Genomic DNA, 72089 nt, shown 5'->3' on the forward strand with positions numbered 1-72089 from the left:
CAAAGGGATCCATGAAGTTAAGTGACTGCACCGGTAAGAAATGTAAGTTACTTTCACTCTTCTGTTACTGACATAAATATGAGATGGAAACCTGAAAAAAGGGATTAATGATCATTGCATGAACACAGCTACAGGTCAGGAGTGCAGTGTTTAAAATTATATAAGAGAGAACAGTGGGTGGTAAGTGCTGATGGCAGTTTACATGACAGTCAGGCTCACGTGTTCAGAGGAGAGTCTATAAAATTCTGGATTAGTTTTGTTTATTTGTGTTAAGGAAATGCCTAGGAACCCAAACTGAGATTAGGAACCTGTTGTTTTAGGCAGGACAGACAAAGTGTTTGGGAGATGGTCTCAAATGTTATGTTAGTGCCACCGCATTACATGAATTGCCAAAATAGGGCAGAGCTCATCCCTGCAGTGGAGTGCCCTAGTCCATTTAGCAAGCCCCCTACACTGGTGAATGAGGTGCCTAATTGATCTAGGAGCTGGAGCTGGATCTGCGAGCTTCACTCCAACTCAGAATTCCCATTCAACAGAGCAAATCTCATCTTGCCTGTTTGTGGTCAAAATCTGGCTAATGTGCTCTGCTCAGGCAGGTAAAAGAGCTGTATCCCAATTAAGAATCTGGATTTAGAGTCATAGAGTTAATGGTCAGAAGGGACCACCATATCATCTAGTCTGATTTCCTGTATGTTACAAGCCACCAACTCCACCCAGCACCCACACACTAAATCAACAACCAAGGTGTATTACAGCTCACAGGAGACTAGACTATTATGTGCCACAGGGCCTGCTGAACCTGTGACCACCCATTTCTCTTCCAGCAAGATAATAACCCTCTCCTGGAATTCAGATCTTTGTTACCAAAGGGTGAGGAAAAGGCCAATTTTTTTAGAAGTATTTAGGTGCCTAAAGATGCAACAAGGTACCTAGTGGGATTTGCAGAAGCTCCTAATCACGTATTGGGATTTTCAGTTTTAGGCAGCTGAATTTTTTTTTAAATCTGGCCCTAAATCAATAATCTGGTAATTTGGAGGCTTCCTTTAAAATAAGAAATAGTGTCCATCTCTGGCTCTAACTATTCTGAAATGTCTATATGTAAAATGAATTTTCTCACAGTGTGGTTCTGTGAGCTGGCTGAAGACTGGCCCCATCAGTTCCCTCTCCCCACAATAGTGTTCTAATGTTTGTTGTTCATCTTTTCTACTACTTTCAGATTGTCAGCTCATCATTGCTGTTTTTGCACTCATCATTGCACCATGAAAGAATTACTGTAGGTGGAAACCTTTTAAACACATCTCATTCAGATTCAGTTGAAATACACCATTTCAGAAACCTTTAAGCCTTTATTTAAAATCCTAAAAATATTATCAACTCTACACGCCTCACAGTTAGAAACTGGATAGATTATTAAAAACTATTCACTAGAAAAAACACACACACACACAAGGGTACAGAGAAGCCATCAGGGATGGAACAGATCATAAACCTGTTTCCTTCTTTAAGTGCAATGATTGAACTGCCCATCCCCTCCATTAATAGTAGCTGTGTCAGATTATTCTCTTTTTTCTATCAAAATTATGTGGCGCACCTGCAGTTTCCATTGCACTCATCTGGAGCTGTGAGTGCTCAGCACATTTTGGTAAATCAGGTCCCACTGTTCACTAATTGAAGCCATTCTACAAAAAGAAGGAAAATAATGTCCTCGTGCTTTTATTCTGGGCTGAGAGAGTGCTGTAGTGAACACGGACCTGTTGTAAAGTCAGTCGGCTTTTCAGGGTAGCATGAGGCCACCCTCATAATGATGAGGCAACCTCAAAAGAATGACAGGTTCAGTTGCAAAGGCATCTGAAGTTCAAATACTATCCAAAGCTACTGGAACTTCCTAGGTATAGAAATCTGCATATACACATATTTTTTAAAAAAAACCCACAAAGTTGGAATCAGCTTTTGTGATTTCCTGCAGATTTCAAAAGCAGTTGGATTACGGTTGCATGTACACTTTGAAACCTGACAGTTTGAGGCATCACACCAATCTTCCTTCTCCACCCTAATAAAGAAAGGAGGATGAAACAATGTTAACAAAATATAATTTGCATAGCATCATGATATTTGTGCCATATGATCTCTACTTGTTCTAGAGACCATAGGACTAACTTCTCTGGTGTATACCCCCATCAAATCGTATTTACTATCAACAAGAGGTTAGGTTCCAAAAGAAAATCACATGGACGCCAGCAGTTTGTAGCAGGCATTTGAAGTGAGAAGAATGATATTCATGAAATTTGCAAAACATTAGCTTGGTTGTACAATGCCTAGAGCTAAGCAAATGATTCACAGCAAACGATTTGCACAGTAATATTTAGGGGCAGATCTTTGGCTGCAGCTGAACTGCAGAGTGTGTGGATTGGTATTGGGGAGTGTTGCAAACATGGTGAAAAACTCACTTTGCACTATTCTAACGCTGCTGCAGCTCTATGCAGGCCAGTTCCCCTGCACTGTGTTACAGCTGCATCAGAGCTGCTTTAATCTGAGATGGGGCAATGGCCACAAGGAGCAAAAAATTGCTGTCAAATATTGGCATAGCACGGGGGGCATCCTAGCCATCACCCCTTTCCTCTGATCATCTTCCCTATCTCTTGCAATCCTGGCAGCAGGTGGGGGGCGGGTGTGAGCTATGTCAAAGGCACTACACCTCTGAAAAGTCCTCTATTGTAGTGGAGTGAGCCTCCCTGAGTCAATTAAGATATATTAAAGTAATATTGTGTGTAGCCCAGAAGGCCAGTTTGCTAGCTTGCTATATTGCATAAAGTGTTTTCTTTTGGTTTGATTTTATATTATTTTGTTATCATATCGTATTATTAGTGAATCATAGTATTTTGGTGGGTTTTGTTTATGTTGAATTCATAAGAGTTATTCATGGCTATTCATAATAGTTGGCTGTAATGCAAGTAACCTACAGGCCTGTATCCTGTATGATTAGCTAGAACAAGTCAGTATAAATGTTTGTAAACCTTGGCATAGATAAATGGCCTACCTGTCGCCCTCCCTTAACTTTGGGGAACTGAATGGGGAACCGAACAAAGAACTGAAGCTGTTTACCTTAGGTCTGGAGTAGACGTAAAACTGCAGGGCACACCACAGAACATGGAAGTCATGAGCTAGGCCAAGGAAAACAGTTTCGGGAATGAGATAATCGATAGTAATACATATGAATATATGTCATAATATGTTAAGCTATAGAGAAGTATACCTGAAGATTTATGTGGGTGAGGAAATGAGATTTGGGCATGGTAGATTGGGCTTAGATTCCAGCAGTGGGCAGTACCAGGACCCTATAAGAGGGCAACCAACTATGCAGGAGGGTTGCTTTTTCCTATCTTGTATCAAGCTATCAGCTCAGCTTTGCAATACAGCCTAGCTACTCAACACTTGAACCTAATCCCTGCCAATTTAAATCAAATCCACCCTGAAAGAAAGTGATCGGTTTTAAAATAACTATGCTAAGAGGACTTATTTCCAATGTATAACTCCCTAAGAACTAAGTGTGGTTATTTACTCAAAGAATAATTCTGGGCTTCCATTATTACACCTTTTTCTTCTATGTGGAATCCATTTCTTAACAGATTTATAGTAACACAGTCATGCTCATTAGTGCAAAAATGTGCTCTTTTTAACCAGAAATGTAAGCAGACAAAACCTTTCTTTGCTTAGTCATACTGGAATGTTGATATAATTGAATATCTGATTAACAGAATATCTGCCCCAATAATGGTGCTGCAAAAGGCAGAGAAGGCGGTCAGAAATGTTAATACTGTTCTCTGTCTGATAATCTCTGTGTATCCAATTTTTTCCTCGAATTCTATTTAAGTACATTAGGGTCAGTTCAATAGGTGATCTTTATACTTGAAATCTATTACAGAGAATCAGCTTATCTTTATTAAATATTAGTGGGTGTTATATATTTCACCCTTTTGGTGGCCTGCACTAGAATAATTCACTTTCTGGGTAATATAGTGGCTGCAGCCCAGAATGATTGTCTCCTCTTTCCAGTGAAATAGTTATCACCCCACATTTGGGACTATTGCTAGCTCATTTGAAAGACTGCGTCTTCACACCACATACATCTGTACACAGAATTGTGGAGGGGAAAGCAATAGAATATACTGAAAAGCTGGTAGATCCCATTTCAAAATTAGAAAATATTATTCCTCAGCTTTTTGTCCTAATTTTTGAGGCTAGGTTATGATACTTTCATGCACATTAAATAGCACCTTATGCTGACCTTGATTCAGGAATTTATTAAGGTATGTGTTTAACTCCATACCTTTTCAGGGCAGCATTTAAGCATGTTCTTAGGGCCCTCTGACAAGTTTAACTGCTGTTCTGAATGTGAGTGCTTTCTCGAACTAGATTACTTATGAGTGGTCCCATTGAAAAAAGTGGGTCAACTGGTAGAGTAAGTGAGGGTATCAGAACTTGGCCCTAAGAACTTATCTCATTAAATTAAAAGAATGCAAAGTTTTCTTCTGTATGTAGAAAATGAATTACACAATAGAGTCCAGTCCTATTTTCCGTAAACTGAAGCAGTTCTAAGGTCAGATCTACTTTCCAAACTCACATAAGAGCATTCAAACACTTCTGATGCTTTTACTGATACCCAGTAGTAGAAAACACAGCTCCTGCATACAAGCTGGGGAAGATTTTGTCCTGTCACCAACCTGTACGCTGTGTTTTGTCATCCAAGACTTTATTTATTTCTGCAAAGATATGATGATGATCTCAGAATGGAAATTTGTCCATAGCATGAATGCACTTTCTACTGGAAATTGTATTCTATCTATAGCTGAGAAAACTAGATAGTGATTCTTACACAGGTACTGAAGTAATCTAATTGGGTGAGCAAGAAAGCCCATAGCAAACATTTGCTTATAACACAAAGAGGAAAAGATTTTTGATAATCATGGTATCTTAACATAGAGTGGATTCTTTTTCCTCCTGTTTATCCATGCATCATCTTCTCATGACTTTTAAAGCCATAGTGAATTAAAGGACTTTTGATTCCTCTGCAAAGTTGGAATTCATTATTTTACCCAGGACAATAAAAACATGTCTGTTATTTGAACTTGATGCCAGGTTGATCTAAAGTTACACCATCAAAAAGGTACAGTTATAACTGTATCCATCCGGCAGACAGAAGAAAAATATCCTCAAGAAATTAGAACAAAACTCACCTACTAAAACAAATATATATTTTATTTCATCTGGCCATCTGTGTTTTTAATATTTTGCTGCATTGTGGTAAATAAATGTCCAAATTTGATCTCAGAGAAGCCTATCTCTACAATTAAGAGAATGAACAAAAGCTGAAAAGAGAGTTATCTTGACAAAAATTAAATTTCAGTGTGAGATTTAGATTTAGCACAGAGATATTGCCAAAGTCCTGCAAGTAAACTGAAGTGCTCTTATTTTTGCCAGGCTCATAATAGGTTTTGTGTCAGAGTAAAATGGGGGGAGTGAAAATAAAGGAATATGTTGGGTTGCTGGATGCTTTCCTTGATCTGCATCTTACCACTTGATCTGAGACTAAGGGGGAGAGCTTTAGTTAAAATGTTTTATTAATTTTAATATCTGCAAGAGAAAAAGTACAAAAACACACAATGAAAAGGAGGCAGATAGGGAAGGAGAAGGCAAGAAAAGGCAATAATAGTAACAGGCATTAGGAAGAGGGGCACAGTCTCAAAGGAGAAGAGTGCAATGGTTGTATCTGCTAAACTGCCCTCCTCTCCTGGCTCAAAAAAATTGCAGTAGGGTATAAAGTATTCTGTAAAAGGGTAGACAGCTCAGAGAGAAATAAGAGTTTACTCATATTCAGAAGACTAATATTAAAGCCATTATTATGTATAGCAAAGACCTGGTGCTCAAATCTTTTATTGGTGTTTTGTTGATGGTATTTTTTCTTCTTAATTTAACAGGATAAAAAGCAATTGAGTTCTTGGAAAGCAAGTAATATTAAAGATACTACAGTAACACTATAGATGGCCTTTAAGTACCTGTACAGTGCAAGAGGGTGAGAAAATACTGGGAGGGGTGGACAAAAAAAATAAAAAAAATAATGTGGATAAATTAAAAAATACTTGTCAACTTTAAAAGTGGTACTTGAACTGCAAAAGCTGCACCTCAGATAAGATGTACGTATTAACCTTTGTCATGAAACCTAGCTAGGTTTCTGTGACCTTAACAGCATCCCAGTGCCAGAGTGCAAGGAGTTCCCTGGTATCTAGCATTGAGTTTCAGCTGGTCAAACTAGTTCAGCATACCCCAACTCACTAATGTCCTAATCTGTATCCGATAGGTGTTATAAGGTATCACTGGAAAACTAACAACACACTCATCGTTAATATTCTTGTGTGCTGTATGTACCCAGAAAGGACTATACAGTTGCACTGGAAATACGAGACAAAAATGTGTTCAAACCAGACAAGTCCGGTGCATTAGGAAACAGTTTTTTCCTGGACAAAGGAAAGGCCAACGCATCCATCCAGGTGCAATCAGTCAATTGGTTATTCATTTGCACATTAGAGGTTGCAGGAACAGATCAGTTTGCATTGTAGCAATCACTAGTGGGGGAGCAACTAGTATGGAGCCTTATCCTCCATACCTTCTGGGTCCTTCATTCACCTTGAACTAATGAATTTTGTCTGGGGATACCCTTCAAAAGAATACATTTCAAAGGTTTACTGGACAATAAAAGAAAGGGGCAAAGAATCCCTGGGTTAGCCTTCACCTTAGCAGACAGAGGAACCAAGCAATTTCATCTCTGTGATCAGTCCTGGCCAATAAAAGCTAGAAAAGAGACTGTGTCTGAGAGAAACCATCTTGAACAAACACTATATCTTATTAGGGTATGTCTTAGTCCTTTAGATGCATGTTTTCACTTTTATTTGTAACCATTTTACCTTTATCCCTTTACTTGGGATCATTTAACCTATGTTGCTTTGTTAATAAACTTGTTTTACTTTTACTATAAACCAGTTAGTGGAGGTATTTGAAGGAAAGGGTGTATTTACCCCAGTTAAATTAGTAAGCTGTTATGTATTGACTCTCTTCAAGACCAGAGTTACTTAATATCTTCTGTGAATGTGCAGTGGTAGTGGCTGTGCATTGTAGACATCCATCTTTTAGGAACTTGGGGACTGGAGTTCACTGATTGTTAACTGCTAGGTGAGGTTTGGGCCCAGAGAGCCTTGAGGAGTTGGCTGGTAAGAAAGACAGACGGTTGTGGCAGGAGGTGACACACAGTCTAATATCTAGCAAAGCTCACTCTTGTTGAGGCAAAGTGGTAACACAGTGGTTCATGGTTCTGGGTGCCGCAACAATGTGTTAATGTTTCAAAATGCAAAAATGATCCATTCCCATCAATGGAAGAAATCTGAGCCATAAAAAATAAGAGCACCTTGTCTTTACCAAAAAGAAGCCTTAATTCCCAGTCATGTGCTCTGAAAACTACAGTAGACTACACTGTTTCATGATGTTATGTAGAAACGTGGCAATGGTCTCCCTAGCACACTATGTAGGGTATTTATTCTGTTGGAGGGATAATCAGAGACTACATCTCATTTCTCCTTACTGTCGTGGTTTTTCCAGAGGTTAACTGGACTTATTAGACAGAAATCCATTTGCTTCTTCTACATGGTGAAGGTATATAACATGCCTTAAGTATCTATTTTAAATGTAGCAAGGCATAGCAGAAAGTAGCTGAAAATTTTATATTTAACCAGATGTTTTGCTTCATTGCACTTTTTTTGTTGTTCCCAAAATCCTGATCAAAAAGTTGGAAAGCACATAATTCTCTGCAGTGACAGTTGCTTCCATAACTCAGTAATTTCTTGCTTACCTGAGTAGATACTCCCAGGGGAAATTTGAGTCATCTGGGCCTCTGACCAGGAGTAGTCATGGGAACTCGAATTCTGCAGACTCCCTACATTTACAATTGTAAATTGTAATTGTCTTCAGGTAAATCTAGAGTTGTTTGAAAGTTTTCTGAAGAAAGTGCATGGAACTGCTTCATGCCGTATTTTCAGAGAAATATATCTTCTTCATTGTGCATTATTGATTTTCTAAGTATGTTTGTTTTTTGATTTTTTTTATGTATTTGTGTGTTCTGTTCAGTTGTCCTAGGTTTCAAGTACAATTGTCTTCCTAATATCCTATCTTTGTTCTTGGCCATATCGCACTACCATTGAAATTAATGGCAAAACACCTCTTTCTGTTGCTGGAGCAAAATCAGTTAATACTTTTGTATGTTTTGAAGTGAGGGTTTAATTTCACTTATGGGAAAGCTCCATAATTCTCTTTAGTTTCAAGAAAACCTTCATTTATTCCATTATTCCTGCTAAATAAGAAAAGTGAGGACCGTTTGTGTTTTTTGAGGACTTTGGAAAAAAGCTAAACGAAGGCAAAAATTAAGCAGAAATTTCCATGACCCTGAAGCTTGACAGTTTCTCATACATCATTTCATTTGATGCAATGGGTTTGGTGGCTCATGATGGGGCAAACACATAGCTCTCCAAACCCAAGGAGTAGCAAGAGCAATTTGAGCATTCCCTGTGGAGAGCCAGATCATTTTGGAGGGCCAGGCCCCACACAGTACTCTTTAGGCACCCACCCTTATCCCACATGGCAATACCACGCTATTTTGAAACTTACTGCATAGGCTTCCCACCTGCACCTGGGCTAAATATCCTCTTCTCAGCATCTTTGCAGATGCAAAATAGGAACCTGTGGGAATGAATTCTGACAGGATCATTGTTCATTCCTTTGGGTATTTTCCCTTTGAGAGGATAATGCACAGAGCAACTGTGCATCTTTAATTCCCCCTTTTCATCTAAATACTTCCTTGAGATATGACCATGCAGAGATCAGAAGTAAAGGCTTCTGTGGGATCAAGGGCTAGATGCAACTTACATTCAGTTTTCCTCCTGCTGAGAGATATGAGACCATTTGAGAGGTAGTCTACTTTTTCCATCCCCTCTTTAGTGACAGCTTGTGGAATCTGAATAGGTCTCAACTTCAGATAATGACACTGTTGATAATGTGACACTCCAAATTTGCTGCTTGATTACACATGCAATGCCACATGCGTAAAGAAATTATGCGACATTAAAGCAGCTATAGTTTTAAATGCCTTAGATTGCAAGAGGCTCTCAAAAATGCTAACAATTTGCATTTTTAAATGTGTAACCACAATAATTTAGCTGTTGGTGTATCATGATGATGTCTTGTTGCTATTCTTTTGACTATCAGGAATGGTTATGGCACATTAATTCTGGATTAGACTGGTAGTTACCATAGGCTGGGCTTACTTATTTAAAAATATTATTCTCCAGCATCCTCATGAAAAGCAAAATCACATTTTTATGAGGATCCAGAGGGACAGGAGGCAAGTCATACATACTAAGTGCCCTACGTAAACACTGTAATTTATCCGTGCAAACATATTCATTATTGGACTCCTCTCAAGCTGAATTTCATTTTTGTTTTAAATATGCATTCTGAAAATTCAAGGTAATTTATCCCACTCTCTTGAGACAAGATGCACAGTGGTACACTCCTCTCTTTTTTGTATGTTTGATATTTCCTATTTGGCTCAGGATCATATAATTTACTTGCCAGTGTGGAGACTAGATTTGTTTAATGAAACTGTAAACTAAATCAAAGGGTAGATTAGTGTCCTACCTTTACAAAGAAAATGCCTCCTGGTATTTCCTCCTATTAGAGTTTTGTGCGCATTATTCAGTGAAATAACTGCAAACTATTACTAGCTGACAAAACATATTTTAGAGTGCTCTCCAAAATAGAAATACAGCTCACAATAGCGCATAGTTGTCATAATTTGTGCTTAGTAACAGGAGTCATATAAATCAATCTCTTACTTTACAGCACCTTCTGATTTGATACAGTATGTATTCAAGCCTAGACGGAGGCCAGAATATGGTTAATATAATTTACTGGTCTCGTAAAACTTGGGAGAGGTGAAGATAGCCACAGTGACTATATAATTGGTGTGTGAAATCCTGAGATTAAAATGCATTGGTTAAAATGTGCACAAAGTAATTCAAAGAAATCCTAGAGCACTGCAGAAATTATAGTTTGAAACAGCTAAAAATTGCTTGAATTGGCATGTTAGGAAAGTGATTTACTGTTGTTTTTGTTAAGTTTATGATCAGACTATTAAATGTGGTGAAGACAGAAAAATCCTTTCAGTGGACTCCTAAGGGAGCTTTCAGTCTTGTACAACAATGAGAACAATATCCTTTTTTTTTAACCCCCTCGCTGCTAGGAAGCTTTTAAAACGAACTACTGAGTTTTCCTGCACATTGACAATCAGGATCAGCATTCAGTCTTGGTGACATGAGTTGTTGCTTGGGTTGGTAGGAAGCTGAATTCACTTATGGGTTTACTGGGCTGGTTCCAGGGGCGGGCAAGAAGGGCAGCCACCCTGGGTGCCAATCCAAGTGGCACTGAACTTCTGTGCCCCTGTTTTTTGTTCCACTCCGATTAGCTGGAGATTTTTGCTCTGCTCTGATTGGCTGGACTTTTTTTCCCTCAGCTGTGAGTGTGCGCATGTGTGAGTATATTTTCTGCCTTGGTCAGTAAAATGGGTAAGGCTGCTCCTGTGGGTTTATTACACTGAGTATTAAAGTAGACCAATATGTTTCCTTCAGTCCTTTGCTAGTGTGACTGTGGAAGAAAATCTTTCCTTGCTACACACTGATAAATATTTCAGAAAATCGAGTACTTTTACATAGCACGTTCAGTGATGCACAGAAGTGCCCATGGGATCTCCAAAACGAAGGCATATCTACACCACATAATAAATAGCTTTTTCATGAATATTCATGATTTTTATTATTTTTATGGCCAATCTTTAGCTTCCCAATAGGCATGGCAGTGAAACATTTGAAGTGATATCTGAAACATGTGCAAAGATTTTCTTCATGCTTGAATATTTCCTAAGGCTCTATTGAGGGCAGACTGGCTCAAAAGGTGCTTGAGATGCAGAAAGCGTCTGAGTTTATCTGATAAATGTACTGTGATGGTCTACTTTTAGCTTGTTCTGAGAGAGCAGTGACCATTGCATAGTATACCTCATGAACTTGTGGGACTAGAGACCCAGGCTATGAACCAGAATCCACACTTTCCACACTGCTGAATAGCAGTTTATTTTCTAAATTTCATGGCTCCTTAAATACAAAAGCTTATTATATTATTCAGACTGTACCCTTGCTTGTTCACTTTGCCCTGTGGTCATAGACCATCATGATTTCCGACTATCTGTTCCTGTGCTGAATAAAATCTGAGGATGGGGAAGTAGGACAGGGGGATTTTTCAAAGGCACAGATGCAGTTAACTGATGTTTGTGCCTTTTGAAAATCTCTGCCTTAGTGAACATGAGGACTGGCTAACAGTTTGGCCAACACTCACATTTTCGAAAGTCATGAGCTGGGCCCCAAAAATCATGAAAATTTTAAAATACAATATGTTTCTGTTTCTCCTTATTTGGCCCCTGGATTTTAGACTTGAGGATTCACATTCTCAAACTTTTCTCTATTCTTGTGAAGGCTAGAAACTTTAGAAAGAAAGAAAGAAAGAAAGAAAGAAAGAAAGAAAGAAAGAAAGAAAGAAAGAAAGAAAGAAAGAAAGAAAGAAAGAAAGATTGTGATGAAGTCTTATGATTCAAAAAGCCTGGGCTTTAAGAAAACACCAACTATCTAGAGACTTACGAAAAACTCATGGGCTTTGGCAACATTAAGCTAAATAATGTGTACTGAACAATTTACAGGAAGACTGTCATCTATTTTATTTTCCCTGCTTGAAAATTTTAGCTGTAACCTGGGAAGACTAATGGAGGCCACATGAGTCCAAAGATAACTGCCACTTTTGTCTGTTTAAAAACAAACAAGAAACCCACCATATGCCATGTCTACGATATGGCCACTACAGCGGCACAATTATGGCACTGTGGCAGCACCACTGTTGCACCATAGCGTGGATACTTCCTAACTCAACAGAAAGGGGTTTTCAGTCTAAGTAGTTAGTCCACCTCTCCAAGTGATGGGAGCCAGTTCAAGAATCCTTCTGTTGACTTCACAGTGTCTATACGTGCAGTTAGGTTGACTTAAGTCTAATCCTCACGGTACAAAATTTTTCACTGACCTAGCAACATTCCTCATTTTGTAGACCAGGCTATAGCCCCCACCCTTATTTATGTCCAGGGTAAAAGAATATGGATCTCAAGAAAATTAATTTAAATTAACTAAAGATGTGACTTTAAAGTAGATTAGTTTAAACCGCATTAAAGACCCTGTGTGGGCACTCTCATTCAGAATTTAAGTGGCCTTAATTCAGTTTAGCTTAATTCACTTCCAGAGTAACTTTTCAGTTTTCCACTGATAGGGTAGCAAGATACTGGCCTTTTTCCAGGCTCACTCTTCATTTGAAAGCTAATAGCTGTTTTAAGGTTTATGATGAAAAGTAAACCTGGTCGTACGGATGATCTCAAAGATGGTGAGCCAAATTTGGCCAATTTCTGCCAAATTCTTCATGGCAGCTCTGCAATGATCATGTTGCTTTATTTCTCAAAAGGGGAAAAACTCCTTTCTCAAGTCTTTTCTGTAAAAATTGCAAAAATCTGGAAAAATTATTTCTATTGTAGAGATATGATTTAACATGAACAAATGTATGCATTGTAAATGTTTTCTTGGCAATTTACTTTTCATAAATGTCTACTGTACTGAAAAACTCCACCAGGAATTGGATGTGTTTATTTTGCATGTACTTATGAATTTGTAAAGAGACACAATGACAAGGAAAGTAGAAATATTATGATTTGCAAACCCCTAGATACTGAAATTGGTTTCAGCTCAAATGTAGCTTTCCAAGGTCTGAGCTTAATCCAGACATTAGAACAAGCATTAAATGCATATTGTTTTTTCATAATGATGTGAGCACCGAATGATTCTGAATGATATTATGCAGATATCTATAGGTAATTTACTACATGATACCAAATACACAGGGCTCAACTCAGTCTTGGGCTTGGTGGCTTGTGCCATTATAACACTATTCACATTACATAGCACATGTGATTTTGGTACAAGGTCGCATTTTGCATCTTATATTGAGTGCCTGCAGCTTTGATGTTAGAGATCACACACTCAGTGCCAGGCAACAGAATTCGGCTTGCAGGCAGCCATGGTAAGCCATAGCCTTTTGGCTTCTGCAACCTTCATAACAACAGTGCCCTCCTTTCCCATACCAAGCAAAGCCCGATTAATTGGCCATTTAGTGCTGCAGTTTTCGTGTTAACGTGCAGCAGCAGAAACCAAACTAATCTCCCCATCCAATTCTCTGGGATGATCGCTTTACCCCTCCCCCCCACCAAGTGGCTGTTATCAGGGAAGATCCGTAGCCAAATGCGAACAGCTCAGCGCCAGTGCCCCCCCCCCCCCCCGCACCGTGTGGCTAACTGGGGGGAGGATTTCTTTTCAGCCACAGGCAAACAACCCAGTAGGAACGGGCACCTCTGAATGTCCCCTTAATTAAATTCCCCTATTTCAAGCAGGTTACCATGAACAATATCACTCTCCTGAGGATAACACAGAGAGATAAAGAACGGATGTTACTTGAATGCCAGCAAACACTGGGACCATACACTGCCAGGCTTTGTCATGCAATGATACCAGATTACTTGCTACTAGCATGGCGTGGTAAAGTGTCCTACCATGGAGGTCAGAATAAGGCTGCTCTCCCCAGAAACCTTCTGCAAAGGCTTTTTTTAGAGTACCTCCAGGAGAGCTTCATGGAGATGTCCCTGGAGTATTTCCGCTCCATCCCCAGACACATTAACAGACTTTTCCAGTAGCTGTACTGGCCACAAATGCATCCCAAGTCCTCAGGGCTAATTAATTATTAAAAAATGCTTGCTTTTAAAACATGTATTATATTTTAAAAAGGTACACTCACCAGAGGTCCCTTCTCCTGCTTGGTTGGGTTGGGAGGGTATTTCAGTCAGGATGATAAAAAGATCCTGGCTATCGGGGAGAACAGTGTGCTATGTGCTCTCCTCAAGCTCATCCTCCTCCTCCTCATCTTCCCTGTCCGCAAAATCCTCAGGCGTGGCGGAGAGTACACCATCATCGGAGTCCACAGACGGGGTGGGGTAGTGGTGGTGGCCCGCCCTAGAATTGCATGCAGCTCAGCATAGAAGCGGCACGTCTGGGGCTCTGTCCTGGAGCATCTGTTTGATTCTGTGGTTTTCTGGTATGCTTGTCTGAGCTCCTTAAGTTTCATGTGGCACTGTGTTGCATCTCTGCTGTAGCCTCTGTCCCTCATGGTCTCGGAGATTTTTTTAAATGTTTTGGCATTTTGTCTTTTGGAATGTAGTTCTGATACCACGGATTCATCTCCCCATACAGCGATCAGATCCAGTACCTCCCACGTGGTCCTTGCTGGAGCTCTTTTTCGATTCTGGGACTGTATGGTCACCTGTGCTGATGAGCTCACCTGGCCAAACAGGAAATGAAATTCAGAAGTTCCTGGGGCTTTTACTGTACACCTGGCCAGTGCATCCGAGTTCAGAGTGCTGTCCAGAGTGGTCACAATGGTGCACTGTGGGATAGCTCCCGGAGGCCAATACTGTCGAATTGCATCCACAGTAACCCTAATTTGAAATGGTAATGTTGATTTTAGTGCTAATCCCCTCATCGGGGAGGAGTAAAGAAATCGGCTTTAAGAGCTCTTTATGTCAAAAAAATGGCTTCGTTGTGTGGACGGGTGCAGGGTTAATTCGATTTAACGCTGCTAAATTTGACATAAACTCGTAGTGTAGACCAGGCCTACGGGTGAATCAAGTGTGCAGTCTGTATGGTCAGTCATTGCCAAAAAGGAAACAAAAAATCTATCTTTGCGGTTAAATCCATTTCCAAACTAAAGAGGCTTGCGTTACTTGTATTTTTATTTAAATTGTTTTAAAAAAAATCAGATAACTTTTGAGATATTAAAATATTTTGTTTTTATCATTACTTGATTGAAATTATTACTGAAATAATAATATACAGTCTTAAAGTGTACTTCATAGCAAGTAAGGTAACTAGCCCTTCTTGATGTACATATGAGTCCATTGCTTATAACAAAGCAGTATTCCTGTTTCCAGTGGGGATGGTGTGTGTATGTTTAAGATCTATCTTAAATATCAGAAAAAGAAAATATTTTAAACCTATGAGAAATATAGAAAAATAGATATTTCCAAATAGGCTTAACTTTGTGATACTTCTTAAAGTAACTTGAATAATCTGACATCATGGATATAATACTCTTACTATATTAGATATAATGCCTTTTCAATCTGCTCAGTCTAACAAAACACTCAATAGTTGGTTTTATTCTGTCCTCAAATACACACGCAGGAACTGGTGCACATCTTGGAATATCTCCATACAGTCTAGGTGCACACTCGAACATATATATTGTAATAGCAGCAACTAGAATCAGTAGATATATTCACCCCAGCCATGTGACAGTGCTGTAACCTCTTGTAACGTAAACTTTCCTTGGACATAAAGATCTGTGTCTATACAGCATTCCTGTGTTCTCTTTATAATGGCTATTATATATAGTCTTATTCTGATATCATTTACATCAATGTATACTTTGGAATAACAATAATGAAGTCAATAGAGTTTACACCAGGGTAAAAAATGGTGTGAGATCAGAATTCGGCCCTTTACTGTAAGATCATTGATATTGGCCACCATTATATTTGACACTGAAGTCTATAGGGCTAATATCATTATGGTGGCAAGGCAGTCAACTAAAAGTCTGATCCAGTCCTCATTGAAGGAAATTAACTCCTGTTAACTTAAGTAGGCATTGGTTCAGGCTCTAAGGATCCACTTCTACTTCCATTGAAACAAAAGCCAAAACTCCCATTAACTGAAATGGCACAGGATGAGTCCTTAAGTAATTACACCTCTTGACTGCTGGTCCTGCAGCTCAGCTGCTTTCTCACTAAATTCCAGCGTTCCATTGTAAGGGCAGCAGAATATCAAACGTTAAAATACTTGCTACATTGGGTAACACCAGAGAGACATTTTGACCCTGTACATTAAGGAGCAGTGAAGCGAATGAATTTAGAATTAGTAATGAGCTTGGTATGTATTCATATCAGATGAGACAGGCTTGAATCTAACAATACATAGATCTAATGAACCATATAAGTGCCCTTTCCATGAAGACTCTTTCCAATAAAAAAAGAGAAGCACTATGCCATTTGACAGACTCGTGCCGAAATGTCACAAAGAAGGCCCAAATTAAATCATATCTCCAGAAATCATTGTTCCCTTGAGATCAATACTAAAATATAGCAATTCTAGAGATAAATTTTCCCCCCACCTCAAAAGTACATCAGATATTGCAAGAAGGATTATGAAAAAGTGTTAGCTGTAGGCTGGTTTCAAAAATTTCAGGGCTTGTAAAGAAATCCCAGTGCTGATAGCATATTTTTTATTTTCTTTGACAGCAAGTAAATGTTCTGTGGCAGACCAAATCTGAAAATAAAACTTTATGATGTGCAATAGCCATAGTGGTTTATACATCTATAAACTGCTGTCAGACCATCAAAAGATGCACATTTTCAATATTTTTGAATGTGACTTGAAAGCAGCTTGACTTCTGTAATCATAAACACAGACAAGTGTACTGTGTATTCTCGCACCAAATGATGTTTCTTTTCATATTAGAGTGGTGGTGGTTTTTGACTAGTCCAGTGAGATCAAAAAGAACTGTGAGGCAAAGAAAAGTGGTTTTTTTTCCCCTTGCCTAAATATTGAGTGCAAACTACTTGGTTTCACATAAAAGGAAACACTACCAGGCGTATTACTGTAACCCCTCTTGTTCACTATCCCATTAAGATGCTGTTCAACATAGGAATAAGAGCAGTAATCTTTTATCTTCATGGCTTTCCTTGTAACCTGGAGCCAAATTCTCACTTACGCTAGTTTAACCCCAAATGACTATAATGGGGTTGCACCAAAGTATGTTAAAGAATTGGTAGCTAATTGGAGGCATCTGAGTCTCTTCCCTTCTATATACTCATGCAAATGGGAAGAACACTTACCAGACCCTTTCAAGAATGATTTTTTTTCTCCCCCTTCCAGTATGTCCGTGGAGAAATACAGAAAACAGAGCCAGGCTGAAATTGTGAACAAACAGCATCACTTGCCCCATAATTTCAGCCGTACAGAACGCAACGCCATCCATGGCCTCGGAAACAATTTTGACATGTTAATCAAAGGGGCTGACAAAGGAGGTGCTGTAGTCATAATGAACAGATCGGATTATGAACAGGAGGCTGCCAGGCAACTCTCCAACACCATGTTCTACAGGCTACTATTCTCTAATCCCACTGAGGAGTACCAAAAGAAACTACACCATCTGCTCAAGAAACTCCCTGCTATAGCACAGGAACAAATCTACACAGACACACCCCTAGAGCCCCAACCAGGGGTATTGCTACCCAAGATCCATAAACCCTGGAAACCCTGGATACCCCATCATCTCAGGCATTGGCACTCTTACAGCAGGATTATCTGGCTATTTGGACTCTCTTCTCAGACCCTATGCTACCCGCACTCCTAGCTATCTTTGAGATACCACAGACTTCCTGAGGAAACTACAATGCATTGGTGATCTTCCTGAAAACACCATCCTGGCCCCATGGATATAGAAGATCTTTACACCAATATTCCACACAAGGATGGACTACAAGCTGTCGGGAACAGCATCCCTGAGGAGGCCACGGCACACCTGGTGGCTGAACTTTGTGACTTTGTCCTCACCCACAACCATTTCAGATTTTGAAGACAACTTACACCTTCAAATCAGCAGCACTGCTATGGATACCCACATGGCCCCATGGTATGCCAACATTTTTATGGCTGACTTAGAACAACGCTTCCTCAGCTCTCATCCCCTAGCGCCCCTCCTCTTCTTGCACTACATTGATGACATCTTCATCATATGGACCCACGGAAAGGAGGCCCTTGAAGAATTCCACCATGATTTCAACAATTTCCACCCCATCATCAACCTCAGCCTGGACCAGTCCACACAAGAGATCCACTTCCTGGACACTGAGAACGTCGGTGCATAGCTAGTGCACAGCTCCTTGATCTGCTGTCGCTGCATACGCCCAAGGGTCATGGAGAGGTTCACCTCTTCCACGCCACCAGCACTTTTCCCTTCATAGTAGACACTTTCAGGTCACTCAGCATCATTTCCTCCCTGGGTTGTAAACTGACAAACCTTTAATTCTCTGGAAAAAAGGGCTTTAGAGAATTAATATGGTACACCTTAGACTTTCGGTTAGAGGTGGGGAATGGTATGAGATAATTAACAGCTTCCAGGAGCTCTTGGATTCTGAATGGCCCTTCCCACGATGCTTCCATTTTATGGGCCTGGAGCACCTTTAAGACCATGACCTGGTCCCCTACTTTGAAGGAATGCTCTCTGGCATGTTTATCATACCAGGCTTTTTGCTCTTTTTGAGCATTCTGTAGGTTTTCTTTAGCAAGGGCTAAAGAGGTTCGGAGGGTGTTTTGTAGTTTGGTTACAAAGTCCAGAATGTTAGTTCCTGGAGAAGGTATAAACCCCTCTCATTGCTGCTTCACCAACTGTAATGGCCCCTTAACCTCGTGGCCATATACAAGTTCAAATGGTGAAAACCCTAAACTGGGATATGGTACAGCTCTGTAGGCAAAAAGCAACTGCTGCAACACTAGGTCCCAATCATTGGAGTGCTCATTTACGAATTTTCTTATCATGGCTCCCAAAGTTCCATTAAATTTCTCCACCAGGCCATTTTGTTTGATGATGGTAAGGGGTGGCAACCAACTGATTCACCCCATGAGCTTCCCAAAGCCTTTCCATAGTTCCTGCCAGGAAATTAGTTCCTGCATCTGTGAGGATGTCGGAGGGCCAACCTACCCTGACAAAAATGTCTGTTAGTGCCTGGCACACACTTTTAGCTCTGGTGTTGCTTAGAGCTACTGCTTCCAGCCATTGGGTGGCAAAATCCATGAAAGTCAGTATGTACTGCTTTCCTCTGGGTGTCTTTTTTGGAAAAGGACCCAGAATATCCACAGCTACTCGCTGAAATGGAACCTCAATGATGGGGAGTGGCTGGAGAGGGGCTTTGACCTGGTCTTGGGGTTTTCCCACTCCTTGGCATACCTCACAAGACCGGACATAGGTAGAAACATCCTTGCCCATTCCCTCCCAGTGGAATGATCTCCCCAAATGGTCTTTGGTCCTGTTCACCCCAGCATGGCCACTAGGATGATCATGGGCTAAGCTCAAGAGCTTGGCCTGGTACTTAGTTGGAACTACCAACTGTCTCTGAGGATATCAGTCTTCCTGGTGTCCACTAGAAAGAGTTTCCTTGTATAAAAGTCCTCTTTCTACAACAAACATGGATCAATTAGAAGAACTGAGAGGTGTTGGGTTGCTCCGTGTCACCGTCCAAGCTCTTTGGAGGCTTTCATCTGCTTCCTGTTTGGTCTGGGACTGTTCCCTTGAGGCTGGAGACATCAGTTCCTCATTGGATTGTGGATCTGGGCTTGGAAGCGATGCAGATGACAGGGCTGTTTCCGTTGATTGTGAACAGCTCTCTGCTGGTGCACTATGTTGGTGTTCAGGCTCCAGTTGTGCCTCTTGTGTAGGGTTATCTGCTGCTGCCAGTGCAGGTTTGGTGGGGCCCGCTGGTGTTGGGGTTACAAGTACTGGATTCAGTGCTGGCAATGGTTCTGGTGCTGGTGGTTCTGCCGGTTCCGATTCTGAGACTGGCTCTGTCTGGGTCTCTGTCACTGGATCCACTACTGCTGTTGCAGACATTGACATGGGGTCTGGTTCCATTACCTCTGACCAGGTCCTGGTAGAAATTTCCGGAATAGAGCTAGGTGTGACAGCTTGCTTAGCCTGGCTGCAGGTGACCATTCCCACCCTCTTGGCTAGCTTCACATGATTGGCCAAGTCTTCCCACAACAGCATGGGGATGGGATAATCATCATAGACTGCAAAAGTCCATGTTCCGGACCAGCCCTTGTATTGGACCGGCAACTTGGCTGTAGGCAAGTCAAAAGAGTTTGACTTGGAAGGTTGAATCGTCATTTGGATCTCTGAGTCGATTAAATTGGGGTCCACTAAGGAAGCATGAATAGCTGACACTTGTGCTCCAGTGTCCCTCCACGTGGTGACCTTCTTCCCACCCACACTCACAGTTTCCCTCTGCTCTGAGGGTATCTGGGAGGCATCTGGGCCTGAGGACCTCTGGTGTGATTCCGGGGCAATGAACCGTAATCTGTTGGGGTTCTTGGGGCAGTTGGCCTTTACATGTCCCGGCTCATTGCATTTAAAACATTGTCAAGCTATGGGTCACTGGGGCGAGGTGGGTTGCTGGAGAATGGTGTGGCAGGATGATAAGGTGTCTGGAGTGTTTCTTGGTGTGTAGTTGGGGCCTTGGGCTGTCCCCGGTAGTAGGGTGAGGTCGGAGGTTGTCCCTTCTGGTCTCCGCTCCAGCTGCGACCAGGATTGTTCCTCTCTCCTCCTTCCACCCATTTCGTTCCAGTTTGCCCATTCTGATATTTGCCCCAACTGCTACTAGTTTTTTTTCTTTTCTGCCACCTCCACCCATTTGGCTCCAATCGCATCCCCCACCCTCGATTACAGTTGTGGGCTTCCCATCTAGGATGTATCTTTCTATTTCCTCAGGAACACCCTCCAAGAACTGCTCCATTTGCATTAGAAAGGGCAATTCTTCTAGAGATTTAACACTTGCTCCTGATATCCAGGCATCCCAATGTTTCACAATGTGGTAGGCATGTCAGGTAAATGACACGTCTGGTTTCCACCTTCGGGCTCTGAACCGCTGATGGGAATGCTCGTGTGTTAGCCCCATTCTGACTCTCACCTGGGTTTTAAACAGTTCGTACTTGTTCATGTGTTCCTTAGGCATTTCAGCTGCCACCTTGGCTAAGGGTCCACTGAGCTGCAGCCTCAGCTCTACCATGTATTGGTCTGTAGAGATGCTGAACCCAAGGCAGGCCCTTTTGAAGTTTTCTAAGAAGGCCTCGGTATCATCTCCTGCCTTGTAAGTGGGGAATTTCCTGGGATGTGAAGTGGTGCCTGGAGAAGGATTGCTATTCCGCTGAGCCTTTGCCTTCTCCATCTCCAGTGCATGCTTCCACTCTTTTTCCTTTGCCTCCATTTCTTTTTCCTTTGCCTCCATTTCTCTCCAGTGGGCAGCCTCTTTTTCCTCCTCAGCATGCTTCCATTCTTTTTCCTTTACCTCCATTTCTCTCCTGTGGGCAGCCTCTTTGGCTTTTTCTGCCTTGGATTCTGTCATCTTAGCCTCTCTGTTTTTAACTAACTTTACACCTGAGAGTTAAAAAAAACCCAAAAAACTGGCTTGTAATTTTTTTTGTTCTGTCATCTGATACCTATGTTCTCTAATAGCTATTCTCAGCCTACAGAAAAATCCTTTGTCTCCAGGCAAAAAGACAGAAAAACCCTCTAGTTGCTCTTAGCTAAAAAAATAACCTCTGGAGGTCTGTGAAAAACTTGTGAATTTCCCTGCAGGAGGTTAACTACCCTGCCTTTAGGTAGAGAAAACTCCAGCTCAAAAAGAACGATCCCTTTTGTTATGCCTGCTGCTCTGGTCCCCAGGCAGAGACAAAAAAAAAACTCTAACTGCTTTCAGCTTAAAACCTCTCTCTAAGCAGCCAAAGGAAAAAAAAAGTCCTTTTAAAATCCTACTGTGCTTCTGGTTCAAAATGATTCCCCCAAAAAATCTCAAATTGATCCCACTCCTACCACCATGTCAAGGTTCCTTCCCCACTCTGAACTCTAGGGTATAGATGTGGGGACCTGCATGAAAGACCCCCTAAGCTTATTCTTACCATCTTAGGTTAAAAACCTCCTCAAGGTATAAACTTTGCCTTGTCCTTGAACCCTATGCTGCCACCACCAAACATGTTAAACAAAGAATAGGGAAAGAGCCCACTTGGAGACGTCTTCCCCCAAAAATATCCCCCCAAGCCCTACACCCCCTTTTCTGGGGAAGTCTTGATAAAAATCCTCATCAGTTTGCATAGGTGAACACAGATCCAAACCCTTGGATCTTAAGAACAATGAAAAAGCAATCAGGATCTTAAAAGAGGAATTTTAATTAAAGAAAAAATAAAAGATTCACCTCTGTAAAATCAGGATGGTAAATACCTAACAGGGTACTCAGATTCAAAACATAGAGAATCCCTCTAGGCAAAATCTTGAGTTACAAAAAGACACAAAAACAGGAATATACTTTCCATTCAGCACAGCTTATTTACCAGCCATTTAAACAAAAGGAAATCTAACGCTTTTCTAGCTAGATTACTTACTAACAAGTTCTAATACTCCATTCCTGTTCTGTTCCCGGCAAAAGCATCACACAGACAGACGGACCCTTTGCTTCCCACCCCCACCCCCCCTCCAGCTTTGAAAGTAACTTGTCTCCTCATTGGTCATTTTGGTCAGGTGCCAGCGAGGTTATCTTAGCTTCTTAACCCTTTACAGGTGAAAGGGTTTTGCCTCTGGCCAGGAGGAATTTTATAGTTCTGTATACAGAAAGATGGTTACCCTTCCCTTTATATTTATGACAGAGTACCACTGGCCTAGAGATTGCATAGTATTTTACATAATTGCCCTGAACTGAAACTTCCTGAAAAAGGATCGTAAGTGTTGTAAATGACTTGGCAACAATAGACATGTTAAATTACATAGCATCAGTGTTAACACAGAGCATCCCTGTTCTAGCTGTTATTCTTTGGCCTGTGTTGCATTATTTTAATATGTTTGTTTCTTAATTTTTGTAACAATAGTATGAAATATTGATATAGAGTGAAATGCAAATAAAAAACTAAATTACTCATTGCAACAGTGCAAACATAGATACATACTATATAAGATACATCTAAATACAGAAAATAATACATTCCCAGAGAGAAATCCACAAGGTAGACCTGAAGAGAGTAAATCAAATTAATACCCTCACATGCACACATCTACCCTGTGAAATACATGGACATTCTCTCCTATGTAAATGCTTTGATTGTAAACCAATTAGACACCTAAATATAGATTTAGATTATTTAATATTATACATTCATATTTGTAGATTTTAGCCACTGTTTTTCCTTCAATGATGCCATGAATTCTTCTTTTAAAAACAGTAATTATTTATTTGGTAATCCCATCTAATGCTTGCAAATTTTAAAGGAACAAAGTGACTCTGTAAACAAGCGTCTTTTGTCTAAACATATCCAACTCTAATATGTAGTTCCCAGTCATCAGAGAGAACAGTGTAATAAATAATGAATATAAACAAAGTACACTATACATATTACCTATACCCCATGCAACTGGTATGAGAGATTGAATCAAGGCCTTTTTTTTTCTACAATTGTGTACTCTCTGCAGTTTGACAAAACTCATCCTGAAGCAAATGAGGTTCATAGGAGTTCAAATACAGCAGCTGGACACCGATATGTGACAGTGGTAGAATAAGCTCCAAGATTATCACTGGAGACCAGAGAATGGGTCCTTTTACTGTAAAAGCACAGGCCCTTACAACTTGAGCTAAAGGAAAATCTCTATAAAATTTACATTAGAATTAAGGTAGAATTAGCTTCTTCGTGCATCACCTGTATGAAGGCAATGTAGGTCTAAGGTCTTGAGCAGATCTAGCTTACACCCAGTTGCTCAGAATCTGTGCTATAAGAACATAGACAAGTACAGTAAGGTGCCTTGGTATATTTATACACACTAACCAGAATACGCAAACATATCCTATTCCCATTTCATAAAGCTGTATCTATGGATTTTCTATTTTTCTTGTCTCCCATTACCACCAGGAGCTGTCCTACATATCCAGTGCTTAATTTGTGCCAGAGCTTGCCAGGGCTGAGCCCCATCACCTCTAGCACTTGGCAGTTCATAGCCCGAGAATTGCTGGGCTTGCTACTTCAGTTATGAATGTAAAAAAATTGCTTCAGCCCCTGTACCTAATTGCTTGAGCACTGGCACCTCTTTCATGACAAATGAAGCACTGCACATATCCCTGTAGTAATTGCCCTAATCATTTCTTTAAAGATGCAATAAAATTGGAAGGCTTGCTCACCTGTCCACTCCAATTAATGATTTAGAAAGGCCCTTCTCTCTTCCATGGGCAGTACTGGAGTCCTGACATCTGATAGGGTCAATATAAAAACAAAGTGTACATATTTTAAGAGAAGGACCCTCCTTCTCCCTCCAGCAAGCAGTAAAACTTAAAAGAACACCATAATATTTTAAATTCTAAGAATTAGTGCTATCGGAAGGCAGAAAAGTTGTAGATTAACTTTGTGGATTGATAATTAATTCACTCAGATTTAGTAAACAGGAGGACCATAAATTCTCTCTTTCCATTATGCCCTATGAATTTCATGTAGAACCATTTCAAAGTGTTTCTACTTGACTCCTCATGTGAGTTTAAATTCAGCATTACATTTTTTCTGACCATACCCAGTAAGCCAGCAGCAATTCCACACTCAGACAACAGAATATGCTGAGAAATAAAACTAGAACCCGGAGAGCATGGACAGAGCCAGTTGGACTTGACCTTTCCCCCTTTCTTTTTAGTGCTTTGTTCCATGTTCCACACTGTGTCTGAAAAAATATAGGGACTGACTGGACTTCAGCCTGATTAACATACAGGCCAAAGAAACCCCTGGTGTTGGAAATGTTCCTGAGACCTGACAATTTGTGACAGATGTTGTCAGCAGATAACATTATTACTAGTCTTTAAGGAAGGGAAAATGCAGCAAGAGAAGTGCCTGTCAGGATTCAAACCAGACAATAAATAGAGATGTCAATTGAAAAGGCCCCCAGTAGAATGGCTTGAATCCAATATGTGCCCAGGGTAAGGGGAGAGGGCAGAGGGAAAGGGAGTGGTTATTTCCTGAAGCCTTCTCTGTTACCAGTACTCAAAACATCTCACTGAAACAAATACAATATATTTTAGAACAAAAAATCTCAATACCCCCCCCTAAGGCATTTGTACTAAAAAGTTTCCTTAACAGATACACTATAATTATGATCATGCTGTTTGAGAAAATAAACAGTCGGCACCTTGGAAAAAACCTCTTGTTACTTAAATTTTTATTGAGTTTTATGAAGTGTTACAATCTTTTTAATAGAAACTGATCTTTATGATTTACAAAAATCTTCTGAAGTGAATTTTCTGTAGGTTTCTCATTTTAAACTGAAACCGACTCCGTGCACTGTAATTGTGATTTCCCTTTGGATGCATAGCATTTTCTTAGCCAGGAATGCTACGTGTATCTCTTTGCTCAAACCCAATTCAAAAATCTACTGTGAAAATCTCTATACAGTTGAAAACATTAGCATTCCACAAGTTAAGTCAGAGTACACCTGTACACTGACCTCTATTCTGAATCAATTTTATAACCTTAAATGATTAAAGCTTGAAATAAATGATTGAATATGCCTCGTAAGGAAAAAGTATGAATAATAAAAAGATGACAGATACTTTTTTTTCCATTGAGATCTCAAACAGATTTATCCTGGTAAGAACCATTACTAGGCTGGTGATGAGGTAATAATCTGTATTTTTATTTTCAATTATCAGAGCAGTTTGCTAATCCAGTGCTTTTTCATATATTTAAAACCTCTTCTAGCATACTTCTGTTTTCTGAACTCTCCTTTCCTCATTGCTGCAATCACAGTTATAAGTATACATAGCTATGTGTGCACACACTGAACTGCTCCCCATAAGCCAAGACACATTATTTTCACTGTAGAAAAAGGGACCATGTTAATTTCCCTGCAGCCAGTTGTAAAGCTATCAACTCATCCAACTCGCTTAACCTATGACTTTGGAAGGAGTTCAGGGAATGGATCTAAAATCTTTGCAAGTGCCACTAGAGAAACATCAGGCAAAAACATGGTGGCTGCTAGTTGAATCCAGCACTGGATTTAAGAGTGTCTTTCACCAAAGACAGTTTTCAGAGTAGCAGCCGTGTTAGTCTGTATTCGCAAAAAGAAAAGGAGGACTTGTGGCACCTTAGAGACTAACAAATTTATTTGAGCATAAGCTTTCGTGAGCTCCGATGAAGTGAGCTGTAGCTCACAAAAGCTTATGCTCAAATAAATTTGTTAGTCTCTAAGGTGCCACAAGTCCTCCTTTTTTTTTCACCAAAGAGATCCCAAAATACTCTATAAATTATGCATATAGTAATGTATTTCATTTCTCTATGGGAGACACTGCACTTGAACAGAAAATGGAAGGAGCACCCTTCTTAATAAACAAATTGAGCACAACATGAGGAAATCAAGTTTCTTTTCTGCTTTTGAACATATAGATCTCACATATGGCAGTGTTTAGACCAGCTGTTGCTCTACCACCTGATTGGCTTACTCCCTGCTTTAATGTACTGTTTCTAGGAAAGGCAGAAGCTTTGACACATTTTAATTTCTTTGTATACAACAACTAATTTGCATCATTAGTTCTATTAAACTTGTAGGTGATGAATTGCCTAATTTGAAGTCATATGTATGTAGTCATGCAATTGTATGCCCATTTTTTCATGTTTGTTTCTCTTCCCCAGTGGTCCATTGAATTGCTCTTAAACTTTTCATTTTTATGTGTGTCAAGCCTGTATAAAATCTACCTCCTGGACCTGGTAAATTAAAGTGATGATAGCTGAAAGCCTTGATATTTAGGATGAATACAAGTTCATAGGACCTCTTCCCATAAGCTGCAAGCAATGGATGAATTGATCTCACAGCTTGCAAAGCAAGGAGTAGAATATCTCCCAAGAGTGTGTTTTATTTATCCTTATGCTGTGGTCTCAATTAAAACATTATTCATACCTGTAGGTCTCAGTCAGAAATATAGTTGCAGAAAAGGAAATATTCATTGCACTAGAGGAAAAAAGGAAAGCAGATGCGATAAAGCTCAGTGAATACTTGGAAAAAGGTATTAGCCAACATTTGTTTGAATAAAAACTGCAAATGCACTTCAACAGAATTTCCAACCCCTTTTATGTACTTTGTGTGAACATTCTTATGTGCAAACTCATGTGTGTTGAAAGAGCAAATGGCCTGATTCCCATTTATGCTAAGGCCCCTTTACATCACTTACGCATAGTAAAAAGAGCCATAAAGTGGGCTTAATGACATTGACTCCAACTTTAAGGCATTTTTACACTTGCAGTATGGTGTTAGGAAGCCTGAGTGTAAATAAGAATCTGGCTCAATATTACAAAACCTTGTGCAAATGTGTATTTTTACAGCACCTGCAAACTGGAATTGTTCTGGGTGTCTGACCAAGAGCCTCCCGCGCAGGCTGAGAAGGGAATCTTAAACAAAAGACCCACCACAGTACACTAATGAACAGCTTGCATAAAGCATTATAGTATTTGATCATTAACTAATAACGGCTCAAATTCTTGACTTTCAAAAATGGCTGCTTTGAGCTGGTAAGTTCTGGGTCGAAAACCAATGCAACCAACTGTAGGATGATCACTCCAATGTACAGATGATTGTCTGGTGTTTAGAGCTAGTTTAGTGGGTCCTATGTTACCCTACCCATTAGTACGGTCAGAGTAAAGGGGCCCAACATCAGGGAAGCACAAAGGCCCCATTTACTCATCTTGTGCTGAGTTGTGCTGTGTGTATTCTTAATTCACAGGTAAGGATCAGGGCCAGTAACTTCACAACTAACTTTGAGTTTTGGTCAGATACCTAATATTAACAGAATTTGCATTAAATATATATGGAAATATGTATTTAGTGGCCTCTCTGTTGAAATAGAAAAAAAGACTTAAGGCTAAAGAAAAATGCTCAAGATTGGGCGAATCAATGGACCAAACTATGCTTTTTATAACACTCCATATACATCAAAAGGAACTCAAAGACAACCTACAGTTGGCTACATTGACTTTAAATCCAGAACCTACCAGTAGTATGGCATAGAGCAGCCATTTTGAAATATCAAGAATCTTTATTAGCTAATGATCAAATACTAACATGCTTTATGCTATCGGTTTAGTAGTCTATTGTGATGGGTATTTTGTTTGATTCCCTTCTCAGCCTGCCCTGGAAGCTCTTGTTCAGACACCTAGAATAATTTCACTTTGCAGATGCTATGAAAATACACTTTTGTACAAGGTTTTGTAACATTGAGCCCAATTCTCATTTACACTAAGACAACAGTGTTTGGCCCAGTATATGTTTCTGCATTTCCTGTTATTAAAAATAACCAATCCTAAACATAGCCACCATCAGTTTGGTATTATATTAGATATAGGAATGCAAACGAAAAATATTTTGAATCACTTCATATTGGTCATTATCAAAAATGTTATACTACCGGACTTGCAAAAAGAAAAGGAGTACTTGTGGCACCTTAGAGACTAACAAATTTATTAGAGCATAAGCTTTCGTGAGCTACAGCTCACTTCATCGGATGCATTTGGTGGAAAAAACAGAGGAGAGATTTATATACATTTATATATATTTTTCCACCAAATGCATCCGATGAAGTGAGCTGTAGCTCACGAAAGCTTATGCTCTAATAAATTTGTTAGTCTCTAAGGTGCCACAAGTACTCCTTTTCTTTTTGCGAATACAGACTAACACGGCTGCTACTCTGAAACCTACCAGACTTGGTGTCCTTTCCTTTAAAAAACTACTATGTATTATATGTTTAAACTGGTGTGTTACTTATAGTCTATAGTATTTCCTGTATACTGAAAGCTGCTCATTTAACTTACACTGGTGATATTGTTTTAGCTGACCTAGAGTGCAACCTTAGTTGAACAGAATGCAAAACAGGAGCCAATAAAGAGTGTTTATACATTTGGAATTCATAAATATTGAACAGGTGGCCTGTCCTGCTTTGTAAAGAAGCATCATGACTTTTATGTTTTTGTTCTCAGTCTTGAAAGGCAAAGGTCTTAATATACAGAATACTTCTTTACACTTCTGAAAAAGTATAGGCCTATTTCTGAAGATTTAATAGTAAATACGAATAGTATGAGATGCAAAAATTTTAGCACTAATGTAAACTATGAAATATGAAGCACTCCAAAGTTAGAATATTCTGAAAGCTCAGGTTGTTCCAAATTGATTTAGGTAGCCAAAGAGCACATGCTATATTATATTAATATTTTAATAATATAAAAATATATTAAAATTTAATTTTGAAATGATAGATAAGAATAGAGATTACTATATATGTGCTACTTAGTTTGTTTTCCAAATATTATGGAGACTAGGAGACCAAGTGTATTGGAGGTATATTAATGAGTATTTAAATTCAGTAGTTTTGTATACATGTATTATGACTTTTCAATCCTGTTTTTTTTAAATAAATTTTAAGAATGTTCCCGTTAATAATACTCTTCTCACAGCTTGCCGACTTGAATATTTACATAACTTTTTGAAACATTTCTGAACTGTTTTACTCCAATTTAGTGTGGATTTTTAGGTTTCAGATCTATAAAACAAGCCAAACCCAAACACAGCTTTTCTAGTCAAAATATACTGGGCAATTTTTTTCACCTTATTGTTTGAAATGAAGCATAGAAAATTCCATCCCAAAAGAAATTTTTTGAAAGCTTTATGAATGCAGAGGCCAATAGTATAGAAACTAGAACCCAGTCATAACTATTTTAAGTACAGTACTGCTAGGGCCTAATCCTATTCCCACTACAATCAATGCAAAACTCCCATTTTTTTTCAGTGGTACAGGATCAAGTGCCTGTTGATCATCTACTGCAGTGTCTAGAAGTAGTAAAGGGAAAATACACTAGTGCTTGCAGATTGTGAAGTAAGATCTTTTTGAAGAGTTTCATTCATTTAATACAATAATGAAATGATTTTAAGCACCTAAATGGGACCTGTTAATTAAGCATTGTGTAAAAAATGTATTTAGTGAAAAGGAAAAACACACACCAAATTCTGTAACAAATAAATCCACAAATATACTTTACAGTGAAAGTGTTATGCATGCAGAACTGTTATCTAGAGCAATGCAAAAAGTTGTTTTGATGTTTTATGAACCCTCTTCTGTTTTGTTTCAAGAATGCTTTACTACTATTAGCCTGTAATTTGCTTTCTGACATTATTAAAACTTAGAAAATTGACACAAGTATTTTACTTCTTTATATTTAAAAGTAAATTTAAATAAAGTTACATCACCTGTACCCATCAATATGACTTTGAGCTAATTTTAAAGAACCACATTTCATATTAGACTGTGTTCTGAGACTTTCTGTGTTCTTCAAAAGAGGCGCTCTGATGTAGTGTCTACAAGAAAGGATGGGGCATTTGGGTCTATGCCCAATTTTCCCACTGTCTTGTTTTGTAACCTTAGGCAAGTCGCTTAAACATGATGGGCCTTAGTTGTTGTATCTCTGTAAAATGGAAATGATGACGCCTTCTTAGTTTATGGGGGCATTGTGAGCCTTAATTCATTAATGTTTATAAACTACTCCTATGGGAAGTGCTTTTAAAATGTGCAAACTGTCATTTTTTTATTGTTTATTATTTATTACATTGATTGAATATGAACAGCAAGATTGGGCCAACATTCCTACTCTTTTAGAAGGACAGCTTTTTTTTTTCATTCTTTTGGAAGGAAGAGGGGGAAAATTTGGCACTATTGAATTTCCATCTGTTTACATCTAGTGTAGTTTCTTAATTATCTGGGGACCTCATTAGCAGAAACATTAATCTATAACTTGTTGTTTGTGTTTCTGTCACATTTTTTAAAGATTCATAAAATGTAGGAATCCATCATTTCCACACTGGCTTCCAAACATATTTTAACAGAAATGGCCTATATCCTGATGCAGTTTAAGTTCTCTAAACAGTTAAATCTGAATGAAGTGGCTTAAAAAAATGTCCTTGACATTTTGAAAGTTTACATGTGTTAGGAATAATAATGTCTCTTTTCCCATTAAAGTGGCTTTTTCATTGACGGCAATGATTGTATATACAGAACCATTCTAGATAGAAAATAATCATATTCATATTCTGAATCTAAATAAGATAGCTGAGTCATAGTTACAAGATTTACTTCTTTTCCCGTTAGGCAAAAAAAGTACCATGATATTATACTATTCCAAGTGTTTTACCAAGTCTATGTGACTCATAGACTCTATGCTACTGTGTGCACCCATCTAATCTTTATTATGGACCTTTAATAGCTGCTTCACAATTTTGGCCTGAAACAGAGTTTCCAGATAAGTCTGACTTTGCCCTCTTAACCTCATTAAAAATCTACAAAAATATTATTTTGGCCTTGAATATAGTATGTTAGGTCAGGGCCTGAGGATACTTGTCAATTATCTCTGATTTTGAAGGTTGGGTCTCATTTTAAGCTGTTTGGGGCCCAGATGGCCTTTTTTGTTCTGTATTTATACAGAGCTTACCAAAAAAAAAAAAGGGTCCTGATCCATGACTGAGACTTGTAAGCCCTATAATAATACAAAATAATTATTTAGCCCCAAAGTTACCTATGTTCTAAAAAATTATGACATCTTGATTATTATTGAAATTTACATCAGGAATAAAGAATCATAAATCTGAAGTTATAGATTGCATAATTTCTTTTTCATTTCCCTTATTTGGGCCCTCGTAAGCACAAGTGCTTTATGAATTGTGGCACCCTAAACATAGACGTGTTCACCTGAATTCTAAGTCTTCTGATAGGTTGGGAGGGGGTTGGTGTTTTGGGGTGGGGGAGGGTTGCTAATTTTTTTCATAAATAAAAACCAAAATAAAAATAAAAAAGAGTGAAAACCAGAGACGGTACAGGCCTAGGTTCACAAGGGATCTTAGGTCCCTAATGCCCACTTTAGGTGTTTAAATCCAATATTTAGGCAGCAATGACATTGACAAAACCAACATTCTCCTGCACCTGTAGATGTCTAAATTCCTTAGATGCCTATGTTTTTGCCATTAAAGTCCCCAAGGCACCTACATTTCAGTGGGTGGGCATGCATATAGCTGCCTAAGTCCAGACACCACCCTCTAGTAGCTCAGAACCTAACTCATGTGGGAATCACAAACTAGGTGTTCCTGGCAATCCTGTTTTTGGGACCCAATCCAGTAGGCATGCTCAGCAGTTGCCTTCGAATATGTCTACCAGATTGAGGCCCATACAGGAGGAGTATGTACTGCTGCATAACACCCTCCACATATATCCAGTGGTTAGAGCACTCACCTAGGATGTGAGGGGCCTGGGTTCAAATCTATGGCCCATTGAATACTTAATTATTTTATACACAGAGCACAGCTCAAACAGGAGAGATTGAAAGAGACCTATTCCAGAATACACTATAGCCCAGTCTTAGGGTACTCACCTGGGCGTCCCTGCTCCATATTAGTCAGACTGGAGATTTGAACCTGTTTCTCCCATCTCCCCCATGAGTGCTTTAAGGACTGGGCAAGGGGTGGGGTTCCTCATTTTTTCACAAGAAAGCCCTGACCTGGCTTAGGCACCTAACTCCAGGAGAAGTTCACAGTAATGGATCCTGAGGGAGGGAGGCACCTCACTCCAGTCCAGGCTTAAGCGCCTAACTCATTTGAGCGGCGTGTCTTAAACCCCATCCCTCTTCTCAGCATTTCCTACTGGCTAGTTTAGGTGACTCCTTGCTCAATGTGCTGGCTTCTGTGAATCCCATTCTTAGGCACTTCACTCTCCCCATGCATTGATTAGGAAACATGGACACCTACGCAAGGTTGTGAATTCCACTGGACAGCAGGATGCTTATAAGTTAGACAGAGTAGTGCTTCGTGTTGTGGTGCCTCCACCTCTTTTGGGAATCGATCCCCTAGTGCACAGTAGATCATCTGATAACAATCAGTTATGAAACTATTCATTTCAATAGTAAAATTGTGAGGGCTTCTTAGCTCTGACATGCTTAGCATGAGGTGCCACATAACTGCCAAGAGATGTAGGCTTCCATTAAAAAAAACATAAAGAACAACCAAAGAACAACAACAACAAAAAGTCTCTAGCCCTTTTCCTTGCACAGACAGAATCAAAATATAAATCAGTAGCTGTGGAGTCTTGTCAGTGGAAAAAGAGGAAGTTTTCCACCAGAAGTGCATTTGGTCAGATAAGCAGTTTGTAAATTAGAGAGACACTGTGAAAAGTAGTGGTTACCACAATTAGATAACTATTCAGACATTTTTTCCAGACGTTATTTAAAGATTGGACAGTGGGAGATAAAGTTAAATGAATTGCATAAATCTGTTTGTGCAGGAGAATGCCTTTCAGCTTTAGCCCTTCCAAGGCTGTGTCTCTCCCATTGCCTCCCATAGAACTTCTCCAGTGAGCCCCTTAAAAGACTTGTCAAGGACCAGGCTCATAACCTCCCGTAATGCCCCACAACAAGAACTCCAACTTCCTCTCTATGCTTATTAGTTCCCTGTTGTGCCTTGTGTGGAGTCTGCTAGGCCTATATGGCTTCTTTTTGAGGATCTGGCTACATCTGGAAGTAGATGGGTCTTCAAAGCTTTGCCTGATGTGGGGTTGAGGGGCCACTGACTTGTGTTGTGGTGCCATGTTATAATCGCTCAGTGTTTAAGGAGCTTGGCTTGCAAGAGATCTGCTTTATTCTGTCTGGTTCCAACTGTCTGTGCATAACAGGAGCTTCACAGCACCATGCCCAGTCTCTGCCTGGGATGCTCAGCCCTTAAAGGCACAGTCCTAAATATATCTTCCATTCCTGGCCAAAACTTAATATCAGTAACACTGAAAAATCATTTAAGTATTTGTAATGTGCATTGTATTAAACTTACCAACAATGTTCACAGGTTTCAGAGTAGCAGCCATGTTAGTCTGTATTTGCAAAAAGAAAAGGAGTACTTGTGGCACCTTAGAGACTAACAAATTTATTAGAGCATAAGCTTTAATGCATCCGATGAAGTGAGCTGTAGCTCACGAAAGCTTATGCTCTAATAAATTTGTTAGTCTCTAAGGTGCAACAATGTTCAGTTAATCTTCAAGTTCCCTGCAGTGTCGTTAGGGCTGCCACCTGTCTAGCTTTTCCCATGATCATCTCTGAGGCAGCTGTCCTGGAAAATCTGTGAGGGTGATCTGTATACATTGCTAGCTAGTTTTATGAGCTCATGATCATCCCCAAAGTCCTGGTTTTTGCACCTCAGACCTCTGGGGGTCCCCTGAAACATAAGCACTAGTGCTGTTAAGAGGCAGCTAGTCCATTGGTTCTGGTTGTTCCATGTCCTCTGGCTCCATCATCATCTCAATCTGCTGTTGTTGTTGCCTCTTTGAGACCTTCTCATGCAAGGCAGTGGACTTAGTGCCCCTTATCTCCCTCTCTTCTGAGATTTGGAGAAGGTGTCACCTATTCATCCAGTATCCCCATGCAGAGTGGCAATTTAGATTGGTTGTAAGAATTTGTAACACCACTTGTGACTACACCTGGGTGAAATTTTTATAGGACTTTTATTATTTTGACACAATTTTTTACTAGCCTGTTAGACTGGGGATAATGGGGACTAGCAGTTACATGTCTAACCCCACACTTTGCTGCAGATTGCTTAAACCCTGGCTAATTGTCAAACATTATTCTGTTGGATATATCATATCTATCAAAATTAGATTTGATATGTACAATCACCTGTTTAGCTGTAGTATCTTCTAGTAAGACCACTTGCAGGGAATTGCGTATAACAGTGTAGGACAAGTACCTATTTTTTCCAGCTAATATAAACAAATCTGTGCCTCTTTTGCTTTTATGTTAATAATCCAGTCGTCTTTTGTTGCAACATTGTCTATTACTCCTATTAAGAGTTCATCTTAGCTAGTGGTGCTGTCATCCTCTTTTTCCACACGTATACATGCTGCTGGTGCTCCAAATTCTTGCAAAGTGATGTAATTCATAGAAATTCCTCCATATGCTGGGCATTGTTTGGCTTGTGTGGGTTGCTGTGGTCTATGCAGCTCCATGTGCTATTTTTGGTGGACTCTGACTTTAAGCTCTGCATGCCTTTCTGCTGCAGGTCTCTTTGTTTTTGTATTTTGGATTCTGTATCATGTCTACGGAGTTGTCCAATCTCCATAAGCTTAATTCTGGATGGAGTGACTGAATTCTTTTGCTTGGGGAATTCTGATTGCTTTGTTGAAGGTTAATTCTGGGTTTTCCAGTAGCCTCTCTGAGTTTTTTGTTACAGATCCAAATCATTATCTGGTCCGTTATCAAAGATTCATTTAGCCTCCCAAAATTGCAAGGTTGTATTTTTAGCCTTAGATCAGTTACAAACTCTTCTAAGGTGTCACCTTTTTGTACAGTCTGTTTAGAAACTCATATGTTTAATTTTTACACGGACTGCAGTACTCCTTCAATTTTTGGAATAAAATTTCACAGTTAGCCTTCTCAGCCTGAGTTAACTGAAAACTGTTAAATGGAACAAGTTCTTCAGAACCAGCTATTGTCAGAAATAAGGCTACCTTCTGATTGGCTGCCTTTTTTGCTGGCACTCATTGCTTGCAGATACAGAGTAAAGTGTTTAAACCTTGACCGTTGCTTTCCACATTTCCAGAATTTCAACTCTGGTGGGACTTTTAAGTGAGCCATTCTTCTACTCAGGTTATTTCTTAGTTCCTTTTTACTCTAGATAATGTGTTTTTCAGTGCTTTCTCACTGCTTAAGGTGCTTGCAAGAGATCTGCTTTACTCTGTCTGGTTCCAGCTGGCTGTGAATAACAAGAGCTTCACAGTCCCCAATACCACAACTAGTCTTTCTCAAGGGTTGAGGGAGTTGGTGTTTGGCAAACCACCCAATCAATGGGTGGCCATGTGCCTCCCAGGGCTCGTACAGAGGATCCTAAGGCCAGTGGAAATTTGGGGCTCTGATGATCCTCTGATGATCAAAGAATGCTGATAAGCATATAAGACTTATGGGAGCTGTGGGTTTGGGAACTTCCCAAAGAGCCTCATGTGGGAGAATCATCAATTGGCTCGATCCACAGGAATCATCAGGCTTCTGAGCTTGCAAACCCACATCCCACAGAGTTTAAAAGCTGCACCAGGGAAAGAGCTGACAAGATGCATAGGAACATAAAGCTTTCTATGCAGAAACCATTCCTACATTGAAATCTGTCTTCAGAGAATCTTTTCAACTATGCAACTCAGTGCCTGGTGCTACTCCCACTGAAGTGAATGTGAGTTTTGCTGACTTCGATGGGAGAACTGTGCTCTTTTTGCAGTCTGTGTCATAGAAGGTTAAGCATGGCTCAGACTGAGTTTTCCATCATGCTTCATTATTTTTTGCAAGCAACAAAAGGGCTCCATCCTCAGTGAGTGCTGCTATTCTTCAACAACAAAACTTCAAAAACAGACTCCAACAAGAGACTGTTGAATTGGAATTAATTTGCAAACTGGATACAATTAACTTAGTCTTGAATAGAGACTGGGAGTGGATGGGTCATTACACAAAGTAAAACTATTTCCCCATGTTATTCCCCCCCCACACACACACCCCCGCTGTTCCTCAGATGTTCTTCTCAACTGCTGGAAATGGCCCACCTTGATTATCACTTCAAAAGGTTTTCTTCCCCCCCCCCCCCGTTGGTAATAGCTCATCTTTAGTGATCACTCTCCTGGACCAGTCCACAGAAGAGATCCACTTCCTGGACACTACGGTGCTAATAAGCGATGGTCACATAAACACCACCCTATATCGGAAACCTACTGACCGCTATTCCTACCTACATGCCTCTAGCTTTCATCCAGATCATACCACACGATCCATTGTCTATAGCCAAGCTCTACGATATAACCGCATTTGCTCCAACCCCTCAGACAGAGACAAACACCTACAAGATCTCTATCATGCATTCCTACAACTACAATACCCACCTGCTGAAGTGAAGAAACAGATTGACAGAGCCAGAAGAGTACCCAGAAATCACCTACTACAGGACAGGCCCAACAAAGAAAATAACAGAACGCCACTAGCCATCACCTTCAGCCCCCAACTAAAACCTCTCCAACGCATCATCAAGGATCTACAACCTATCCTGAAGGACGACCCATCACTCTCACAGATCTTGGGAGATAGGCCAGTCCTTGCTTACAGACAGCCCCCCAACCTGAAGCAAATACTCACCAGCAACCACACAACAGAACCACTAACCCAGGAACCTATCCTTGCAACAAAGCCCGTTGCCAACTCCGTCCACATATCTATTCAGGGGACACCATCATAGGGCCTAATCACATCAGCCACACTATCAGAGGCTCGTTCACCTGCGCATCTACCAATGTGATATATGCCATCATGTGCCAGCAATGCCCCTCTGCCATGTACATTGATCAAACTGGACAGTCTCTATGTAAAAGAATGAATGGACACAAATCAGACGTCAAGAATTATAACATTCAAAAACCAGTTGGAGAACACTTCAATCTCTCCGGTCACTCGATTACAGACCTAAGAGTGGCTATCCTTCAGCAAAAAAGCTTCAAAAACAGACTCCAACGAGAGACTGCTGAATTGGAATTAATTTGCAAACTGGATACAATTAACTTAGGCTTGAATAGAGACTGGGAATGGATGAGTCATTACATAAAGTAAAACTATTTCCCCATGTTATTTCTCTCCCCCACCGCACCCCCCACTGTTCCTCAGATATTCTTGTTAACTGCTGGAAATAGCGTACCTTGCTTGTCACCATGAAAGGTTTTCTTCCTTTCCCCCCCCTGCTGCTGGTGATGGCTTATCTTAAGTGATCACTCTCCTTACAGTGTATATGATAAACCCATTGTTTCATGTTCTCTGTGTGAGTGTATATCAATCTCCCCTCCGTTTTTTCCACCAAATGCATCTGATGAAGTGAGCTGTAGCTCACGAAAGCTTATGCTCTAATAAATTTGTTAGTCTCTAAGGTGCCACAAGTACTCCTTTTCTTTCTCCTTACAGTGTGTATGATAACACCCATTGTTTCATGTTCTCTGTGTATATAAATCTCCCCACTGTATTTTCCACTGAATGCATCCGATGAAGTGAGCTGTAGCTCACAAAAGCTTATGCTCAAATAAATTTGTTAGTCTCTAAGGTGCCACAAGTACTCTTTTTCTTTTTGCTAAATTTGAAACTTTCAGATGATAAAATTCAGCCATTTTGTGTCATTGGATCAGGAAAATTCACCTTCAACATCATACTTGTGAAAAATGGGATGGAAATTTCACCTTTCTATAACTCGAAATAGCTGAATAGATTCGCTTAAATTTACCAAAAATGATTTGCCTCTGGGATGGCACAAAGTGGAGAAAATTTTATCAGGAAAAGAGAATGTTTCAAAAACTTATTGAGAAAAAATGAAGTTATAATGACATTCCTGACATAAACTTAACAGCTGGTGCTACCTGGAGCCTGGTATGATAATGAATCTTATCTGACCCAAATCCAACAACAACTACTTTGGTTCTCTATTCCTGTATATTTTGCTGCTGGCTACAGATAAAACTGAATATGTTTTGTTCAAAGGATATTAGTAGGTAGACACCAATTATTCACCAAGTCAAAGGTGCAAAAGAAACACTGAAGTGCATTAGCTACAGTGTAATGACTTCAATACACAAACTGGAACATGAATGGCTTAGTATTTTAGACACAAAGGGAGCATTCATAAATAGGAGAAAAGGAGACAGGATGAATTCTCCACTTTTATCATTGAACAAAATTGATGACTCCTTTGCTAAATATCATAACAAAACCAAAGCTGGATGTAATTAAAATGTGTCTCAGCTTTATTTAATTGTGTATACTGTGTAAATCCTTGGAGCCATTTTGTTCACATCTATCAAAATAAAAGGACTCCTGAGTCCTAGTTCATAATTTATAAGCATAGCCATGCCAGTGAGTGTGGCTGCAGGCTACTGTGACTACCTTTGCAATAACCGGAGAATGCTAAGTAGAAGCAGCATCATACCTTTCAGAGCTGAATTTTTTTCCCCTGTTGCTATTTTATTTATACATTAAATATTTTTTTAATTGTCAAGCTGCAAGTCCTTTGTCCTCTGATACTGGCTGCCCAGGATGTTATTTAGTCTACTCCATGTGCTTATGAAGATGAAAAGACTCGAAATAACACCAAGATGTCTTCAGTGCTCCATGCTGACAGAGCAGAGGCAGCTATTGATTGTCACCTCTCACAGCAATAATAAGAATGTAAACTCAACCTTGTGCTGCTTTTCATCAAAGTCCAACTTTCCTCTCACACAAGCTCACATTCATCTCTTTGATTGTCGATATGTCCTGTTGGAGCTTTTAGACACTTATCAATATTTAACTACACTCCTATTGACTCAGCAATTACACAGTAATTGATTTAATATTGATAATCAAGTTAACATTTTAATGTTCAAAGACAAAGATAACTAACTAAATGTGAAATTATTTCAGTTTATTACTTTGTGTGTGTGCTTGCCATACTGTTTATTGCAGGAGAAATGAAACATTTCACAATACTGTTTGGACTCTGAGACTCTGTTGTTGTCTGCCAGGACTAAGCAATATTTTATTGTAACAGTGCTACCTTTTTAATAGACATATTCAAATGAGTCCCTTCAATACTTCTTGATATTAGAGCTTTATGAAATGAGGTGTATTCACTAAAAACGAAAGGACCCAGTTTACCAAATGTATGAAGCAATGTATCTGCTAAGGAGTAAGGCCACAGAGTTATTTAGTAAACTACAAAATTGCATGAAAGAGTTAGCTTTGGTGAGTGATACTTTTGGTGAATCCGTAATATTGATTTCTTGCACAGAAAGGTCAAAGGTGCAGTCAGAGTTCTGACAAGCTTGAGCACTACCAGCTACCATGGATATAAATATTTAGCAAAGAAAATGTTCAAATAAATAAAACCATGAATGTGGAAAGATGGAATCTTTTTTCCAGTATGACAGTGATTAACTTAAACCTATTGATTTTTCTAGCTGTTTGGTGTATGGGGTGGAATACAGGCTGTGAAATCATGATCCACTCTGTATGAGACCAGTGGAATAGGAGGGCAGGCAGACATGCATCCAGCATGAAGGTTGAATTTTTCACTTTATAAGAGGAGTTAAGTCACAAAGAAAAATGTTACTCCTGACTAATAAATTTGGGAGTAGAAAGAAAAGGGTGATGGAAATAAATTTTGAAATTGTCACCCCTCTCCTTTTCTTAGCCCGTCTTGTGTCTTGTTATCAGAGATTACTGTAAGGAAACCTAATGCTTTTTTTGTTTTATATAACTGGGAAGCATTCCAAACAAAACATTAAGAGCCCAATCCTTTAGCCCTTATTTACACTAGCAGTGCCAACTTCTCTTACTGATGTAAATGGTCACAAATAGTCCCACTAAAGGTAAAGTTTATTGGATTGGGCCCTAAATGAGAAAAGAAAGAAAAAAAACCCACCAAAGATATGCATGTGAAGTCACAACTGGAAAGTCACTTAACAAGTGGCCTTGCCATGTCCTGGTGCAAGCAAAGAGCACAGCACCGCACTTGATTGCAACAGAGCTAAATGTTTTATTAGTAATAACCTAGAAGCAATATAGGTACTCAGCACTGAGTCTGGGGGGCAGTGAGGTGGAGAAAAGGTCCATGCTTTTTGAGGCTTTGGGATCTTTGAGTTTGCTGCTGAATAAAATGATTATAATCTTCAATAAATATCCCCTCATTGGTATATGAGGGAAGAAGCGATGAAGCTTCAATCTCAGCACTGTCAAAATCAGACAATGTCAGCCCTATGATCATTTCTATTGTGAATGTTTCCTCTTATCTGGTTCTTTATTTACCATTTTCAGTATTCCCATCTTCAGACATCAGTTCTGTAATTACCACTAGGACTGGTAGAAAGTTTTCCATCAAAAAAAATTTGATGGAAAAATTGGGTTTCTGACCAAATAAATGTGTGCTTTTCCTCCAGAAGTGAACCCTCCCTTCCAAATCAGACACTTTTTGGCCCAGTATCTGCGCTTGCTTGCTATAGCACCTCTGCATTTGGCCTGTAGCCCAGTTTTTCTGAATAGTATCCACTTAATTAATGTTACCCTGTTTTTCCTGTTTCTTTTTTGTATCTTTTGGGGCTTTTCTTGTGCTCACTGTCTTTCTCAGTCTTAACTGCTGCTTCTTCTCCTCTTCTGCCCTGGCACCACAATGTATTTGCGGAATTAAAGAAAACTTCTTAGTGAAGAGGAATTTCACTCATTTCCCTGTTATTTCTTTACCTGTTTTCTCTCCTGTCTCTGAGGTTGGGGATACAGCCAATTCTGACACCAGATTGTGTGGTGTAGTGCAGGCAGCAACCAGGAGTAGACAGGCAAGTGTCGCTGTAACAGAAGTGCTTTATTTATAATAACCCAGAAGTAACATAGATAATACAGCAACTTCTGTGTGTAGTGACAACTATAGTTTTAATTCTGTAAGTCAACATGGCCTGTGACCAAACCATTCTGATTATTTCTATCACATACCCAATGTTTTATTAGTGTTGTTTGAGCATCCTAACTTGAGTGCATCCTCATGCTAATGTAAACTAAAAACAACAGCTTGGAATGAGCATAATACATAAAACAGGTGATAACACTGAGTTGTTGGGTTCTGAATGGCCAAATGACAGAAACAAACAACAACACGAAAGGTCTATTATTTTCCCCTTTTTTCCCCTCAATGTAAACTACAGAGAGTAGAGCAGTACTTCCTCCCATCCTCTAAGAAGAGACTTACAGCCCTGTTCTCTTCCTACAGACTCCCAGACGACCCAGAGAACCTCCAACGTATGCTAGATGCGACCAGTCAAGCTGCCATTTGGATGGGGCTCCGCTTCAATGCAAAGAAGTGCGCATCTCTCCACATCAACGGCAGCAAAAGGGACTTGGTGCAGACGACAGGGTTCCAGATCCAGGGCAAGCCCGTCATCCCCCTGGCAGAGGGGCAGGCGTACCGGCACCTCAGCATGCTGACGGGTTTCTGTGTCCGGCAGACACCCGAGGACATATCCCGGAGATCTTGCAAGATACCGTCAAGATCGACGCCTCCCTGCTAGCACCGTGGCAGAAGATAAATACCCTGAACACCTTCCTGATCCCCCGCATCTCGTTCGTCCTAAGGGGATCCGCTGTGGGGAAGGTACCCCTCAACAAGGCAGACAAGATCATCCAGAAGCTGGTGAAGAAGTGGCTGTTCCTTCCCCAGAGAGTCAGCAATGAGCTGGTCTATATCGCCCACAGGCATGGTGGTGCCAATGTCCCCCGCATGGGTGACCTGTGTGACATCGCGATGATCACCCACGCCTTCCGCCTGCTGACGTGTCCCGACTCCATGGTAAGGAACATCGCAGCAAACGCCCTCCATGACACAACAAAGAAGCGGATCGGCAGAGACCCCTCCAACCAAGACACCGCCAGATTCCTGAGTGGTTCTCTGGATGGCAAATTTGGATGGGACGGTGGCGACATCACTTCACTGTGGTTCCGCGTTCGCAATGTCACGCGTCGCCTGGGGAAGTGCATCAGCTGCCGCTGGGAGTGGTGCGAGGAGCACCAGGAGCTGGGAGTCCTGGTACCACAGATCATGTCCAACGACACCACCATCATCACCCCGAGCACCAGGGGCATGCTGGAGAGGACCCTGAAGGCGGCCATCCACTCGCTGTACATGGAAACCCTGAAACGTAAACCGGACCAGGGTAAAGTCTTCGAACTGACCAGTAAGTGGGACGCCAGTAACCACTTCCTCGCCGGGGGCAGCTTCACCCGTTTCGCCGACTGGCAGTTCATCCACCGCTCCTGGCTAAACTGCGTCCCGCTCAATGGAGCCGTCCGCCACGGGAACTGAGACAAGCGTTGCAGGAAGTACGGCTACTCCAACGAGACCCTGCCTCACGTCCTGTGTAGCTGCAAGCCCCACTCCACAGCCTGGCAGCTGTGCCACAACGCCATCCAGAACCACCTGGTGAAAGCCATTGCACTGTGCGTGGGGGAGATTGCCGTGAACTCCACCATCCCAGGGATGGACAGCCAGTTGCGACCGGACGTGGTAGTCACCAACGAGGCCCAGAAAAAGATTATCCTCATCGACATCATGGTCTCCTTTGAGAACAGGACCCCAGCCTTCTGCGAATCCCAAACTCATAAGCTGGAAAAGTACGGTCTCCTGGGTGACACCCTGAGAGCGAAGGGCTACGAGGTGCAGATGGATGTTCTGACTGTCGGAGCCCTGGGCGCTTGGGACCCCTGCAACGAGCGTGTGCTGCAGACCTGCGGGATCGGTCGACGCTACGCACAGCTCATGCGGCGCCTCATGGTCTCGGACACAATCTGATGGTCCAGGGACATCTACAATGAACACATCACCAGCCACCAACAGTACCAGGAGGTGTGAGCCAGTACAACATCATGCATCAACTATGGCAAAGGGACTGAGAGACTTTTTCCATTGGACCATATGAACTGGAACCATAAACCCACTGAATATTAAATCCCACCAAATGAGGGTAGATTGATCCTCATCATCATATCCGCTCATTATACTCCACAATGAACATAGCCATTATATGGACAACATACCCCCATATCTCAGTGTCTGTACTTTGACCCGTTAAACTTTTACCCCCAATCGGGGAGATTGCAGATTATGTATTCCTTATGCCACCAGCTCCTAAACTGAATTTCATACCCCTTGATAATCTGTACCTTATTCCTTGATAACCAGAAACTTCTAAGCCTAAACTCTGTACCGTTTTCTTTTTACTTCAACATTATCTTAATAAAATTATTAAATCTGTTCTTATCAGTTTAATCTCTTTTTATGAATACTTGCAACACCTGCACTGAAGATGGATTCTCATGCTGCCATTTTTGAAAAAATTGATGCTGCTTTGAAGGTGTATTCTACTGCCTCTACCTTGGAAGGAAAGCCTCTCTCTGCTCCTGAGACATCCCCAGCTACCACCACTACCACCATCACCACCACTGCTGGTGCTCCACAGAAGGTCTCTCAGACAATGACTACAAAGAAGGTCCTAGGTGCCTCCAGGACATTGCAGATCAGCAGCATGAAGGGGAAGATCGATGGCTGCTCGAAGGACCCCCTCCGAGATGCTGTTCCAGTAAGATCCTGCATCCTGAGGCCAGCCTGTTGGGACATCACAACCAGAAAGAACATTCCCCCCCCCCAGCAGCACCAGCCATTGAGGGTCAGCCCCCCGCCTTACAGCAGATGCCGACCGAGAGCCCCCCCCCGGTCTGCAGCAACGCCAGCCACCAGTGGAGAGCCCCCCCACTCTGCAGCTGCAAGATACTGTCAGGCGACCACCTCCCATCCCCACAGCTGCCCAGGTCCCCAACGCTGGTGGTACTCTCACTGCTCTACACACCATCAAGAGAGGATTCCCCATAGACAGGACCAGCATCTCTCCAGAGACCACCTAGAGGGTCACTAGCGCCCCGCTGGATGCCTGCCCAGCCTCAGAAACCACCCAGAGAGACCCCAGGTCCCTGCCGGATGCCCACCCAGCTGGACCTCTCGACCCCACCTGCCCACATCAGGATGAACCAGCCAGCGATACCACTGATGCTGCTGGAACACCCCCTCCCCCGCTGCAAGGTAATGAGGACACCATCTACCTGCAGTACTCCCTCGATGCGGACATGCTCATCTGCCCCATCTGCTCTCCGCCCCGAAGCTTCCACCTCCTCGGTGGCATCACCAGGCACTTGAAGAGATGCCACAGCAAGCGGGTTGCCTTCAGCTGTGCCCTCTGCAGCCTGCCCTTCGAGATGCAGAAGCAATGCAAGACGCACCAAGTCGCTTGCAGGAAATGCCTCAAGGGAACAACACAGTCTCCTGCCCCGGCTCCCAGGCTTCCTGCTGCGCACCGGCCTGCTGCTCCTGAGCCTCAACAAAGAAAAGCGATCATGCAAGCTGCCTTCAAAAAGCCTGCCCCCGTCGCCAGACCAGCACAACGGGGTGCTGCGATCGAGAAGGTACCTGCTGCCTTGGGGGACATCACCCAGGTCCTCGCCAGCAGGAGGCCCGTCTCACCATCTCACATCGCCAAGCAAATCTCCATACTCAGACGACTCAGGACTACCTTGCCACCTGCCCAGCACGTTCCCGTTCCCAGAAGGATCAGCGCTCTACCATGCATAGCTGCTCGAGATCCTGTCGCCGGAAGAGCCAGCACTGCCCCTGAGACCGCCCCACAAACTCCAACCACCGGAGGAGCCAGAGCCACACCTGAGACCGCCCTATGAGCTCCAGCAGCCAGAGGAGCCAGTGCCAAGCCTCAGACCGCCCTGCGAGCTCAAGCCACCGGAGGAGCCAGCATCATGCCCCAGATCACCCTACAAACTCCAGACGTTACTGGAGGAACCAGCCCCGCAGCCACAGCAAAGCATCGGGCCTTCATCGCCAGACGGCCCAGCACGGCCCCCAAGTCCATTTTGCAGGACACTGCCTACGGGAGATCTCACGCTCCAGCAGCAACCACCCAGACAGCAGCCACTCCTAGAAGGACCAGTGGTGTCCCAGCAACCGCCGAGCCAGACCGCGTCTCTCCGACCGCTAGCAACGCCAGCATCCCGCCAGAGATCCCACCCCGCACCCAACCGATGGGAATCCTGAGCCACGAGATGGATGGCAGGCCGACCATGCAGGCTTTGAGCCTGCACCAGACGAGGTCAAGGACCATGAGGGCCAGCAGCCAGTGGTGAGGGCTGCCACTCCATGGCAGACTGCCTGGACCGAGGAGCTACAAGAGACAGCTTCCTTTGATAACTTCAACCTCCTCGTAGACGGGCTCCCCAAGAACTGCCTGCTGAAACCGCTCCCAGGAGAAGTTCGAACCAGGAGAACGCCCCGCCTGCTCACAGAACACCTGCTCCAAACCTCAACACCACCACCAGGGGAGCCAGAAGTAGAGACGCCAGCCGCCGCTACGATCCAGCAGCGGCTTCAAGAATTCAAAAGCTGTACCGGGAAAACTGCTCCAAAGCCATGAGGGAGATCCTAGACGGGCCCTTGCCCTACTGCACGATCCAATCTAAACATCTCTACAGCTACTTCAAGGACGTATTTGACCGCATAGCCCAGAATGACGCGCAGCGCCCAGAGTGCCTCTGCTCCCTGCCCCATGTCAATGAAGCAGGTGTCCTGGAAACTGACTTTACATCCAAGGAAGTGATGGCCAGACTCTCAAAAACAAAAAACACAGCTCTAGGGAAAGACAGCATCCCCTACAGCCTCCTGAAAAAGCAAGATCCTGGCTGCCTGGTCCTCGCCATGCTCTTCAACCAGTGCAAGTGATTCTGCCGGACTCCCAGCTCCTAGAAGAAGTCCATGACGGTACTGTTGTACAAGAAGGGTGAGCAGGACGACCCCAGCAACTGGAGACCCATCTCCCTCTGCTCCACAATGTACAAGCTCTATGCCAGCTGCCTGGCGTTGAGCATCATGGAGTGGTCGGTGAGCAGGGGAGCCATCAGCTCCACCCAGAAAGGCTTCATGTCCTGCGAGGGCTGCAATGAACACAACTTTGTCCTCCAAACCACCATTGAAATGGCCACAAGGGCACGGAGGTAGTGCACGGTAGCATGGCTTGACCTGGCTAATGCCTTTGGGTCCATGCCCCACCACCACATCTTTGCCATGCTCCAGGAGTTTGGGATGCCAGAGAACTTCCTCCGTGTGATCCAAGAGGTGTACGGGGGATGCAGCACCTCCATTCGCTCAGTCGAAGAGGAGACCGCCGAGATCCCGATCCGGAGTGGAGTTAAACAGGGCTGTCCCCTCAGCTCCACCATCTTTAACCTCGCCATGGAGCCATTGGTGGGAGCAATCTCCAATGGCACAGATGGCTTCAACCTCCATGGCGAGAGGGTGAGCATCATGGCTTACACAGATGACTTGGTCCTGACCGCAGACGACCCAGAGAACTTCCAACGTATGCTAGATGCCACCAGTCGAGCTGCCGATTGGATGGGGCTCCGCGTCAAAGCAAAGAAGTGCGCATCTCTCCGCATCGACGGCAGCAAAAGGGACTCGGTGCAGATGAAAGCGTTCTAGATCCAGGGCGAACCTGTCATCCCCCTGGCAAAGGGGCAGGCGTACGGCACCTCTGCACGCCGATGAGTTTCCATGTCCGGTAGACGCCTGAGGACGCCATCCAGGAAATCTTGCAGGATGCCGCCAAGATCGACGCCTCCCTGCTAGCACCGTGGCAGAAGATAAATACCCTGAACACCTTCCTGATCCCCCGCATCTCGTTCATCCTAAGGGGATCCACCGTAGCGAAGGTACCCCTCAACAAGGCAGACAAGATTGTCTGGCAGCTGGTGAAGAAGTGGCTGTTCCTACCCCAGAGAGCCAGCAATGAGCTGGTCTATATCGCCCACAGGCATGGTGGTGCCAATGTCCCCGCATGGGAGACCTGTGTGACATCGCAATGATCACCCACGCCTTCCGCCTGTTGATGTGTCCCAACTCCATGGTAAGGAACATCGCAGCAAATGCCCTCCATGACACAACAAAGAAGCGGATCGGCAGAGCCCCGTCCAACCAAGACACCGCCAGATTCCTGAGTGGTTCTCTGGACGGCGAATTTGGACGGGACGGTGGCAACATCGCTTCACTGTGGTCCCGCACTCGAAATACCACACGTCGCCTGGGGAAGCGCATCAGCTGCCGCTGGGAGTGGTGCGAGGAGCACCAGGAGCTGGGAGTCCTGGTGCCACAAATCAGGTCCGACGACAACACCATCGTCACCCCGAGCACCAGGGGCATGCTGGAGAGGACCCTGAAGGCGGCCATCCACTCGCTGTACATGGAAACCCTGAAGCGTAAACCGGACCAGGGTAAAGTCTTCGAACTGACCAGCAAGTGGGACGCCAGCAACCACTTCCTCGCCGGGCGCAGCTTCACCCGTTTCACTGACTGGTGGTTCATCCACCGCTCCCGGCTCAACTGCGTCCCGCTCAACGGAACCATCCACCATGGGAACTGAGACAAGCGTTGCAGGAAGTATGGCTACTCCAACAAGACCTTGCCTCACGTCCTGTGCAGCTGCAAGCCCCACTCCACAGCCTGGCAGCTGTGCCACAACACCATCCAGACCTGCCTTGTGAAAGCCATCGCACCGCACCTGGGAGAGGTCGCCGTAAACTGCGCCATCCCCGGTATTGACAGCCAGTTGCGACCTGATGTGGTAGTCACCGACAAGGCCCAGAAAAAGATCATCCTCGTCGACATCACGGTCCCCTTCAAGAACAAGACCCCGGCCATCCGTGACGCCCGAGCTCGTAAGTTCGAAAAATACACCCTCCTGGCAGACACCCTGAGAGCACAGGGCTACAAGGTGCTGATGGATGCCCTGATCGTCGGAGCCCTAGCGCTTGGGACCCTTGCAACAAGCAACTGCTGCGGACCTGTTGGATCAGTCGACCTACGCACAGCTCATGCGGCGCCTCATGGTCTCGGACACAATCCGATGGTCCAGGGACATCTACAATGAACACATCACCTGCCACCAACAGTACCAGGAGGTGTGAGCCAGTACAACATCATGCATCAACTATGGCAAAGGGACTGAGAGACTTTTTCCATTGGACCATATGAACTGGAACCATAAACTCACTGAACATTAAATACCACCAAATGAGAGTAGATCCATCCTCATCATCGTATCCATTCATTATATTCCACACTTGAACATTGCCATTGTCCTTACATACCCCCATATCTCAGTGTCTGTACTTTGACCCGTTAAACTTTTACCCCCAATCGGGGATATTGCAGATTATGTATTCCCTACACCACCCGTTCTTAAACTGGATTTTGCACCCCTTGATAATCTGTAATTTATTCCCTGATAACCAGAAACTTCTGTGCTTGAACTCTGTACCGTTTTCTTTTTACTTCAACATTATCTTAAAAAAATGATTAAATCTGTTGTTATCAGTTTAATATCTTGAATTGATGTAATTGACTGCATGTAGTTTGGGGTAATGATAAACCCTAATAGCATAGGGATAAGCAGGTCAATTGATTAGTCTCCTCCATTGAAAGCACAATGGGGCAGATAGACAAAAAGGCCTGTTGGAAAGGTCTTTCGCATGGGATAGAAGGGAGTTTGGTTTGGTGAGGGCTCCCCAGCTCTTGGTAAATTTGGATAAATATTTGAACTTTTGGATGCTTATCAACATTAAGCCTCCAAAGCTTTGAGGTTGGACCATCACTAATTATTAGCCACATTTTGCCCATTTTTAAAAATTAGATGGCAAAGGCATAAAGAAGTACGAGCTATGCATGTCAGTTGAAAAAGGTTGATTCCTAGCCTGCAAAACTGCTGATGGTGATATGAATAATATATTTTAAAATGACAAACCATGGCATGTGTCTACATTTCATTTTGGCACATTCATATTTTATTTAATGCTCTTATCCGTAGGTAAGAAAGAACTTAGATATTTCACTTTAATTAAAACTCAATAGGAGCAACAAACCAACAAACAATGGAATTGGGTTATGCATTTTTCGTTGCCTGACTTGAAACAATGAAGACTCAGAGGTTCTGAGCACTCATAATTCCAGTTGAAATTAATAGGAACATCAGGTGCTTCATACCTTTCAAAAGCAGGCCTGAGGTGTCTCAGGTTGGGGACCCAGAAATTGAGGCATCCAAAATCACTTGCTGCTTGTGAAAATGTTGGCCTTAATGCCTGAATCCTGTCTCCTTCTGTGATGCTTTTTTAGCATTCTAATACCTAGGCACAGCTAGATTCCAAAGGAGCAGCAACATTTCTGTGAATATTTTCACATCAGAGCACTGCCAATGACTTCCAGTGGTGAAATTCTGATCTGATCTCCTCCTCCTTCTGTTTGCCAGTTAGAGCTAAGATAGAGCTGTGCTGAGCTGCTACAACTATAGATAACTTCAAGCCACCTCCAGAGGCATAATGCCTGCCTGATCTCCCACAAAATGGTGCTCTCTCTCCCCCTCACCCCTGCCAGTATAGATTGTGATACAATCTGGCCCTTGACTGGCCTACCTATCTTAAGGCTTTGTACTGTTACCCATCATCACAGTATCTGTGTGCCTTCCATGTAAACTCAAAAGCAAATTGAAGTCCATAGTGGACATTGTGGAGTCTGCAGTTGCTCTGTGCCAGTTTCCTCTGCCAGTATCATCGCCAATGAGGTTAATCCAAGTCGTGATTATTGCTAGTTGAATAATACTTAACTATCTCTCAGAGTTTTGTGAGAATTAATTAGTTTGTTAGTATTTGTACAACACTCTGAGGATCTGGGCTATAATGCTTTACATTTTTCAAAGTGATTTAGGCATTGATTTCAATGGAAATTAGGAGCCTAAATACCTTGAGGATCTGGGCCTATGTACTAGTCACTGATGATTGCTATAACCTTGCGTATTGAAACAATCAATACCTTTGATTCATGCCAGTATCCATGGTATTATTAAATTAATAAATTACTTTAATATAGATTTAACTCTGTAACATAGTAATTTGTTCAAACTGGTCAGAGTGCACTTGGAACAAAGGCTAAGAACAATTTGGCCTTTTATACTACACTGTCATTATAACATGAACCTGCAAAACCATTGATATTCAGAAAGCCAAAGAGTGCATATTATCATAGTAGTAAAAGAACTTTCTAAATGGCTCTTTTATGCTGGCTTCATCTCTTGCAGGCTCATATGAGAAAAAACTTTTAATGTAATTTATTATATGTCAGTGTTCTCTAGCTCCAAATGTATCCCCACTTCAATTCCTTGACTTCAGTATAACAGAGGATCCGAAACAGCTGTTTTGCATGACAAATTACACTGTTACACCCAGTCTTATAATTAGGATGGAACGTAGATATGTTACATCCACATTTAGGAAAAGAGCGACAAAAAATTAATTGCTATGTATTAAAATTCTAAATTCATCATCACTTGACATTTTCTTCATTTTAGGACACAGTGGAAGAAGTCCAATGCATTTGTGAAATGAATCCAGTATGTGCTAATCAGTCATGCGGACCTCATTCAAACTTGAGGTCCAAATGTATTATAAAGCATAATTACTTCAGAGCTAAAATCTTAAGCAAGGCTTTACGAGGGCCATGTCTATGAAATGCAAATTGAAATTGCCATGGTTCATGTATAAACAGGGAACCTAATCAAATAAAACCCATATAAACAAGGCTTCTTCTTAAATAGCCCCAAAAACAAAACATAAAAGTGATATTAGAGTCCAGATTTTATAAAGTATTTGAACACTGCTTCTATTTTTTAATGAATTTTAAGGCCTGCAATGTTCTGAAGATTTTCTATGTGTTTTAAGTTATGCATTTTTAATTTCTTTTATATTAGCTGGCAGATGTCACAATAGAATATCATTCGAATTTTCAGCCTAATTATGCATGCCATCACACGGTATTCGGGTAGAATATTATGAGTTCTGGGTACCAGTTTTTCATTTTTTATTGGGGCAATTAATCTAATTGCATATTAGTCCACTTGTATCATAAGATTTTTAATATCGGGATGCCAATCATTTATGTTCAATAAGAGGTGAGGGAATATTGGTCTTTTTTCAGGTTCTGTGAACACCATTTCAGGACATTTAAGACAGTACATTATTTCTCTTTTGAAGATAATCATAAAAGTTTTTATTGAAAAATTAACCTGATGAAGACAAAGTGGGGTCAAAGCTGACAAAGGCAAATGATTCCTCACCATGAGAAACCATCTCTGATAAAATGCTCAGTTGAAACCAGAGCTTTTGTTCTGAGGTTGGGAATGCTCATATTTGCTTACTACATGCAATCAGGTTAAAGTGAAAGCAAACCTGCTTTGCCTTTCTCATCTATATGCATCACACGGAAATAAAAAACAAAAAAACCCAGACACTAGCACTTCATTACTGTTTTGTAATACCCATAGCGTAATTTATCCTGAAGTGATTATAGTTTGATGATCAGCTAATTAGGAGAACACATTATAATTTTGATAGGCTATTTGTAAAGTATTATGTCTGAGAGATTTAATATAAGTTGATTCATAAACACTTGCTCAAAAGTATCACAAACAAAATAAAAGAGAGAGAGTGGTACAAAAATGTTGTTTCATGACAATGGTAGTAACTGTATTTTGTAACAAATAGTCATCAGGCTGGGTATGGAAACAAACTGAAGTCACAGGAAATTTAAATGGGATGTTTAAATCTTCAAAAACACATTATCTATGTTTATGTGTAAATTGATAATTTCCTCAATAGTTTCTCCCTCTACGTACATTCTTTGTTGTTGTTTTTTCAAATGTTAGACTATTTCAGTATTTTATATGCAGAAAGTTACAGAAACTGGTGTATTATACATGTACTCAGTGTGTGACTCCTGACCTAATAGAAACTTCTTAATATGCACTTTGAGAAATGAATTTGAAGCATTAGATGTCCTGAGTTCTTTACAATAGGTTGCCATTTGCTCCAGTGAAGTTATAGTGCAGCCACTGAATAGGTCTTGCAAAACAGTTAGCAATATTTTGTGGTAACTCTCTGAATAATTCATGTCTATATTAATGCTACCCAAAATCAGTTGCACCTTCATTTTTGATTGTCAAACACACTTTCTGTGGCTTATCATTCCTGCCCTTCCTCTGTCTCCAATAGCCTTCCTTCTCCCTCCCTTCTCAAATACATCCTCCCTTCCCCAATACCATCCTTTCCTTGCCCCACCTGTCCTGAACCTGATCTCTTTCCCTCTTCAGTTAATCACCTACAACCTCCTATACTTCCCCAAAAGGCAAAACATCAGGACTAAGTGATTTCCTTTCTCCAGAATGTTTTGCTGATTTCCAACATCCTCCTCCTCCCAAAGCCCAACATTCTTCTATCGATCTACACAAAACACAACCCATCATCACAATGTTTTACCAATAAGCATACACAAAAACATTCTCCATTGGGCTAGCTGAGATCATTTGACTAGAGCGTGAGCAACATCAGTAGTGTTCCTTGGTGATATTACCATATTGTCATTTGCAGGGCAGCCACATGGTCATCCATACATACGTTTCTGGACCATTATGCCATTACAACATCTTCCAGAGCTGACACAGGCCTCAGAAGGGTGGTCCTGCAATCCCTATTTTGATAGACTATGAGCCCCCTCTCTTGCATGAGGTACTGCTTGTGAGTCACCTAAGTTGCATATATGACTACATCTACTCAAAGAAGGAGAAAAGGTTACTCACTGTAACTGTGGGTCTTCGAGATGTAATGAAGATATGTATTCCTCCTACTCACCCTCCAGCCCCTCTGCATCATAGTCTATCATGGGCATTCGCTATGAAGGAACTGAGGGGGAGGGGTCCGGGCGGCATTGCCTCATATAGCCAGGGGAGTGGCCACAGCCACAAGGTGTGAGCACCACTCCTCTATGGGAACTGGTAGGCAAAATCTCCGACACACTAGAGGCACACACACCCAAGTGGAATACACATCGGTATCACATCTCGAAGAAACACAGTTACCGTAAGTAACTATTTCTTCGTTAGTCAGTGTCCCTATAACAAATGTAAGTGTGCCTTTCATACACAACTGTCCTTCAGAACCAAAGAGGTTGCATTTTATTGATTTATTAGTATTTTACCAGAGTACTTCTCAAACAGACTTAAATACAATATGATGCCATAGAACACTTATTCATGGCTCTTAACACAGCAATGGCCTATTTTATCTAGTACATTTATTGAAAGAATCCACAGGTTCCTTACTAACATTGCTCACTTAGGGGTTCTCCCGCTTTTCCAGATTGGTCTATATTTCTGTACAGTCTTGTTTCTAATAGCAACACTATTCTAACACAACATAAAAGCACAATGGGCCTTGTCTTCCTCTCACTTACATTAGTGTAAGTCAGGAGTAGTTTCACTGAAGTCAGTGGAGTGACAGGTGTAAAACTTGTGTCAGTCAGAGAAGAATCGGGCCCTGTAAGTGGCTCTGAATAAGGGCGTTTTATATGAGGACACTAGAACAGAGTATTTTATAATAAACAGAGCATCATTAAGGCAAGCAGTAAGTCTCAGAAGATACTAAATTTCTGATTTAAAAAAGGAACCTAGATTGTTATTTGACATCTTAATGAAAAGGAAATGAAAGAGAATGTTACATTCTTTAACTACACCCTACCTTTGGAACAAATTTATTTAAACCAAAAACGTTAAATTCCTAAAGGAAAACAGAAGATAAAGTCTCTAAGGGACAAGTAGGGCAAGCTTCAGTATGAGGAACTTGAATACGCTAGAGCTGTTCCTACAAGATAAAATAAGCAAAAGAATCTTTTCTGTACTTTTGAACTGTATAGGAATTTCAGTTTATATGTGCAGACACAATCATTTCAGGTTTCAGTAATAGGGTCCAAATGGCTGAAGGTTCTCATAAAGAATTATTGGAGTTCTTTGTTACTATTAAATTTCTGTTTTATCGTGGAATCCTAGATATATAGGGCTGGAAGAGATCTCGAGAAATCATCTAATACATTCCTCTTCCTGCCCTCCCCATGTTGGGTAGGTCCAAGTATACCTAGACTATACCTGACAGGTGTTTGTCTAACCTGTTCTTTAAAACTTCCCATGATGGGGATTCCACAGCCTCCCTTAATAACCTATTCCAGGACTCAACTACAATTCTTATAGTTCATTTTTTCCCCTAATATCTAACTTAAATCTCCCTTGCTGCAGATTAATGATATGTCTATACTTGGAGCACGGGGTGTGATTCCCAGCTCATGTAGACATACTTGTGCTGTCATTGAGCTACTGCATCAAAAATAGTGGTGCAGCTGGGGTAGCACTGGCAGCACCAAATGGTGGCACAGATTAGTCGTGTTGAATACAAACCCACCTGAAGCCCCCAAGTATGTACTCAGCATGGCTAGCACATACTGCCACTTGCTGCTGCCCATGCTACTCCAATTACACTACTATTTTTAGCATGCTAGCTCAATGAGTGCTAGTGCATGTATGTCTACATGATCTGGGAATCACATCCCCAGTGCCAAGTGTAGAAGTAGCTTAAACTAATTACTTTTTATCCTCTCTTCAGTGGAGGTGGAGAACAATTGATCACTGTCCTTTTCATAACAGTCCTGAACAAATTTAAAGACTGTCATCAGTTTCTCCTTTAATCATCTTTTCTGAAGATTAAACAACATGCTCGGTTTTTTTAACCTTTCCTCATTGGTCAGGTTTTCTAAACCTTTTATTATTTTTGTTGCTTTCCACTGGACTCTCTCCAGTTTGTTCACATCTTTCTTAAAGTGTGGCACCCAAGACTGGACTCTGTCCTCCAGGTGAGACCTCAGCAGTGCTGAGTTGAGTGGAACAATTACCTCCTGTATCTTATATACAGCACTCATGTTAATACACCCCAGAATGACAGTTGCCTTTCTAGCAACTTTATCACATTGTTGACTCGTATTCATTATGTGATCCACTATAATTCCAAGCTCCTTTTCAGCAATACTACCACTTAGCCCATTATTTCACAATTTGTAGTTGTGCATTTGATTTTTTTCCATCTTGTTGATTTCAGACTATTTCTCTAATTAATGAACTACGGTTGTTTTGAATTCTAATCCTTTCCTTTAAAGTGCTTGTAAGCCTTTCCAGCTTGGTGTTCTCCATAAATGTTATAGGCATATTCTCACTCCATTATCCAAGTCATTAATGAAAATGTTGAATTGTACTGGACCCAGGAGACACCCTTCCGGGACCCCACTAGACACATCCTCCCAGTTTGGCAGAGAACCATTGATTGATAACTACTCTTTGAGTACAAGTTTTCAACCTGTTGTACACCCACCTTATAGTTATTTCATCTAGATCATACTTCCCTAGTTAGTTTATGAGAATGTCATAGAGGACTGTATTAAAAGCCTTACTAAAATCATGATATATCACCTACTGCTTCCCATCCCACCCACCCCAATCCACTAGGCCAATAACCCTGTCAAAGAAGAAAATTAGGTTGGTTTGTCATGTTTTATTTTTGAGAAATCCATGTTGGGTATTACTTGTCACCAGACATGCCAAACCCGCGAAAAAAACACAGAAATTGGGCTTGTTTTTGGCTTAATTAGCTTGTGAGTTGCCTGTTGGCTAGTTTTTTGGCTTGTTGCTTGTTGCTTCTTTTTTTTTGATTGGCTCCCGGCAAGCAGGGGCAAGTGAGGGAGACAGTCAGGGGTGCACAGCAGGCCCACCACAGTCCCAGACTGCAGGCCGGGGGATCTAGTCACATAGAGTGTTGGGGTTCTTAGGGATTGGTTTGTTTTGGCCTTGTTTTGAAATGGGATTAGCTTGATTTTTGGCTTATTGTGAAAGTCAGGGTGCTTATTTACCACGTGAAAATTGGCAACTGTACTTGTCACCATATTAGCCTCCTATCCTATTATGCACATTTGAGTCCAGTAGTAGCTATGAAAAAGTCAACATTTGCCATTGTCATATGGTGGATATTTAGGATACAGCAGCTTGACCTCATGTTTTTTGTATACTTAGAACAGAAATTAATTGTTACATCTCACATACCACTTCATGTTAACTAATGGCAAATATTCTCTTTTTATTAGCTATGTCTGTACAGACCTGTATATAAACTGGAAGCTCTTTGTGACGGGAGCCATGTTTAGTTTTTGTGTATTATACAGCCCTCAGTATGTTATTGGCACTAAACAAATAAACTAAATTGAAATAAAAATGTTTTATTATAAATAGAAACATGATCTCTGAGAATATAATATATAAAAGAGCATATATATGTATTTTATACACAATGAATTCATTCTTGAATTTGTTTGGGGTGTGTGTGTGTGAGAACAAGGGATGTAACAGGAAGTGTAAATTTTGGTTTTATAGGTTTAATTTGGACTTGGATCTGATTTTGTCCAGACCCACAAAGTTCAGCTGGGGACAGTTTGGATAAGCAATTATGCATACATCAGCTTTGAGGCTCTGGGGTCCCCAAACCAAAAGTACCAACCTCCGGAGGTACCTAACACTAGTAACATGAGAAGCAATGCCAAACAAGAATGACTCCGGACTTTTCCTCCAGCTCCTCTTACAATTAATATCTTAAACATTTGGAATCAGTGGGATTACACAAGTTGTAATTGAAAGCAGGATTTGGTTCTCTATGTTTAACTCCTTCATAGACATAATATATTGCCCTTTTTCATTATATTTTAAACACTTGACAAAATCAATTACCGTACATTGTTATAAGAAGAAAAACATTTTTAAAATATTATATTATATATGTCAGAACCAACCTTAGGATGCATCATTTTCCTCAACGCCAGGGAATGGAACAGTCCAGGATAGGTTGCAACATCACAAGTTTCCCACTCAGCCAGAGGACCTGCAGCTGGCTAGGGCTGCTCAACAAGTACTATTGATGGCTTTTGTCCTCTAATGGGCTTGACCAGGCCAGCGAATGTAGGTACTGATTAACTGTATTCCCTGGCAGCCCTCACTGGTAGGTATATGTATATTCTGTGTCCGTATAGTAGACTGGAATGAAAAATCAGACTAAAATTTTGCTTTGGTGGCCAGTAAAGAATAAAATGTAGGTTAAAACAAACTTGAAAAGCTCATTTTTTTCATCTCTGCTCACTCAACCTTCCCTTTGCACCCCATTTGTGTATTTTTATTCTACCCTGGGATTGTCAAAACGTATTTCAGTAAAGTGAGACAGGTTCATGGAATCTAAGGATTTTATACCATTTGTCCAAGTTGAGCAGTAATTTTTGCATCAAAAACTGTTGATCAGCTAGCCGCTGGTTGAAAATGGGTCAAATGCCCTTTACCTTAAATAGAAAAGTATCAGCAGAAAATAACTGTAGCTGTAATACAGTGAGGACAAAAGTACCCTATTTTTGGGGGGACTTATAAAAATCACAGATGGAAAAGATCTACTAGCCACCAGACAGAAAGCTCATTAAGTCTACTAGTATCTTTCTGTGGAATTCAGTGGGCCCTGGATCATCTATCTAGTTCATCTCTCCGCTAGTGTAAAATTGTCCCTTATTTACATGTATTTGTGTTTTCACCCGTCTATTTTTACATGTGACAAGTGATTTCCTCTTTTCCTTGGAGAAATAATTCCCCAGACTAAGGCTATGCCTACACTGCACTTTTGTTGGTAAAACTTTTGTCAGTCAGGGTGTGAAAAAACACACCCCTGACTGACAAAAGCGTTACTGATGAAAAGTGCTAGTGTGGACAGTGCTTTGTTGGCAGGAGATGCTCTTCTGTCAACCAAGCTACCGCCCCTTGTTGGGGGTAGTTTTATTTTGTCAGCAGGAGAGCTCTAGACATAGACATAGCCTAACAAACCTCACTCTCAGGAAAAATATAATTAGTCAGCCTTTTTTTTCCTTTAATTTCATTTCATTGCTTCTTAATTATGAAAAATAATTGCTTCCCACTTCAGTATTAACACTCTTCTAATATTTGTAGACTGTTGTCATGTTCCCATTTAGTTTCTGCTTAGTTAAGCTATTGTAAATACATTTAGCTTTTTTAATCTTTCCTTGAAAGTCTATCACTCCAATTCCATTTTTTTGTTTCTCTTTAAATTCCCTCTGGTCTGTCTATATCAAGCTGCTCAGAACTGAACATAATAGTTTCTGTGTATTTGTACAAGGGCTATATAAGTCATGGTGAAAACCAGTGCAAAATTTATATACGCTTTGTTTACTTTTAACCATATTTCAAGATTTCCTTAGATATTGCAAAACATAGTATATTCTTTGCAAATTAGACACTTGAAGCCAAATTCTGTCCCCATGGCTCACACAAGTAGTCACATTGACTTTTGAGACTCTTCATATGAGTAAATTAATCTCATTATTGCTTTAGACTTCTTTGATTCTATTGGGGGGGAGATCATTTAAGAACTTGTATGTGCTTTTTCTTCATTTTCAATTTGATGTAAAGGGTGAATTGCAAATAATGTTCTCCTTTTTAGAATATGATTTTTACAAACATAGAAACAGGAATATTCCTTTTCTTTTGAAATCTTTCTCTAAGATAATGAAAAAAGATGGAATGACTCAGAACTTGTTAGTTTTCAAGTGTTTCAGTTTTCTCTCAAAGGGGAGTTGTTAAATTGCAGGGTCAAATCCGTGAATAGAAAACCTGCAACTTTCCAATTTGAGAGCTAAAAGTAGAAGCAAAAAAATAAGAAATAAAGCTCTAAAACTGGGGAGAAGAATCAGAACAAAAATGTTATTAATTGGTTGGAGAGTGTTTCTAACAATGAGCTAAGAAAAATTTCACTCCAGAGCAGATGATTTATTTGTATACTTTCTATATATAGATGTGTATATATGTATGCATATTTGTGTGTGTGTGTATATATAACTACTATTATTTTGGGAATAGATACACATTAATTGTGTTGTTAGTGTTGTGAATATGTTGCACAGTGCAGTGCTAGATATATGATGATGTACAAACATACACATGTACACCTGTTGCATCCTGCCTAATATGTAGACTGTAAGCTGTAAGTATTGACTTTCTTCTTGTCTGTTTAGTACCTAACATAATGAGACCCTGATTGGGTAATAATAAATACGAATAATAAACAGCAAGACCCAAACAAATGGAGGGAAAACAAGGGTAACTGTGATAGGGACATATGGTTACAATCACTAGCTACCGTAACCATTATTACCATATCAGAAATGGCAAAACCAAGACTGAGAGGATAAGTGATTTGGTCAAGGCTGCACAGAGGGTCATCATAAAAACTGGGATTAGAACTCGGAAGTTACTGGTTCCCAGCCATGTGCTTATTCCAGTACATCATGCCTGTCTGTGTGTTGAGCCAGCACATTCTTAATGTAAGGGACTGCTGCTCCCTTACTAACATTCGGTGGGGGTGTTTTGGTTGGCTAGCTCCCAGTACTAAAAGGGAAAGGGTCTATGGGAAATCAGGACCCTGAGACTGATAGTCCCCAGAAATAATGGGGAGGGGCCAATGCTCTAGGTCAGCCTGAATGACGGGGGGGCAGGCTAATCAGGGAGTCAGGAGGCCAGGGAGGTCCTGTCCTCCGTGTGAGCTGGATTTGCCTGGGTCAGACAGAGTGGGGCCGAGCTAAGGAGAAAACGGGCCCAAGCTAAGCTGGGGGCAGAGCTGTGCCAGATCCAGAGGGACCAGAAAAGCAGCCCAGAGAGAGCAGACCCTGTCCTGGGAGCAGAGCTGCAGCCCCAAAGCCAGAGGCACAGCCCAGAGAGAGCAGACTTGCCCTGGGAGCAGAGAGGCAGCAACCAGAGCCAGAGGGGCCAGAAAAGCAGCCCATGAAGCAGGTCAGTGCTGGGAGCAGAGTCACAGAAGCAGCCTGCAGAGCAGACCTGTCCTAGGAGCAGAGCTGCAGCAACCAGAGGCAGAGGGGCCAGAGAAGCAGCCCAGGGAACTGGAGGCAGAGCAACAACACCAGTGCTGAGGCAGAGTGGTGCAGCTGGGGCTGGAGCAGTCCGGAGCTGGGTGTGGTGAGCAGCTGGGGAGACCGAGGGGGACCCTGGGCAGCAGGCCCAGCACAGGGAGATGCCTCAGCCATGAGGCTCTGCAGGCCAGACTTGTGTAAGCGGGGGAATAGTCCCACTCTTGTGGGGAACTTTCCTGGCTTCTGCACTACCCCAATGCTTTAACTTGTATGTAATGGTCAGTGGGTCAGAGAAGTGCCCAGTGCAGAGAGATACCCCAGACTGGGGACACCCTAGCCCCTGTCCTAGGTGACTACAGCAGGGTTAGGGGTCGAGCCCCCCAGGAATCCTGGGCCTTGTTGGAGTTACAAGGACTCTGCCAGACAGGAGATTGGAAGGGGAGTCCTCAAGGGCAGGGAGGCCACTGGGTAAAGCAAGTGGGAGTGAGGACTCAGATCCTTTCGCTAGCCCACTTCACCGGGTTGTACAGAAGCCAGGAAAGTTCCCCACAAGAGCGGGACTGTTCCCCCACTTACATTAACAACAAGAGCAACAAAAAAGACAGTGAGAGAGAGATCATTTATCTTCATTTGGAAGATAATATAATTACTTTCTACGGCTGCTTATATGGCAAAGATGAGTGCTGATTGTAGACTGAGACCTAGTTTAGCAACACCAAATTAAATTCCCCTGTGCAGGCCAAGCCAGAATTTAAAAGAGCAAGACTCTGCCAATCTCCTTGTATGTTTAATCTTTGCTTTCTTGATTATTTCTGTAATCTTTCACTTTAGTTGTCTATATCTCCACTTGTAGCATTGATCTTGATGGTTTATAGTCAATGTCTCATGTGGTCTTTGCTCTTTTGTTTGCTCTCCCTTAATTTCCCTGGTTATCTATACTGGTAGTTTTCTCCTTTTAGGATATTTATTTCACAATGACATGCTTTTACCTCGATCTCCCATTTATTTAAAGTTATACTGTCAACTTGAAAGTCATATTTCCATCTGAAAATATTGTGCCTTCTCTTATTAAAAGAAGACCTTAAAATTACAGTAGCTGAAGGGCAGAGAGAATTTTCTTTATTTCAGTTTGCTTTCTGTCCAAAGATCTGTCAAACACACAATGAGCTTTACTCAAAGTGCACTCTTTCTTAGGTCCTGCAAAGAGGAGTTCAGCAGTAACAGCACAGCTGAAAATGAAAGTGAATAAGCAACAAGCAGCTAGTAGGTGTGGGCACAGAGAGAAAGGAGAGTGTCTTTCAAAGCGGGGGGGCCTACGCTTGAGCATGTTTGGTGGTGATGTTCTCAAGCCAACCCCAAAGATCCTGATGAACATAAAGGAAGTAGCAGAAAATACCTGAATTGCAATATTTTTAAAGGAGGTTTTTTTTAAATTAGGGCATATTATTTAAAGGTTGCTCTACAGCAGACACCTTTTTCTTTACGTGTTGATTGATTTTTTTTTCTCTTTGGAGTCTTTTATGCTTATTTCAGTTTCTTAGTGTATTTGGTTCACTAATACGTGTGGGATTTTCACATTTTGCCTCAATGCCCTTTTCTTCTTTTGAGACTAATCATAGTCTTAATTCAGAATCTAATTGACCGCTGATTGCTGCTTCTGTGGGGTTCCCCCTGTTTTCAATGAGGGAAGAAACTGAAGGGAAACCTAGCTTTTAATACAAGCATAGGTCTTGACTGTAGTTCTTATGAGGCAGTGTGTTACTGTGACAACTCAGTAGCGCACATGATTACCTGCCTGCTCTAGGGGTACCAGGTGTCTGGTTTTCAACCGAACACCCAGTTGAAAAGGGACCCTGGCGGCTCCGGTCAGCATGATGGCCAGGCCATTAAAAGTCCAGTTGGCAGTGCAGTGGGGCTGGCATGCTCCCTACCTGGCTCCGTGCAGTTCTCAGAAATGGCCAGCATGTCCCTCTGGCTCCTGGGCGTAGGGGTGGCCACGGGGGCACCACTCACTGCCCCTGCCCCAAGTTCCAACTCAGCAGCTCCCATTGGCTGATGTGGAGATGTGGGGGTGGCGCCTGTGGGGAGGAGGGTGCAGAGCCGCCTGGCAGCACCTCCGCCTAAGAGCCGGAGAGACACACCGGCCACTTCCCGGGAGCCGCCTGAGGTAAGCGCTGCCCGGAGCCTGCACCCTTTATCCCCTCCTAGACCCAAATTCCCTTCTGGAGTCTGCACCCATCACCCCCTCCCACACCCCAACTCCCTACCCCTGTCCTGAGCCTCCTCCCGCACTCCAAACCCCTGAACCCCCTCCTGCGCCCCAACCTCTACCTCAGCCAGGCGAAAATGAGCAAGTGAGTGAGGGTGGGGGACAGTAAGTGATAGAGAGAGGGGGGATGAAGTGAGCAGGGGTGGGGCCTCAAAGAAGGGGGGCAGGGTGGGCCCTCAGGGGAAAGGGTGGGGCAAGGGTGTTTGGTTTTGTGTGATTTTGGACCTGAGGAGATGGTGGAAGGAACTCAGGTGGTTGGTGCACAGAGGCCCCTTTCATATCCCCACCTTCTGAACCTTCAGAGCCCTTAGGGGATGAACAGAACATGCCAATGGTCTCTGCTGCTAGAAGGTTCCTTTGGTCCAAACTGCACCTCTGGTGCATTCCCCAGGAGTCATTCGCTGAGAGGTCATTTTGAAGAACTCCAGTTACAGCTGACTAACCTACATACTATATACCTCATATACCTACTCAGGATATATTTTCAGGGTCAAAGGAATGCATTTCATGTATGTTTATGTATGTATTACCAAGCACAGTGCTCACTACAGGGAGCAGTGCCAGTGAAGTCAAGAGATCTAGTCCCATTGTGTGAGAGCCATGTTCAGTAGTAAACATTTAAGAGACTGAGCACTTATTAAATGAAACCTTCCACTGAATGTGGTGAAAAGCTTTGTCCATGCAGGATAAAAGAAGACCTGGGTGAGCATGAGCCTCAGGAAACTGAAGGAGATATTAGATCCTCATATGGAAAAATTTAGATTAGTGCAGCAAATGATTATACTAGTATTTCTTTTTCACAAATATTTGAGCTCCCCTTTTCTGATTAAAATTCAATATAATATGAAAGGAAATACATTAAATGGGCTTGGATTAGCTATTGGGAGAAACACATCAGGAACTTTAAACCTAGAAAAGGGAAGCTGTGGCTTCCTAAGACCCAATTAAGAAAATGTTAGAATTAAGAAATGTGTCTGTCCCATATTTTAAAAGTTACCAAATTTGTCTTTGAAGATCAAAAAAAACAAGTGAATTTTAGCCCTGAGGAGTTTTCACACAGAATGCTCTGCTGCCACCCTCAGTAATTCTATCCTGGGACTAGATGGCAATTTTAAGCTGACTAGAAAAAAAAAATCCAACAGGATATGGAGGGTAGCCATGGCCCTGCCTCCCCTCTCCATATCCTTTGAGGTCTTTTGTGATCAGCCTCCACAGGTACTTTCAAGGAGTAATCACTGTGCTACTGTGAGTACAGGCACTACTAGCATATATCCCTTGCCTGGTGTGTGCAAGGAGAAGGGTCGGCTCCTTACACTCTCCTGCCCACTTCACACACACTCCTTCACAGCTATAAGGTAATATCAAATGTGAACGGGTCTGGCCCCATGGTGCAACTGTAAATTTAGGGCTGAATCCTCACCTGTGCTGGGTTCTGGCTTGATTCAACTGAAAGAAGGCAGTCAAAAGTGGGACAAAATAACCCACCTTTCCACTTCCTCTGATCTAAACCAGCTTCTGGCACAAATTAGAGCAGTCTAATGGCTTCTCTAATCTCTTCCGGATGCAATAGCCTTCTAGGGGCCCTTATACTGGTGAGGAGCTTGGAGTACTTTTACTTCAGCCCTGCTGCTGGAATACCCCAACACACTCCCTTCATCAGTGGGGACTAGTGCAGAGTTGGCTATAGCAATGTTGAGCCTGTTGGGTGAATCCTAAGATGACTTTAGTTAGGCTAAAGATCCCTTTGTCCTGCCAAAGTAGGGCTAGGGATCTGACCTGTCGTGTGTGTGAAGGTTAAGGAGGAAGGTGGACACTGAAGGAGAGAATGAGAAAGAAAGTGATGTTGAGGGAGGGGAGCAGAGAATGTGGAAGAGAGGAGGGACTTGTAAGAAGGGGGAAAGAGAGTGTGGTGGAGGAGCAGGGGAGACTTGGAAGGAGGCAAGGAGAAAGTGTGAAGGGACAAGATTAGAAAGTAAATACTGCACACTAAAGCCCTAGATATTTATTTTTAAATCACTTGAATAGGAGTAGAATGGGGACTGACTTTTAGGAGCCTTTTCTCTGCTCAGTATCTGTATGTATCTCCCATAAAGTCAATGGGATTTATGTGAAGGAAAAAATGAGCTCCATGATATTTGGTGTATGTAGGGTCATGCAAAAGTGTTCAGATTGGCAAGATAATTAAGAAAACGCTATGCTAAGGGAGAAATTCTTCTGTTAGTGCACTTACATAAGGACTTCTCTTTGCCACAAAAATATCAAATATTTCATTTTAGTATAATGCCCTCTGATCACAAGGATGCTGACTCAGTGTGGTACTGCCATGGAAAAGTAATTTTAGTGCAGTTCTTCAGATATTCATTGATGAGCTCAATATGATGTCATTACAATGGAAAAAATATTTCAGTGCCAGTGTAAGAATTATTTTCTTACTGCATCTTAGTGTCATCATAACAAAATGAAAATCTAGAAAGGTGACACTCAGATTAGCCAGACAAAAATGAAACAACCCCATTGCAAAATCATTGAGACAATAACATGAAAGTAAGGTGACAGAGTAACTGCATGAAGGAGATATTACAATTTTAAGTTGAAGCCAACTGATGTCTATGTATGTTAAAATTACATTTAAAGATACTGTATTTTATTGAGCATTGTCATTCACACACATGCACACACCAGGAAAACAAGGAAATTCTGACTTAGGGCTGACATATCATCCTTATTTGTTATTTGTGTCTAGTTATTCTAGCACACATTATTCTTGGACAGTCTAAGAAGTGTGTTATCTTAAATGCCATACAGTATCTGCTGCAATAATTAATATTGATACTGTTCACTTATATTGACCTAGTCATACAAACTTTTCACAGAACTTTACACATATTAATTAATTGTTTGCACTCGTGTGAGGTTGGTAAATATTCTTATCCCCAATATACAGAAGGATAAACTGAAGCACAGGTCGATTATAGGAATTATACAAGACTACACAGCAAGGTAGTGGCAAAGCTGGGAATAGGACACCTGAGTCCTGATTCCACATCCCTTATTCAAGCCGACAGGTCACTCTCACACTAGACAGTATGGTGTAAATCAATAAGGATGGTGTGGAAGTTTAACTCCAAAGTAATCCTAGGGCTAACTTTTATGCTGATGTGTAAATGTTAGTATTTTAAGAAGTCCCTTTGTCATTAATAGCAAGTAAAAAGTACCTCCCCATTTGGTCCTTGCATGTTCATTCATGTAATTTGTTCATTATTCTTTCGTCAGGCAGTAGTTTAACGGTGCTAACTATAAATAGGTGATCTGTAGGTACTGAGCCAGTAATTGTATTTTTTTAATGTTCATTCTCTGATCAGATATTAAAATGTGTTTCACTATAGTAGAACTATGAAAACTAATACTGGCATATTAACAAAATCCATCAGCAGGGAAAAACATCCTGTCAACTAACTAGAAGATATGCTGTAAACAAAATGATTTTGTTAAACACCTTGATCTATTTTGTTTACTTAATAAATGCTATCAGCTCCATGAAAATCTTACACCAATAAAAAAAGAAGCAGTTTGTCAAAGACCAACACTTCTGATGGAAAAAAAATAATTTGGCAAACTCTTTAATTCCCTGGTTGACATCTTGAATTTTGGTAGGATGCTAAAACTGATCTGTGACAAGAATTAATGTTGTCATCTGTGTGAAAGCATTTTCAGGGCAAAATAATCAGTATAATACTGAAATCCAATGGGTTTTGTTAATGACATTTTTTCTTATAAATTGACGTTCTTGGCAAACTCTGAATATTACATTAGAGAGATGCACTAGCTCTTCTATAGTTAGGCTTGGCAGAATTCAATTCTTATTTTTTATAATTTTGATAATATAAATGCTTACTTTCAAGCATTTTTTTTCTATTTTTTATTTAAATATTCACAGTTGTGCAAAATTATGGATTTTATTTTGTTGATTTTTATCAATTTAAATTTTCACAGTTTTGGGAAATTATTGCGGGGATGGTCAGGCAATAACTGTTTAATAACAGTAGTAGATGTACATTTCAAAAAGTTAAAGCTTGGTATTGTTAGATATTAGGGAAAAGAGTAGTTAAGCTCTGGAATAGGCTTCCAAGAGATAATGTGGAAACACTAGAGGTTTTTAAAAACAGATTGAACAAACATCTGTCAGGGATGGTCTATGTTCGGTCCTGCCAAAACACAGGGGGCTGGACTGGGTGATTTCTCGAGGTCCCTTCCAGCCCTATATGTCTATGATTCTATAACTGTTAAAACACAAATTGTCAACCTCACATGTCAAAATATACAAAGTAAATATCCTTAACTCAAATTGTATATAAGTTCTCAAGCGGCATTTTTCTTACTTTGCCTATCCATCCATTTCTATTACTGTCAATGGAAATATATTTTGTCGGTTCATGTGAATGGTGAAATTGACATTTACAAACTTTTACCAATAAAAATCAAATCCTTCCATGCCTGTCTATAGTTAAGCTTCTGAAGCACTTTCTGGTTGAAGGATTTGCTCTTCTAAGTGCTCTAAAATCCACATGCTTACTCAAACTGTCTTGAGAATTGCTGTGCCTCATGGTGGTGCTGGGTATTGCTAGTGACCCAGTTTTGGGGTTTGAACAAATATGTTTCTGAGAAACGGTCTCCCCCTATCCAAAGAAACCCCAAGCATTTTAAAAAATCAACAGGGGTGGCAGAGTTGAAAGGATTAAAGATGGGGGGGCCTGTCAGTGCCTCATTCTCCACCCCCATGAGTGTGCCAGGATCTGAAGGACCCCTCTTCTTATAGGGGGCCTGAGCCCCTCTCCCTGTGCCATATATGTATTCTGGGTTCTGGAGGATTCTACACCTCTGGGGAGTTCTGAGTCCCTTTCCCTGTTCCCCCATAGGATCTGGGAGTTCCTGACCCTTTGACAGTCTAAGCTCCTTTCTCTGCATCCACACCCCCGTCTGAGCTCTGTGTGGGGAGCCGAGAACAGTTATGCTTGGAGCATGCACCAAGCACACACTGCTGAGAGTGGGGAGAGGAGCTGAGAACAGACATGCCTGGTGCATACCAAAGGCTCACAGGCATTGATTGTGGGGAAGGGGGATGAAAATACCCACTGGCACGAATGGAGCAGTTCATGTGTCTCAGACAATATTCACGTTTCTTGGGCTATATTCATCCAGGAGTGAAAGTAAGACGGTACGATGTACCAGTAAAAAGTGGCCACCGGTACCGGGCCGTACTCAGCTGACATTAAAGTGCTGCCGCTTTTGCACCCCACCCAACGGGACGGGGGGAGGTACAAAATGGGCAGCGACATTAAAGTGCTGCCACAGCAAAGGACCCTGCTTTAACATCTTTGCCCTTTTGCGACCCCCCATTGGCGGCACTGCCAGGTCCCTACCATCAGGACTACCAATGGTGGGGGAGGGGCAAAAGGAGCAGCTGCCCCGGGTCCATGACTTAAAAGGAAGGATAGCAGTGGCGGCCAGAGTCCCAGGCCCTTTCAGTCACCACTGGAGCCCCGGGCAGCATGGACCAGGCAGTACAGAAGGGCTGGCTGGGTGACGCTGACCCACAGCCCTGCCCCTTCTGCCCGAGGCCCTGCCCCTTCCAGAGGCCAGAGCCAGCCCCCATACTGGTAAGTGATTAATGTTACTTTCACCCCTGTATTCAAGGGTGGTCTCATTCAGCTGAAAACATCTGGTTTTAAAAACCAGATTTTCTTACTGTTACTAGGTTACAGACATATACCCACTATAAGGTGAAATAACCAGAGCAGACAGTGGAAAAGATATTTCCTCCCTTAAGTGACAAGATATGCACACAATTGTTATAATAAATCTCACAATCTCAATGATTTATTGGATATTCTTTTGCTTCTGGATGTCCAGACAGAAACCAAAAGCACTTTTTTCTATCTTCAGTTGGCAAAGCTCTTGTGACCTTTTCTCTTTGAGAGCTGTACAATAGCTATCCATGCGTTTGTTATCCCCAGATTGGATTACATAGGGCTTCTCTTGAAATTCATTTGGAAACTTCAGCTAGTGCAAAATTTAGCTGCCTGATCACTCAGTAATGTTTCACGCATGCCTCATATTACACTAGTGCTATATAGATTGTGTACACTGTTTTCCAGCATCTTTCCAGGTGCAATACAAGGTATTACTTTTGATCTGTAGTTTAGATCTTATGTGTCAGTAGACATTCTTCATGCTCTATCCTTGCAGTTAAGATCATCTGGGTCAGTTTTCAGATTTGTTTGGAAGCTGGAGGCAGCTCATTTGCTTCCACCAATTGGTCCCTGTGGTTGTAGACATGCAGAGTATACACCAGGGTCTAGTAGATTTCCTCAGGAGGCGGGTCTCCATAGATGTTTAGGAGGGCCAGGGAATAATCTGAAACTGAGGGTGCAAAAACAGTGAGGCCTCTGTGGAAGCAGCTGTAGAGAGAGCAAGCCCACCCTAACACAGGTGGCTAGTTGCATTGCAACCTGGCACAGGTTACAACATGTCAGGTGCTATAGGTCTACAGGCCCATGGGGCTGCTAAGTAGGAGCCCTATCCTCTTCACCACCAAGCTGTAATGGCTGATGAGGGAACTGCTGCTCATACCCCACCACCAGAAGCTACACCTGCTAATTCAGCAGGGTCAGATGAATAACAGGAGCCTGCTGATTGGACACCACTGGGTATAAAGCTCCTTGTTCCTATCCCATCCCTTGTCTGAGCAACAGATTGCTGGGTCTGTTACTGCCTAGACCAAATCCCTGTGTCCTGGCTTGGTTCCTGCTTCCTTGCCCTGACCCATTGCTGACTCTGACTTTGACCCTTGGTGTGACCAAGACCCTGAGTTTGTTCCTGGCTCCAACCACTAGGTCAGACAGCCCATATTACAGGCTCTGACATTTTATTTGGGGGGGTCCTCTCAAATGGCAGACCCAGGGAAAACTGTCCTTCCCCCTGCTGGATGGCCCTGTAAGGAGGTATTTGAGTAGGGTGATCAGATGGCCCGATTTTATAGGGACAATCCTGATTTTGGGGTCTTTCTTATATAGGCTCCTATTACCTCCCCCCACCCTCTGTCCCGATTTTTCACATTTGCTGTCTGGTCACCCTATATTTGGGGGGGGGGGGGTCTGAAGGGTTTTTGGAGAGCAGCTGAGGTAATGGAATTTCTTTCTTGTAAACTGACCTTCATTTTAATTAGGGTTTATTTCATACCAGGGGAGAGGATAGCACAAGTTTCTCATTTCTGTACCACATAAGTCCTACCCTAGGACCCCTGGTATGGGCCCTTGCATCGGAACAAATTTCATTTCTGATTAATGTATGGACATTATTCCCTCTAATGAGGGTGTACCTATAAGGAATAACTCCTCTGAAGTCAACAGAGTTGCACCGTTGTAAAGAGGGAAATCTGAATCCCTGTGTCTTTTATAGTTTTTGCACATACAACAGGCGAGAATAGCCACCACATTTTTATAAACTTGAACATAAATACAAATCAAGCACATTTGCAGTAGCTGCCATTTAATATGTTCACATCTTGTGCAAATTATGATAATCCAAAGTAGGGAGATATAATATGGTAAGTTTTAGTAGGGCATGTTTGGTATATTTATAAATAATATATATACCCATATAAAGTGAGTATTTTTTCTCCTTCATTTAACATGGAAATTAATTTTGACTATTGGTTTATACGAATTTGCCTCATGATCGTAGCTCAGGTTAAATTCTATACTCAGCATCTTTGCCAAGGTTGTGACAGGAATAGTTCCTTGTAAATCTGATTATCATAATAAAAACTTATTGCTGTATGCTGGGGGGAAAATGGGGGAAGAAAAAAATCCATTTTACCTGCAAACCTACTTTAGTGCTTGGCATCTTTATGATACATAGGCACTGTTCATGCACTCTTATGAGAACTGATTTAGATGACCTAGAAGTGCAAAGCAAATGTTTTAGCTCTACTAGTCCTTGAGAAGTGGAGAGATGGAGAACATGCTGCAACACTCGTTAGTGAAACAACTCAGAAATTGAACTACACAAATTTTCAAGGCCGCATCTCATCTCTGTCATTTACAGAAGCAACTTATATATATGGCCCTCAAAGCTTGTGTAAAACCACCTCCTTATTTAATGAAAACAACTACATCTCCTGTATTCACAAGCTGAGAAGCATATTATAAAGACAGGTTTCAGAGTAGCAGCCGTGTTAGTCTGTATTCGCAAAAAGAAAAGGAGTACCGGTGGCACCTTAGAGACTAACAAATTTATTAAAGCTTATGCTCTAATAAATTTGTTAGTCTCTAAGGTGCCACCGGTACTCCTTTTCTTTTTATTATAAAGACAAAATCTTGTAAAATGCTGAATACCTTCTGTTAGGTAGGTGCTAGTGCCTTCAATTCCCACTGATGTTGAGGCTGCTCAGCACTTCACAGGATGGTGCTCAGTACTTTACAGTGACCTTCCTGGTATGATATATTGAAAAGCCAGTTGTCTGACCTGAAATCTCAAAAGAGCAAAATCGCAGCTGAAAGAAATCTTTCCTCTAGAAAAGTTGCCATTATCCATGCTTACTCATTGACTTTTAGAGGGCATTGGCTCATGTGTTCTAGCAGGACATGTGTTAAAACATCAGAAGCTGGCCTACACTAGCACTCCCACTCTCAGGATATAATATTGCTACCATCAGTGGAAGCGTAACAGTGGGGAATTTTCAGCAATTTTGCTGTAGATAGATTCAAAGTAATAGAGAGCATAAAGTTGCAACATGCGGCTGGCATGAAAGGCACAAGATAACTTCCATTTTTCTTTTTGTTTGTTCATGAATAAATACTACATAAGATGTGAATAATTATATATTAATAACAAATAGGCTAAGTGCTGTCCCAGCACTTAATAACATGTTTATAAAGGATGCTTTACTTGTGTGACTGTGGAAATGATAAGTCGTCTCACTTACTGATTACCCAGTTCCATAAACTATTTATAGCCAGTTTTTGGTACACAGTAACTTCCAAAGAGCAAGTGAGAGGATGGGATGACATGAGTGAGTATAGCAAGAGAACTCTTATGAAATATACAAAAGACGTGACAGACATTAAAAGCGCAATCCAATGGCTGTGATGATGGTTTTAATTAAATG

Source organism: Dermochelys coriacea, chromosome 8 (genome assembly GCF_009764565.3).
Source record: "Dermochelys coriacea isolate rDerCor1 chromosome 8, rDerCor1.pri.v4, whole genome shotgun sequence".
Lineage (NCBI taxonomy): Eukaryota > Metazoa > Chordata > Testudines > Dermochelyidae > Dermochelys > Dermochelys coriacea.